This window comes from Miscanthus floridulus, chromosome 3 (genome assembly GCF_019320115.1).
Source record: "Miscanthus floridulus cultivar M001 chromosome 3, ASM1932011v1, whole genome shotgun sequence".
In the NCBI taxonomy this organism is placed as follows: domain Eukaryota; kingdom Viridiplantae; phylum Streptophyta; class Magnoliopsida; order Poales; family Poaceae; genus Miscanthus; species Miscanthus floridulus.
In genome coordinates, this window is record NC_089582.1 from 105,422,402 (window position 1) to 105,494,490 (window position 72,089).

The 72,089-nt window shown below is 47.1% G+C and overlaps 3 protein-coding genes and 1 pseudogene across 3 annotated transcripts; 2 read left to right on the forward strand and 2 right to left on the reverse strand.

The window, feature by feature from the left end:
• The first annotated feature begins 13,026 nt into the window (after nt 1-13,026).
• On the forward strand, nt 13,027-14,714 carry LOC136546347 (aspartic proteinase nepenthesin-2-like). Its single transcript, XM_066538324.1, has one exon. It carries the CDS (start codon nt 13,057-13,059, stop codon nt 14,413-14,415), a length of 1,359 nt encoding a protein of 452 aa, XP_066394421.1. The 5' UTR covers nt 13,027-13,056; the 3' UTR covers nt 14,416-14,714.
• A 1,183-nt stretch (nt 14,715-15,897) lies between these two features.
• Nucleotides 15,898-17,588, reverse strand: LOC136544165 (uncharacterized; annotated as a pseudogene).
• Nucleotides 17,589-36,755: 19,167 nt separating this feature from the next.
• Nucleotides 36,756-38,245, forward strand: LOC136546348 (F-box protein At5g07610-like). The gene has a single exon (XM_066538325.1). The coding sequence runs from the start codon at nt 36,775-36,777 to the stop codon at nt 38,005-38,007; it is 1,233 nt and encodes a 410-aa protein (XP_066394422.1). The 5' UTR covers nt 36,756-36,774; the 3' UTR covers nt 38,008-38,245.
• Nucleotides 38,246-62,308: 24,063 nt separating this feature from the next.
• On the reverse strand, nt 62,309-65,823 carry LOC136546349 (beta-1,3-galactosyltransferase 7-like). Its single transcript, XM_066538326.1, has 11 exons — nt 65,497-65,823; nt 65,267-65,363; nt 64,708-64,766; nt 64,410-64,600; nt 64,135-64,195; nt 63,925-63,997; nt 63,654-63,774; nt 63,461-63,548; nt 63,237-63,362; nt 63,033-63,142; nt 62,309-62,943 (listed from the first exon to the last, which is right to left on the reverse strand). Exons 1-11 carry the CDS (start codon nt 65,601-65,603, stop codon nt 62,795-62,797), a joined length of 1,182 nt encoding a protein of 393 aa, XP_066394423.1. The 5' UTR covers nt 65,604-65,823; the 3' UTR covers nt 62,309-62,794.
• Between the last annotated feature and the right edge of the window lie 6,266 nt (nt 65,824-72,089).

Below are 72,089 nucleotides of genomic sequence, written 5' to 3' on the forward strand. Positions count from 1 at the left end.
GCCTCGCACCGTTGACGCCACCACATCCGCCTTTTTTACCACTGGTGTCTAAATTGGAGAGCAACAAACCGCCCACGCTCCCCCGCTCCCCAGAACCCTAAGCTAGAGCCCTTGATCACCCACCACATACCCTCTTCACCTCCATCCACCATCCACCACTCGCCATGGCCACGACCACCCTATAAAGGGGCACACCTGATGCCCTAGCCCTCCCCCATCCACCTCACCACCACTGGTGGCTTCACTAACCACATGCCAAGACCAAGAGAAAGGAAGGAGAAGGGAGGAGATGGGAGGAGAAAGAGCACCGGAGCCACCTATGTTGCTGCCACCGAGGAGCCATTATTAGAGCCGGAGATGACACCCTGATCATTTGCACCAGCATAGCAGCCCAGCACGGCACTGCACCAACTCGTCACTGCACCACCTCATCATCGCGCCACTAGCCTAGCACCATCGCCACCACCGGTGAGCCCCAACACTGCCTCTGTTCGCCGTCGTGGACATGCTGTGGTGTGACGCCATGTTCTCCCCTAGCCTTTTTGCTGTTGTGATACACTACACACATGCACCCATGCACATGAGCCAAGTCCTGGCCTTGCTGAGCCACTAGTGCTCGGGAACACTAGTGCCACCACGACATGCCTGCCGTGCTCGCCATGGCCAGACCCCACCATGGCGCAGCTTCGGTCCGACCACCTCGGGCTAGTAGAGGTAGAACAAGCACCTCAGTAAGCTTCACCTCGCTGAGGGATGCATCACGCGCTAGATGGAAGAAGAAGAGAAGCCCCGAGGGCTGCTGGTCATCTCCACCTCATCGGACCGCCGTGCACCCATGCCGCTGCTGTGCCGGGGATGATCCATCTAATTCTAGTCATGTGACGAGATCTGGCCGTCAAGCTTCGCCATGACCCCACGCACCCCGCCATGTAGCTGGTTGGATGGAAAGCCCATGTCTTGCCCTAGTCCATCACAACCGTGAGCTCGCCGGAGCCCCACCATGCACCTTGGCACAATGTGGACTCTGTCGTGCACTTTGGTCGCCGTCGTCGAGTCCTTTGCCTTCCCCATGGCCCCAATCGAAGGAAAGGAACCACCTTTGGCTCTGTTTGAGACCACAGAGACCTTGCCATAGTGTGCCATCACCACTGCATTGTTGTCACGTCGTCGCTGCCATGGCTAGCCCTGCCGAAGCCCATAGGGTCATGCCTAGCCCCTTAGCTATGTCCGCCGGAGCACCCGGAAGCCGTTGGAGCCCCATTTGGGCTATGACGATGCCCCTGGCACCCTTGCCATCGATCCACACCACCACCATCTACCATGACGCCTATGTCGGGTGCCAGAGGCACCAAGGCACCATGTTTGGCCCATCGGTGAACTCATCGTGAGCCCACGAAGCCATAGAGCCTCCTAGCAGCCCTACCGAGCCACCCTAGCACGAGAATGGGCAAGCTCGACGCCATAGGAAAGGAGAAGGGGAGGAGCTATTGCACCACTACCACCCCGTGCTCCTAGCGCACCGTAAAATAGAGAGAGGAGAGGGAGAAATGGACGTGGTCCACCGTGGACCGAGTCTATGGTCTATGGACCCACATGCCTGAGTCCACCATGAGCCATGCCTATGGACTCGAGCCTAGTAGCAGCCCACCTATGCCACATGGCAGGCCTGGGCGAGCGACATGTGTTTGGGTTGGGCCGACCCAAACCGGCCTAACTCAACCCATAACCCGGCCTGTTTGAGCCCAGGTAAGGCCCAGTCAACGTTGACCATTGACCAGTCAACGCTGACCATTGACCTAGACCCACTTGTCAGTGACCTCAACCACCTCATGCAATCAGGATGCGCCACGTGTTAGCCTCTGAATTTTTCCTATTCTTTTTCTTTTTCAAAAAATGATTTAAACTTAGGAAATTCATCCAACCTCAGAAAAATATGAAATCAGTGTCCAAATTTTTCTAAAAATGAGCTCTATGTCATAGGCTTATGTTAGAGTGCATTTGGATCTTTCAAATTTCTATTGCTTCTTTGTTATCATCTATAGGAGTTGCTTATCGTGGCTATATGTCTCGTTTGACAGACCCGAAGGAGCCACAGACTGAGGAGCATGACTCTGACTACATTGAGGAGCTTGGAGATGACTTGCCAGGTGTCACGTCCCACCCAATCTCATAGAATCCTAATAGACATGCTATAATGTAGATGCTAGTGCTTTACTTTTATGCAAATAATCTGTGATAGGTTGCATGGTGGATTTGCTTGTGAGCCTTTACCTTGTCACAACCTATACCCTTGCACACCCACTATTAGGTTAGATGCTCGCTTACTTACTTGCTACTGCTTCTACTACATATTATATCTGTGATGTGATGCTTGGTGGAGGATTGTTTGTGAGTGGTTAAGGCACTTTGGTGCCGATAATGTGGTAACAACCGGGGAGATCTTGGTATGTGTCTTGGGTGTGTAGTGAGGGTTGAGTCGATCAGGCAGGATTTTATGATGAGTCATTGGATGAGTTTCATCGGGGGGTACAACCTAGGCATCCCCTACAAGAGGTACCTGTGGCGGGTGCATGTGAGATGAGGTGATCCTGAGGTGGAGTGTCTTTGTGGGATGAAGCCCTAGGATGGATGTGACATCGAGGCACAGGGTGTTGGTTATCCCTAAGAGAAGATATCATGTCTGGTCCCCCTAAGGACTGGTATGTCAAGAGAATTGGATCATAGGACCCTTTGTACACACCACTCATCCCTGTTTGGGTGGGGGACGGATGTTGACCTGCTAGGGCAGTGCCACTACTGTTGGGTTGTTAGCGGATAGTGTAGGGAGGTACGGGCATGTGACCCACACCCTCCTAAGATAGCATAGTGACCTTCGGGGGCCTAGTACTATGTCTCATAGTCTTAGCATGCTGGTGGACTTTGGGGTGGCCCAGGGTTGAGTGGCAGGGTGGTATCGCACTAGTTTGGAAGACAGCCCAGTATCAGCCTAGGCGGTGCACGTGTCGATGATGGTGATCTTATGGATTTCTAGGTGTACACGCTCTGTAGAGTTGATTGATCTATATGTATAGTCATGTCCTCAGACATGGACATTCCTATGACCTACGCTTCATTTGATTAGAGAGCGGAGTCCTTTCTTCTCTCCCCTAGGTTCTTGTGTTGGATTCTAGCTTTGGCCGATGAGGTAAGGCACGAGAGGGAGTCATCCTTGTTGCCTAGAGAGTGTGAGAGTGGTGAGATGTGTGTGATGGGATGGGAGAATGTGTGGATGAGATGGGTTAAAACTTGATGAATTATTATTAAAACTTGACATACTCGCATAGGAAAACTACAGCCACAATTAGGTCTTTTGCTCTACCCTTGCATTCCACTACCACAAAGCAAACGCAAAGCATCAGGTGGGAGGTGGTGGTCAGTACAAATCGTACTGATAATTGTTTGGCTGGTTCTGAGCCTGAGTACAACTACCAGGGAGATGGTTGGGAGGATTAGAGGTCTTGTTCCTGCGCTCAAGTTTGGTTCATGAAGATGGAGTGGACGCCCGCTACCGTTCTACCTAATGCTATCCCAAATGTTGTTTGCTCTGAGTGATTCCACCAAGTGGCGGTGTAATAATGAGTAAACCTTGCTATTTATACTATCTTTAAAATAGGTGTTTGATGTATGACTATGATATCGACTGTTATTGGATAATGTGATGGAATGATCATCTGGGACTATCATGTTATACTATGAATCTGTGGATTTCCCTTCGAGGAAATTGGGATCGTTTCATCCGCAAGTAAAGCCATACTGGCTAGTCAACACTCGAGCTCAGGGGCTTTGCACTAACATGGCAACGCCAAAATAGTCGTGTTGATTAGTATGGTCTCAGCACTAAGACAAGTTATACTAACCTGCCCAAGTGCTCGGGGGCTACAACTACAATCACACAACTACCAGTTTGCAAAGCGGAATTTTATTCAGATAATATTTTACACAAAACTCAAACCAATAGGACCCAACCTCAATGAGGAGTGTCCTTGATGACTTGCTCTACATTTACAACCACTGCAATGGCATTGGCGGCCATGCTAAAATCGGCTATTAGCCATCTAACGTTGACGTCTTCAGGCACCTCTGTCCGCGACGAGAATCTAGGCTCCATTGCATGTAGGTCAACCTCCGGCCAAAGACAAAGGTGAGCAGCAGCAAGGGCCACCACAGCCCAATGGTGAATGCCATGTGCCGTTACCTCCCTAATTCACACCGGGAGGTGGAGGGCCTGCTCGCGATGGTTTGACCCTATCAGTTGCACCAACACGACGATAGCCTCCACTGTCCTCTCCAGCACCACGTAGCGGTTGCTATTAATCCACACCATGGCAGCATCGCCATGCATCCAATCCATTGACTCATCACATAGACGAGTCACCTCCACTAGTCTGCTGGCTAGCTCCTCATTGGCCTAGCAAAGATCCACTACTTCAGCTAGGACAATGCCTAGCTGCTCTCAAACCGCTAAGAAATGCAGAGGTTCAAAGTCAAGACAAGAAGCAATTTCACAAAGGAAGCAAAGAAGTTCAACTCACTGGAGAGCTCAGTGCGGATCGCCACATTAGCGGCCCTAGCATCGGTTGCCTCCCCGTTCATGATGCTAAGAGTGGTCTCAGCCACCGCAAGGCACTCCTTCAGTCGTTCCACCTCCTGACACCTATTCCGGAGGGACTGCCTAGCCACGGCCAGCTCCTCTCGCATGGTATGGATGTCGTTCCCATCTCCTTTGGCCTCCTCACCATCGGAGGAAGAAGGCGAGGCCGGTGGCAGCACGCCCTGTGTTGCTAGGGGACATGACGATGATAGGGCCTCTTGGACGATGATGGGACATGGCATCAAGCGCGCTAACGAGAAACCACTACACCAAAAATGCATAGGTTCATCCCCAACAAAGTCAACAGCAAGGTCTATCCTTACCCGAACCCCATGAAGCCTAGGCAGAAGGCTCAAGCGGAGGGAGGCACTCCACTCTCAGTAGATACCTCCGTAGGCTCCTCCCACTGGCGCTTTTCTCTAGCCATGGATGGGAAGCAAGATCTGACGACGATAGGAGATGCGGCGAGTGAAGGAAGTGAGCATGCAAAGGCTACTATGCAAATGTACTAACTCCCCTCCTCTATTCCTTTGTTTTATAGGTAGGGGATGCGCACAGTCGATGGAATCCAGTAGTCTCCATGGTGAAAGTGAGAGTTAAGGCCTGCTACTCCCCCATGATCTCTGAGAGGCACAACTTCTGAGATAGACATGTGGGGAGATGAGCCACCAAAACTGATGCTTTGGTTTCATGGAGAAGGAACCCATCTACGTAACCGCGGAGGCCGTGGGACCAAAAGGTCCAAAATTAGATGCACCATCACCTGAGCCGCTGTAGGCGAGTGATCTGACACTCAGATTGGGTACTCAGCCTGGCTCACCCCTTTAGCTGGTGTAAGTGGTAGCAATTCATTCGCTATCGACCCTACCCCTCTAGAGTCAGGGGTATTTAGGAGGGTCACCAGTCTGACTCAAAAACCTCTAACACTCGATGTCACGTACATCTCCCAATACCCAAACGATCTCGAAGTACCTTATTTTAGCGAATGTGTGCCCCTTTGGGGAAAACTAGAAAACTAGTTGGCCCATGGCTGTAACCAAAGTACAAGCTCCTGGAATCTAGAAAAAGAGTTTTATGACGTGCCCCCCCCCCGCTGGTCTAGCTTTGTCCTACCGCTTCCTTTCAGTGAAGCAAACATTCACTCGTTCTACCCTTTACCAGCTCGAAGAGTAACACACGCAACTGCCGATAGCTGCTCACGCGTTCGTTACTCGCCCATAGTGGTGCCCAAACCAGGACATCGACATATTGGCCTCAGGGATCTAGGACAACGTCCTCACTCTAGCACTTACGAGGTTCACAAAAATTCGTATCACGTCGCTTGACGGATCTCAAAGAAAAATGTGACACCCTTAGTGCTCGTTAACAAATGGCCTGCAATAGGTCACCCTAAAAATCAACTGGCTTAGTGACATGCGGGCGATGGAAGTGCACCTACCCCATCCTCATTATCGTTTTATGACTAGGACTTAATGATGCGCAACCACTAGTTACACGCCAGAATACGTTGGGAACCAACTTCTTGAGTACAACGGTATCTTTACCCTAAACCTGGCATCTACGATGTCCTAGAGGCTATGCTTTCGGTTATCGAGAACACCACCCGAATGCGGCATTAACAACGTCCTAAGGGCTACACCTAGGAAACTATGTTTTTTGATATGGGCTGTACCACCCTAGTCAGGCACTTCTAGCTACCAGGAAATAACGTTCCTTGATGTACGGTGAACCACCGCCGCACTCGATGCTTGAAGAAGATTCTTGCTACCCAAGAAATGCTCTTGGTACTTGAACGGCAACATGCTGGTTCCCCAATACTTGGGAATATCTAGCTACATTACTCAATACTTCGGCACCCGAAGATGCTCACTATGTACTTACAGTACGCAGAACTTACAGGGGAGACTGTGACATCCCTAGGGCTTAAAGCTACATGCTAGCTTATCATTAAGTCCTATGGGGGCTACTGTCAGAGATATGGGCCAAGGGTACCTGCACTGTCCATATATATAACCACCACCAAGCTATCAGCCTAGCAGCCATCAAAGAGGAGGCCCACAAGGGCTAACATGATCAACCAATGGGAGATCAAGGCAAACTAAGGCGGGCATATCTAGGCGATAGCTAGGATCAATCTGTTGTAACAAACTAGGAATTCAATCTGTTAGCTCGATTGCCCTCTCAGTAACCCTACCTCTCCTACCTATATAAAGGAGGGTAGGGACCTCAGGCTCAGGATCCAATCTTCCACCAATTCCATCTACCTCATAGCTAGGAGCAACAACCCATGTAATTGAGCATACGAATACAAGAGCAGCCATACCACTGGAGTAGGGATTAGCGTGCACCATTCCGTGAACCAGTATAAATCTCTGTCTTGTGTGCTACCATCCAATTCCATCTACGCAATCATGTTGCTAGATATTGCCAGAGCAAAACAATTCGACACCAAGTGTGGTACTTGGAAGTCTAACATGGAAGTGGTGATTAGTTGTAGATGCTTAGTTGTAGAAATCAAAAGAGTTGATCAAGAGAGCAAGCAACACCCAAAAGAGAGCAAATCATTGGAATTCAAGTGGTTACTCACATTTAGTGCTCTCATGCAAGCACTGATCAAGCAAAGAAGCAAGCCAACCACAACAAGATAGTGCACTTGATCATATTAATGGTTCTTCATTCATATGGGTGAAGAATGGATTTCAATATTGATGATTGGTATTCACCAAGCTATAATTGGACTTTACATTGCTATTGGAGAAATGTATTAGAATCTATATGACTATCCTCTTCACCAACATAGTAAAGGTATCATTGTAATATGCATGATCATTTCACCCCTTACTAGTATGTGGTTAGTGCATATAGTACATGCTTATTAGGATCATGCATGACAAATGAAAATAAAATTAATAGCCTACCACTATTACTTGAATGATTAGTTGAATCTAGTGGTAGTGTATGAGTTTGTTCATGAGCTAGTGAATCCAAGTACTTAATTTAATTTGGATTGCTAACATGTGACAAGTACAACATTGGCAAGATAACCCTTGCAAGAGGTGTAAAGAAGCTTGTCATTGGTTCAAACCGAACTTGAAAATTTAGGCAAATCAATTTAGTTCAAGTTAAGAATAGAAGCTTATGATAGTGACAAGAGTATATGAACAAGACAACAATGCAAATGGATATCTAGTTTGTTTATTTCAAGTGGTATCTAGACTCAAATATTTTTTTTCAAAAAGAATTCATAAGTGGTGTCTAGATCAACCTACAAGTGATATCTTACAAGTGGTACTCATAAAGATAGAAAATGTTCAAAAAATGGTTTTTATTGACAAAACCAACAAGTGGTTCCATGCTAAAAAAATTTCCCACGTGGTATCACATTCCTACACGTGGTATTAAACATACAAGATGGTGGTTCCACAAGTGATCCTCAACATTAAGTGATCACCAAGTGAAATAAGTTCCCTCACTTACATGAGCTCAAGCTTATTAATTGGATGACCCATGCTATGATATAGGGGAAGGCGTCCCACTGATTGGTATCAAGGTCAAAGATCCTACATGAGGTATCTCAAGGGCTACAAGTGGTGTCATTCCATCATTTTTAGTAGTGTCCATAAAAATGCAAGATTTAAGTATCGACCATCTAACCTAATGCAACCCTTTGTATCAAGAGATACACATCTTTTATGGAAATTGATGACAAAGGGGGAGAGATTGAGACAAAGATATTATAAATGGGGATTTGGACATGGACAATGGACAAAGAGGGAGCAACATTGAGGAATTGAGAAGGATCAAAATTTCTTGGTCAATAGAAGCACACAAGTAGGGGGAGCAAGCTAATTAACTTTAATTGGTTGCATTTGATATGTGCATATTCATGTGCTAGCTTGCATTGCATGAGTTTTTAAATTTGATATGTATGCTTGTGTGGTGTATGCTAGTTGTAGAATTTGAGTGATGATTTGATAACTAGCATGCATAGGACGGTAGCTAGACTTGTATTTCTACACGTGGTACTAGAACCTTAATTATAATATTGATCTCATAGGGTTTCTAGTGTTTTTGTTGTCTAGCTACTCATGATGCTAAGGATGGTGTTAAAAGTGCAACTCCGATTGGTTCACACAAAAGGTTAATTCTTTACACCCTAGCATCATTGGTAGTAATTACTCTCCCACAATTCCAATCTATGCATATGTGTGAGCTTCAAACCAAACACTTTAGCACATATGTAGGGGGAGCTAATACTACCAATTTGGGTTTGTGGTACTTGTACAAAATCATTTACACATGGTAAAATTGCTTGGGCAAGCAACGTGAATCCAAAAGTGTTTAATTTCCATATCTTTGTAGAGTTACATCAATTACCAAAAAGGGAGAGATTGAAAGGTCCTTGTTTGGTTTTGGTCATTGAGTGACAACCTTAGGTGGGCTAATATGTGTTTGAGTGAGATACACAGGTGATTAGTCTACAAGTACATCATGTGTGAGCAACCTATGCCATGGAAGTGAAATGGCTTGGATATGTTGCAAGGCTCACACATGTGATGAAGAAGCACATTGCATATGAGATATGACATGGAGTCATGTGACTAAGGTGGAGCAGATCAAGACAAGACTTGGCTTGATGGACCAGTTGCAAGCGTGAAGATCAAGTTGGAGGCGTTGGAGTGATGAACCGCGTGGCGGTGAAGCTTGAGCAAGACTTGGTGCTGATGGACAAAGGCAACGGTGAAAAGCAAGTGAGGTCAAGATCGATGAACTAACAAGGTCACATGATGATATGAAGTGGATCATATCATTTGTGATATGGTTGGTGCTTGTGTTGCGTCAACATTGGAGGAGATAGAATAGAATGCGCAAGGCAAAGGTATAAACTATAGGGTATTTTATTTCACCGGTCATAGGTGTGTAGAGAAGTTTATGACCGGGTTTAGGATAGATGGCCGTACTATCAAGAGAAAAAAACTTGGTTGCATATCGGTCATCTAGTGCCACTCGAGTGATCTAACTTTGCATCATTGCTAGGATCGAGTGCCATGGTAAAAAGAGAGCTAATCCTTTGATAAAATGTTTGTGAAAAGCTAACACACTTGCACATGATGTTGTACACTTGGTGGTGTTGGCACATTTGCAAAGGAGAAGTTGTTGGAGTTGATTTGGATCAACTTGGTGAAGTTTGAGAAGAAAAGGAGAAGAAAAGAGCAAGTTTGGGTTGTCCGAGGGTCGGAAAATACAACCAAACTTGTAGCCAACACGTAGCCTATCCTAGGGAGTGGCACCACCCTTTCCGGTGTGCACCAGACATGCTATGGCAGTGGCACTGCCACCCCTGGGGCGGTGCACTGCCACCCCTTGCACGGTGCACTGCCACCCCCTGCAACGTGCCCAAAACAACACTACCACCCTTTCGTATTTTGGACATAACTCTTAGCTCCGAACTCCGATTTCGATGATCTATGACTTTTCGGAAAGCTAATGAAATGCTCTACAAGATTAAAGTGGTAGTTGTTGGTTTTAATCTGAACATGCACCGCCATGGTCACTGGACAGTCCGGTGCCTGGCACCGCCATGTTTTTCCAGAGGGGTGAAAACGCGTTTCGGGTGCCGCGGGGGCACCGCCACCCCTAGGGAGGTGCACCGCCCCCCTATGTCTGGTGCTAGGGTTCCAATGACTAGTTTGAAATAGCCATTGTAATTCGACCATTGGGTACCGCCACCCCTTGTCCGGTGCCCGCACGTTGTTGTCCGATGACCACGTAGAAATGTGTTACAAGGCTTCAATGGCTCTATTTGGCTTGGTGGCTATAAATAGAGGTAGAGCTCGGGCTTGGATGAGGTTGAGCACCCTAGGGATGTGTTGCCCTTGTGTGTGCATGGTTTAAGATGCCTCTAACTCACTTGTGCTTGTGAGAAGTGCGAATCCATTACGAGTGAGTGATTCTAGTGCGTTGCATTGTGAGATTGCATCGAGTTGCACTAGGTGATCGAGTTGCAAGCCAGTGGTGTTTGTTAGTTTTGGAGGTTGCCACCTCCTAGATGCCTTGGTGGTGGTCTCCGTTGAAGCACGCAAAGAAGATTGTGCGGTGCTCCGGAGAAGTGATTGTGAGGGGTATTGTGCGCACCCTGCGGGAGCCACGAAGAGTAACTCTAGTTGACCATGCCATTGAGCTACCCTCACTTGTGGATAGGTTCTTGCAGTGCCCAACGTGTGGGCTTGACGAGTGATGCCAATTTACCGCCGAACCACCAAGTGAGCGGACGACACAACGGGAACTAGCGTGTTGGTAAGCACGTGAACCTCAAGATAAAAATCAACGTGTCATCCTTGTCTTCCTGTTGGTTCGCATCCCCTTTACATGAGCTTGTATTTACTTTCATATATATTATGCTTGTGTAGTTGCTCTTGTAATTAGTTAGCTTGTGTAGCTTGCTGGTTACCTTCTTGCTTGTGTAGCATAGGAGTAGCTCTCTTGTGTAATTAATTTGGGTTGAGTAGTCTTGTTAGTTACATTGCTTAGTTTGTGTAGCTAAGTAATTTATGCTCTATAATTTGGCTTGTGTAGACTTGTTTTTGAGCATTGCTAGTGAATTTAGGTGGCTTTGTGTTTTTGCTTACTAGATTGTGTAGGAGCTCCCCCGGTTGCTAAAGTACCAGTGCATAGGTTTGTGTGACCTTGCACCTAGAATTGGTTAGGTGAGCTGTAGCTAGCCCGACACCTTAGTTGTTAGTTTAGGATCTTTTTAAGGTGCTTGAGAACATAGATAGAGGGGAATAGTCTTGGCTAGACCGATAGTTTTAATTCCGTATTTGTTTTGGTTAGCCGGCGCGTTTAATTTTAGAAAAGACTATTCACCACTCTCTAGTCCGCCATCTCGATCCTACACCGTGCCACCGCCGAGCTCCTCACCGGCGACCTCCGCACACTCCATGGCATTGAGCTCCGTGCTGGTGTTGAGCTCGACAATGATAAGCTCCATTCGTCCAAGTAGCAAGGTAACATTGCACTGAAAAGCGCATGTTGCATATGCGTATGTTTCAAATATTTCAGATGTTTCAGAGGTATGTTGCAAGTGTTGCATATAGATGTTGTAAAAGTAGATTGGTATGTTGCATATGTATATTGCAAGCATCTCTTCCCATTGTTTCATATGTTTTTTTCAGACGTATGTTGCAAGTGTGTTTATCTAAATGTTGTATATGTTTCACACATTTGTTGCAAGTGTTTTATCTGGATGTTGCGTATGTGTTGCAATAGTTTTCAAGTGTTTCATTTGTTTTTTGCAAATGTTTCAGACGCATATTTCAAACGTTTCATCTGTCTTTAGACGTACGTTAGAGTGTTGTATCTGGATGTTTTAAAAGTAGATCGGGTGTTTTAAAAGTAGATCCGATAATGACAAAGGGTCAGGGCCGTCAAGCGTCGGGGGCGACTCTTTCGATCCTCTGTTCATGGTGAAGCAGGAACAACAAATACTTCTCGCCTGATCGGCCAAAATTGCAGGAATGTAATGGGTCTGGGACCGAAAGTGCACGGCGGTCCGTAGCTCTGCCCCTGGTTGACAAGCCTCCAAACTACGTGTGCAGCGGCACGTTTGCAGTCACGTTACCATCACGCCAACCTTCATTCCATTTGTATTGGAGGCATAATTCTCTGGCAACCCGAAGCGCAGCTAGTGAGTGATGCAGATGAAATTGGCTGCCATAGATCAGAATGCATTTTGGTTAGTGCTCAGTACACGCAACAGCCACTCATTCAGACAGACCCAATTAACCTGAAGATGCCATGTCCACTCATTTTACTAGATCGGAATCGCCTCTCAGGTCAGGTGACAGTGACACCATCTTCTGATGGATCGCTTACTTTTATTTACTTGCCGTGTTAATGAAAGCATGCTTGGATTAGGTCTGAATTAGATCCGCACATGTAGCCCCAGATCGGTGACTAGAATATTTGTGTCTCCACAGGAGCCCGGCAGCATCTCGGATCGGCCCTCTTTTCACCTCCTGCCACATACGTGCATTCCTCCTCAAAATTCGGCGGTCACGTCAAGAGTTGTAGCCATGGTATAGCCCCTATTACTGTCTAGTGCCCTTGTGCAGCTGGTGAGTTACAGGTCGCCAACTTTTCTCTTGATCTTCGCAGCTGGGTGCCCCAAGAGCATTCCCCGACTTATTCGGTACCTAGACCACCATCGGCAAACGAATTTTGTGAAGTTTCATGGGCAATCCTGCCCGTTGCTTTCCTTCCCAGCTTGCCTAGATGCATTTGCATCAAGACGGTGCAAGAATATATATCGTGTGTGTGCCGTGCGCGGAGTATAATCACCTCGCACATATATAGCCATCACCTAGCTACAAGGGGCCAGCATGGTGCGCAAGCTATAGGGCATTATTAGAGAGCACAACAAAAACATGGAGCAAAGATTGGTAGTGCTGGTGCTTGCGATAGCGTCGTTGTACGCCTGCCCGGCGGCACCAGCGTTCGTGGGGGACGACGACGTCCGCGTCGCGCTAAAGCATGTCGACTCAGGGAAGCAGCTGTCCAGGCCCGAGCTGATCCGGCGCGCCATGCAGCGGAGCAAGGCGAGGGCGGCCGCGCTCTCCGCGGTGAGGAACCGCGCCAGCGGCCGCTTCTCTGGCAAGAACAACGAGCGGCAGCAAACGCCGCCTACCGGCGTGCCGGTGCGCCCGTCGGGGGACCTCGAGTACGTCGTCGACCTCGCCATCGGCACGCCGCCGCAGCCCGTCTCGGTGCTGCTCGACACCGGCAGCGACCTCATCTGGACGCAGTGCGCGCCGTGCGCCAGCTGCCTCACGCAGCCGGACCCGCTGTTCGCGCCGGGGGAGTCAGTGTCGTACGAGCCCATGCGGTGCGCCGGGCAGCTCTGCTCCGACATTCTGCACCACAGCTGCGAGAGGCCCGACACGTGCACCTACCACTACAACTACGGCGACGGCACGATGACCATGGGCGTGTACGCCACGGAACGCTTCACCTTCACGTCGTCGGACGGCGACAGGCTCATGACCGTCCCGCTCGGTTTCGGGTGCGGCTCCATGAACGTCGGCAGCCTGAACAATGGCTCCGGCATCGTGGGCTTCGGCCGGAACCCGCTCTCGCTGGTGTCACAGCTCTCCATCCGCCGCTTCTCCTACTGCCTCACGTCCTACGCCAGCGGCAGGAAGAGCACCCTCCTGTTCGGGTCCCTGTCCGGTGGAGTCTACGGCGACGCCACCGGCGTACAGACCACGCCGCTCCTCCAGAGCCTCCAGAACCCGACCTTCTACTACGTCCACCTCACGGGCCTGAGCGTCGGCGCCAGGCGGCTGCGGATACCGGAGTCGGCGTTCGCGCTCCGGCCCGATGGCTCGGGCGGCGTGATCGTCGATTCCGGCACTGCACTCACGCTGCTACCGGGTGCGGTGCTCACGGAGGTGGTGCGGGCGTTCCGCCAGCAGCTGAGGCTGCCGTTCGCGAACGGCGGCAACCCCGAAGACGGCGCGTGCTTCCTGGTGCCAGCGGCCTGGCGGCGCTCGTCGACGACGTCACAGGTGCCGGTCCCAAGGATGGTGTTCCACTTCCAGGGCGCGGACCTCGACCTGCCGCGGCGAAACTACGTCCTGGACGACCACAGGAGGGGCCGCCTGTGCCTCCTCCTGGCGGACTCCGGCGATGATGGCTCGATAATTGGCAACCTGGTGCAGCAGGACATGCGCGTGCTCTACGATTTGGAGGCAGAAACCTTGTCGTTCGCTCCGGCACAATGCTGACACGCGCGCAACTAGTAGAAGGCCGTCGACTCACTGTATGCAAGTTAGTGTTAACCATGCAAATGCATGTCAACCGTACCGGGTCTCACTTTGCACGCAACAAACAAACAAGGGTGTGTAATAAATGATCATGTTGTTTTAGAGGAAAATAATAAATATGATCTGGTTAAGAAAAAGGCAAGGGGAACCGTGAGGCAATCATGGTAAGCTACTATCAAGAAAAGGCAAGGAGAGGAGTAACGCTTTCTACACCAAAAATGTATTGCAGCATGTACATGTTCAGCATGCTCTATCTTCAACGCTGAAAATACTATGGGATTTGTGTTGCTCACTCGTACTACTGTTTTGGATGGCACATATCTCGATGTGGTGTTTAGACGGTGGAGATACCACAGAAAAAATGCTGCAATAACAATGAAACAATAGCATGTCGGCTAGCTAGGAGCTTAGCTGATGTTTGGAGTGGATTGGTGCTGCTTTAATTTCCCTACCCCATTTGGACGTTGGCATTGAGATAGGAATCAGGGAATTGGAATAGCATATTTTCAATACCACATGTTTGGACGTCTTGGAATTCACTCTTCGAATTTGACCTCAAATTCCACATGGTATTGCCATAGTTACTAACCGGCCAGTCACAATACCGAGCTGGAGAGGTCTGTATTGGTCGGAATCAGCTTAACAAAGCACGACCGCACGAGCTGCTGCCTTGCGCCGCTGTAGCTCAACAGCGCCGTCCGTCACCGTCGAGCTGCCTAGCGTCGATGTCCGCCGCAGGACCTCGGCTGCGCCACCCATCACCATCGAGCTGCCCAACATCGCTGCCCGCCGCCGTCGTCCGATGTCGGAGCTCGGCAACAAGGCTTGCAGCTTGCTGCCACCGAGTTGCCCTGTGTCGTCGTCCGCCGCCGGAGCTGCCCAGCGCCGCCCACCGTGGATCTCGGCAGTGCCGGACACCATGGATCTCGTCCGCGCACGCTGCCCGCCATGGATCTCGTCGTGTGCGCTGCCACCAAGATGTCGTCGGCGCCGCCTGCCGTGGGTCCCTGCAGCGCCAGCCGCCGTGAGCTCGTCGTGGTGGGTCCGCTCCTGGCCATGGACCTCGTGGATGGCTGCCGGCTCCATGAGCAATCCTCATGTTCATTTCCGTTAGAGGGACATCCAAACAGCTTTTGGTATTGTGTTTGTTCTGGTTTCCACCTAGCCAATTCAGAAGACATCCAAACAACAGAAATGGAATCATAGTCCAATACCATTCCATCATCTAATTGAATTGGAGATCCAATTCTGTTGACCCAATTCAATGCCAACATCTAAACGGACCCAATTTTAAGGCTCAGGCATGGATGACAATCGTGACTTTCCTTTTTTTACTCATTTTTCCTATATTTTAGGTGTCTAATTTTTCCAACAACATGTAATTTTGTTGTCGTTTGACTATAGTAAAACTAGACAAAAATCCCATGCGTGGCTGCCAGATTTGTAGAAGGTTTTTATTTATTTTTATAAATGATCAAACTAAAAGAAAATGGTTGGACATCTAAAGTGATGGTCCTTTACTGGTGGACATCTACTTTGGAGCATTTTGCTAGAAGACACTCTGGTTCGGTGAAATTAGGTCACAGGACACCGTGGGCTGATTGCAGCCGGTTGAGGAGAGAAAACAGCGGTGAAATGACATTCTTGCCCCTGTCGCTTTCTTCTTCCTCTCTCCTTTTTTTTTTTTTTGGGTTTGCTGCGCCGCGCCGCCGAGGACGGGGTCCACGAGGATGGCGACCGAGCAGCGGGTCCGTGTCGTAGATCACGTTCACGAACGGCGCCGCTGTCTCCCTGATCAGACGCGCCAGCTCGGGGCACCAGACGCGCTCCGCCTCGTCCCGCACCCGCGCCACCATGGCGTCCGTCGCCTCCATGGTCACCGAGCTCCCCTGAACAACGAGCATAATCAGTAATCCGCGCGAGCAGAATCCTAGCACGTCGACGACGCAGCGAGGGGGCGGCCATTACCGTGAGCACCGGTTCTGGGCCGTTGATGTACGAGAGCCAGTTGAGCCTGCTCCTGGCCAGCTCGTAGAGCACGGCGTGGGTCTTGTAAGCAAGATCGAAGTAGAGGCAGTTGCCGAGCTCCGGGTAGGCTCTTCGGATGCTGGTCATGGTGTCGCAGCTCTCTTTCCCGCTAAAATCAAACACGCCTCGCCACGTGCAGTACCCGGAGTACCTGCCCCGACCACGGCGAATAAGAAATGGGTCACTCTGGACCAAATCATCGAACCAATCAACCAAATAGGCAGGAAGCTGAACCTGAGCTTGAGGTCTGGCAAGAAGCTGCGACGGACAGACGACGTGGAGCCGTCCGCGGCGATTAGCAGGTCCCCCGTGACCTCAACCGTCTCTCCCGTCCGCAGCACGCGGGCCGTCGCGACGACCCCGTGTGTGTCGTCCGGCGCCTCGAACGACAGGAACTGGTGGCCCCACAACACGGTCACCGCGGACGGCAGCTCCTCGTGCAGCCGCCGGTGCAGGTCGCCCCAGTGCGCCGCGTGGAAATTCAAGTCATCGTCCCTCGCCAGCGTCCGCACCGCCTTCGTCTCGCTGTCCGTGGCTCTGCTCGCAAATTCCAATTGATCTCACCTCAACACGAGCGCGGGCGATCCGGAGAGGGCGGGGGAGCTTACCAGATCGACGGCGAGCGGCAGCGTGGCCGCGTCGATTCCCCACCCCGGGATCCAGCGCGAGAGGGTCTCCATAGACTGCGCGTCGAGGCCCAGTCCGGCGCCTGTGCCGCTCCCGGCCGCCGTCGCCGCCGCCTTCTCCAGCACAATCAGCTCCCATCCCGCGTCAGCCACGGCATGAGCGCACGCTAGCCCAGCCACGCTCCCTCCCACCACAACAGCCACCTCGTCGCGCCCTTCCTCGACGCCGCGTCCCTCACGGCGGCCTCCTGCGTGTCCACCTCGTGGCACGCCGCCTTCGTGGCGGACTACCTCGGGCGTGGCTCTCCGTGCAGCACTTCCCCTCCGCGCGGGGCGCGGGGCGGTGTCCGCGCGCGGGTGGAGCCAACGTCCACGTGCTCCAGAGCGCGCCCTGTTCGGCGTGGAACGCGTCTTCGTCCGCGCGGCGCAGGAAACAGAGAAAAAAATAGAAAAGAAGAGGGAGGAAGAAGAAAGCGACATGGGCAAGAATATCATTTTACCGCTGTTCTCTCTTCAACCGGCTGCAACCGGTCTATGGTGTCTTGTGGCATAATTTCACCGAACCAGAGTGTCTTCTGACAAAATGCTCCAAAGATGTCTGTCAGCAAAGGACCGTCACTTTAGATGTCCAATAAACAATTATCGCAAAAGAAAAAGATGTAGAATGTATATATATCGTACTATAGTTTCACGCTATAACTATTTGACGGTATTGTTTGAATAATGTAAGATAAGCCAATGATGGATGGTGGGGGCTAAGCGTCCTGAGCAGATGAGATTACACAAACACTTGATTATGCGCATTGAGAAAATACCATAATACTACTTAATTAGAGATCATGCAAATTGCAAGAGGTATTTGTTTAGATAAAAAGGAAGTTTCAATCCTTACGTGTTGTGGCAAAGAAAAGCAATGAAACATAGCGGCTATGACAGATGGTTGTGACCACGTTAGGTGCTGAAGATTGGACAACCAAAACAATGCTGATGACGTGGATAGCTGTGGTTGCAGCTTTGTAGCAATCAATGATTGCTAGTGGCCTTCGTCTATATAGATATATAGGATAGGATGTGTAAGATGTCATTTGTGAGTTTCTTTTAATTATACTAGTTGATTGTCTAAGAATTCAGGCACCTAAAATATAGACACTTTGTTCCTCTTCAGAACTTTAACTATTGTTGGAGCATCCAATTCACCAGTTACTCATTTTTTTTGGGAGTGTATAGAACATTCGGATTGTACTATTGTTGTAGGGGTTGTACTGCCTGATTTGGAACCAATCACCAAGATTTTCATGACAAGAGTTGCTTGTGAGTTGAGCCAAATTTATATGTTGCGAAGGATTCCAACACACTAATTATCAACCACATTATCATTAGTTGAGAGATACAGCAAAAAGTGATTGTAACTTATGTGTGAAGTAAGTACAATTTCAATGTAAAGGAGTCATGCAGCTAAGGTTTAAGAAAAAATCATGTGATGAGAGGCATGGCAAATCAACACTTTGCAAGATACAAACTGGTTGTGGTGGTGTAGAGTGTTAGATATTATGGGCTTGACCCATTTATTTAATATCTTTATTAAACTCTATGGTCCGTACATGTACATTAATGGTTTTATACCATATGGGAATTTAATCGAGAGGCGACTCTACTTAAATACTTGATCATTGATCGATCTATTTGAGAAGTAAAAGTGAATCACCTGGATGCCACACGCGCGCGCGCGCGCCGCCGCCGCCGCCCGGCCCGAGCCCGTGGGCGTGGGCGTGGGCGAGGCAGGCGGGCGGCGAGCGAGCGGACGGGGCCTTTATTTTTGAAACTCCGTTTCCGTTTCCTGTGACGAATTGATTGGAGGTTAACTCTGGCTCTCCGTCTCCGTCTCTCCCACCGAGGAAGGGAGATGTGACCCCTCGGTGCCGTCGACTTCTCGTCTTCTGGCCTCTGCCTATAAAACAAATACTCCCCTCTCGGTTAAGTTCTCTTGGCGAAGTACACCACTTTCCAGCAGCGCAAGTTCTTCCCGTTCCACCTCCGGCGAGCACCAGAGATGGAAGAGTAGGCCTCCGGAACGCGTCTCCGTCATGGGCTTCACCTGCTCGGGTGAAGACGGGCGATTACGTTTTTGGGGAGTGTCGGTGGTGGCACGACTACTCACTGGTGAACCTGTAGCGGTGCCTCTTCACGGCGTCCTTTTCTGCACTGCATCGAGCGGGACGACTACAACAGCAAAGCACCACCATGGCTTTTCCTGGTGCGAGCGGCTCCGCCGCAGGGTATAATCTCCTTCACCCTCTTCTGAATTTCATTATCAATATTATGATGTTCCTAGGCAATACTGTTTTCATATTCAACATGCTCTGTTTGGTTGATTTGGATGATTATGCTAGTACTGGTTTTCTGGTTCCTTTTAATTTTGTGATCATCATGATCTTGATATTTGAGAATACATCTTTTATATTTGTGATCATGTCTGTGATGCTTCAGCTATGTAAAACGATCATGTCTGTGATGCTTCAGCTATGTAAAACAATGTTTCACATATGTTTCGGCTCTATAATTTGTCTTATCATCATGTTAACATTTGTCATGAATTGTTTCTGTCTTTTTATTCATGACTTCACTCTCCTTTTTATTGCATTATTTTTATGGATTAAAATAAATATGAAAATGCCTTATTTTTCAACATTCCAAAAACGTAATTTCAGGCCATTTTCATCTGTTGGCTTTGCGGGCATGCTAAAGCCTACGCCGTTTGAGGGCACTCACTACAAGAGATGGCGTGAGAAAGCCCTTCTGTGGTTGTCGACCATGCGCTGTGGTCATGTGCTCAATGAGCAGCCTGCTACTGTGAGATCCGATGAGGATGAACAGGCTTGGGGACATGCTGAGACCATGTGCAAGGCTGCATTGTTGAGCATCATCAATGATTCTCTGGTTGATGCCAACATACCACTCCCGACTGGCAGAGCTGTGTGGGAAGCCCTTGAGGCCCGGTACGGTCTTTCCGACGCCGGTTCTGAGCTGTACATCATGGAGCAGTTCCATGACTACAAGATGGTTGATAACTATCCTGTAGTCGAACAGGCTCATGAGATACAGGGACTAGTGAAGGAATTGGAGCTGTACGGCTGTCCTCTCCCTGACAGGTTCGTGGCAGGGTGCATTATTGCTAAGCTGCCACCTTCCTGGACTGATTTTGCTACTACCTTGAAACACAAGAGGCAGCAGTTTAGCATTGCTGAACTTGTTGGCACTCTTGATGTTGAGGATAAGGCAAGAGCAAAGGATGTTAAGGGAAAGAGCAAGGGCGGGAATAGTGAGGCGACTACTAGTGCACATGTGGTGCAAAAGTTTCGTCCTAAGCCACAAAAGAAGAAGCCCCAGCAGGAGCTTAAGCAGAAATCCACTACCTTCTTCAAGAAAGGTAATAATAAGAAGATGGGATTAGACAAGGCAAAAATGAACTGCTTCACTTGTGGGAACACTGGGCATTTTTCTAGAGAGTGTCCTGAGGCTAAGTGAAAGCCCCCACCAAAGGCGAAGACAGTCAACACCATTGAGACTGATGCAGACGCTGCTGGGTATGGTAATTTATCTGCATTTACAGTTTGTTCCTCACCTGATTGGTGGGTTGATACAGGTGCAAATATACATGTGTGTGCTGATAAGTCCTTGTTTTCTTTTTATTAGGTCGGGAGGAGTGGAGCCTTGCTGATGGGGAATGGCGCGCGTGCTGGTGTTCATGGTGTTGGTACGGTGGATCTGAAGCTTACTTCGGGGAAGACCGTGCAACTCAAGAACGTGCATCATGTCCCCTCAATAAGGAAAAATCTTATTAGTGGCTCTCTGCTATGTCGAGACGGTTTTAAACTTGTGTTTGAGTCGAATAAATGTGTTATGTCAAAGTATGGAACCTTTGTTGGAAAAGGCTATGAGAGCGGAGGCTTGTTCCGCTTGTCTTTGGTTGATACTTTACCTCTTGCAGTGAATAATGTCGTTAATAACGTTAATGTTGAGATGAATGTTTGGCATTCTCGATTATGTCATGTTAATCTTGGTTGCATGTCCCACTTAGCTGGTTTGAATTTAATTCCTAAATTTGACGTTGCCAAAAGCTCCAAATGTCATACATGCATTGAGGCAAAACAACCTCGCAAGCCTCACAAGGCAGTTGCGGCGAGAGAGTTAGCACCACTTGAACTCATCCATTCCGATATTTGTGAAATGAACGGAATTTTGACAAAAGGTGGTAAGAGATACTTCATAACGTTCATAGATGATTGCACTCGATATTGCTATGTGTACCTAATTAAAACAAAAGATGAGGCATTACATTATTTTAAAACCTTTAAAGCTGAGGCTGAGAATCAACTTGAAAAACATATCAAACGGTTGCGGTCCGATCACAGGGGAGAATATTTCTCTAATGAATTTTCTGAGTTTTGCGCGGTGCACGGTATAATTCATGAGAGGACACCTCCATACTCACCATAATCCAATGGGATTGCTGAGAGAAAGAACCGCACTCTAACTGACTTGGTGAATGCCATGTTGGAGACAGCTAGTTTATCTAAGGAATGGTGGGGTGAGGCAATTTTAACTACGAATCATGTCCTAAATAGAGTGCCCACAAAGAACAAAGAAATCACTCCATTTGAGGAATGGGAGAAAAAGAGATTAAATATTTCTTATCTTCGCGTTTGGGGTTGTTTGGCCAAAGTGAACGTGCCAATAAACAAAAAGCGAAAGCTTGGACCAAAAACTGTAGATTGTGTTTTCCTAGGCTATGCCATTCATAGTGTGGGCTATCGTTTTTTAATAATAAATTCTAGTGCTCCTGATATGGTTGTTGGAACGGTCATGGAGTCTAGAGATGCCACGTTTTTTGAGAATGAATTTCCAATGAAAATAGGTGCATCTAGCATGTCTAGTCATGATCCTGTTCCTGAACTTCATAAATCGAATATACACGCTGATGATAACACCCATGAGCTTGAGCAAAATCCTGAGGAGGATGATAATACTGTCACTCGAAGGAGTAAGAGGCAAAGAGTTGCAAAATCCTTTGGAGAAGACTTTATTATATATCTCGTGGATGACACTCCCACAACTGTTTCTGAGGCATACTCCTCTCCTGATTCCGACATGTGGAAGGAGGCAGTGCAAAGTGAGATGGACTCCATTATGTCCAATGGGACGTGGGAAGTGGTTGACCGTCCATTTGGTTGCAAACCTGTGGGCTACAAATGGGTGTTTAAAAAGAAGCTGAGGCCTGATGGTACAATTGAGAAGTACAAGGCTAGGCTTGTTGCTAAGGGTTATACACAGAAGGAAGATGGACGTTAAGACAGCCTTCCTAAATGGAGAGCTTGAGGAAGAGATCTACATGGATCAGCCTGATGGGTTTATTGCAAATGGTCATGAGGGTAAAGTTTGTAAGTTATTGAAGTCCCTGTACGGCCTAAAGCAAGCCCCCAAGCAGTGGCATGAGAAGTTTGATAAAACTTTAACATCAGCCGGCTTTGTTGTGAATGAAGCTGATAAATGTGTATATTATCGGTTTGGTGGTGGTGATGGTGTGATACTATGCCTATATGTGGATGATATATTAATATTTGGCAACAATCTAAATGTGATTAAAGAAGTAAAAGATTTTTTGTCGAGTAACTTTGAGATGAAAGACTTGGGAGAGGCTGATGTTATTCTCAACATTAAGCTTTCAAGGGAGGAAGGAAATGGTGGGGTAACTCTTATGCAGTCTCACTATGTGGAAAAGGTCTTGAACCGATTTGGGTACAGTGAGTGTATGCCTGCTCCTACTCCGTACGATCCAAGTATTCATTTGAGGAAGAATCACAGAATTGCAAGAGACCAATTGAGATATTCACAGATAATTGGTTCTCTTATGTACCTAGCTAGCGCAACCAGGCCTGATATCTCATTCGCTGTAAGCAAACTGAGCCGGTTTGTGTCAAATCCGGGAGATACTCACTGGAATGCTCTTGAGAGAGTGTTGCGCTATTTGAAAGGGACAATGAGTTACAGCATTCATTTTTCCAGGTATCCGAGGGTACTAGAGGGTTATTGTGATGCTAATTGGATTTCTGATGCGGATCAGCTGTATGCCACGAGTGGATACATGTTTCTACTTGGAGGTGGTGCTGTTTTTTGGAAGTCTTGCAAGCAGACTATCTTAACGAAGTCTACAATGGAAGCAGAACTGACCGCATTAGATACCGCTAGTGCTGAGGCAGAGTGGCTCCATGATCTCCTGATGGATTTGCCGATTGTTGAGAAACCAATCCCAGCAATTTCCATGAACTATGATAATCAAACTGTGATAACTAAGGTAAACAGTTCTAAGGATAACATGAAGTCCACAAAGCATGTGAAGAGACGTTTGAAGAATGTCAGAAAACTGAGAAACTCCAGAGTAATTGCATTGGACTATGTCCATACATCAAATAATCTGGCAGATCAATTCACTAAGGGTCTATCACGCAATGTGATAGAAGGTGCGTCGAGGGAACTGGGTTTGAGACCCACATAGAGCCATCAACAGTGGTAACCTATCCTATGTGATCGGAGATCCCGTGAATTAGGATGGTGAAACAAGCTGTTGATTGACTGAGGGAGATACCCCTTAGATTATAGCTCAGTTCGTTGGAGATGCACCGTTTCTCCAATACTGTTAGGCAGGATGATTAAGTTCTTATTGTGATCCGAGCGGTTTGGTATAGCGGGGATGTTGTCCTACAGAACATCCTATAAGGAACACACCTATATGAGCTCGATTGCTAGTCACAATCTATGAGATGTGGGTAATCTCTAGATGCTCATGAAAAGGCCTCGAAGTGTGACTTATATGCTTCAAAACAGAGGGAAGGTACTTGGCAGCCTAGTATCAGTTAAGAGGCTATGTGAAACTCATCTCGCACAAAACTATCAATTCAAGGTTCTGTCCATTGTTCAGTTGTGGATGAGTGTAGCTAGCTTTCTAGATGGATGTTCAACTTAACAGTCTCCATCGAAACACTGGTATATAAAAGGAATGTGGTTCTGAGAACTTCAAACTGCGTACCCTAGAGTTTGGTGGGGATTGTTAGATATTATGGGCTTGGCCCATTTATTTAATATCTTTATTAAACTCTATGGTCCGTACATGTACATTAATAGTTTTATACCATATGGGAATTTAATCGAGAGGCGACTCTACTTAAATACTTGATCATTGATCGATCTATTTGAGAAGTAAAAGTGAATCACCTGGATGCCACACGCGCGCGCGCGCGCTGCCGCCGCCGCCGCCGCCCGGCCCAAGCCTGTGCCCGTGCGCGTGGGCATGGGCGTGGGCGTGGGCGTGGCGTGGCGAGGCGAGGCGAGGCGAGGCAGGCAGGCAGGCAGGCGCGCGGCGGCAAGCGAGCGGACGGGCGGGCGAGGCCTTTATTTTTGAAACTCCGTTTCCCTTTCCTGTGATGAATTGATTGGAGGTTAACTCTGGCTCTCCGTCTCCATCTCTCCCACCGAGGAAGGGAGATGTGACCCCTCGGTGCCGTCGACTTCTCGTCTTCTAGCCTCTGCCTATAAAACAAATACTCCCCTCTCGGTTAAGTTCTCTTGGCGAAGTACACCACTTTCTAGCAGCGCAAGTTCTTCCCGTTCCACCTCCGGCGAGCACCAGAGATGGAAGAGTAGGCCTTCGGAACGCATCTCCATCGTGGGCTTCACCTGCTTGGGTGAAGACGGGCAATTACATTTTTGGGGAGTGTCGGTGGTGGCACGACTACTCGCTGGTGAACCTGTAGCGGTGTCTCTTCACGGCGTCCTTTTCTGCACTGCATCGAGCGGGATGACTACAACAGCAAAGCACCACCATGGCTTTTCCTGGTGCGAGCGGCTCCGCCGCAGGGTATAATCTCCTTCACCCTCTTCTGAATTTCATTATCAATATTATGATGTTCCTAGGCAATACTGCTTTCATATTCAACATGCTCTGTTTGGTTGATTTGGATGATTATGCTAGTACTGGTTTTCTGGTTCCTTTTAATTTTGTGATCATCATGATCTTGATATTTGAGAACACATCTTTTATATTTGTGATCATGTCTGTGATGCTTCAGCTATGTAAAACGATCATGTCTGTGATGCTTCAGCTATGTAAAACAATGTTTCACATATGTTTTGGCTCTATAATTTGTCTTATCATCATGTTAACATTTGTCATGAATTGTTTCTGTCTTTTTATTCATGACTTCACTCTCCTTTTTATTGCGTTATTTTTATGGATTAAAATAAATATGAAAATGCCTTATTTTTCAACATTGAGGAAGGTAAGACGTATCGCGGAATAGGGTCCACAAGCCCACACTACCAATATTGTAGGTGTGCCTTCCACAACTAGCTCGTTTAAGTAGTTCTAGATATAGGCACAAACGTATTGGCCAGATGTCAAGAAGTATGGTTGGTTAGTATGGTTGGTTATTCGACATTTGTTCTCCCTAAAGAGAGCTTGAAATAATGTATATTTTGAGAAGAACCTATTTCGATCTCCTACAGAGGTTATTTATGTGGCTTGCTCATTTATTTCCTACTACTAGGTCGGTCTACAACAAGAGGAGGATCATGACATGTTGGAGCAAGGAGTTGAAGCATTGAAGGTTGCTACACGTAGCTTTGATCCACAAGAGGCATGGCAAGATGATTGTTGAATGGTGTTGCTACACTAATAACGGGGTGCTAGACTTCACAACCTGAGACAATCAAAATGCTTGACACCCATATATATGATTTTGCTATGAAAAATTAGTTTCCAATGGGGACAAATTATGTGGAGCAGATTTACAAGTCTAGTTATGTTTTTTATATTTTCTGTAGTAGTTTCATCTTTAGTCGGTGTAGAAACTAATATCCTTATAAATCTTGCTAGGTTATCACAAGACACAAGGTTAATTAGGTTCTTGGGGTATGGAGGTTTGGCTGGCCACGATAGCATTCAAACTGATCCAGTACAGAGTGTAGTGATCTAACCTCTAGAGGTGAAGCCCTTATCTGGTTAGTTGACCCTAGTTGACCAACATGATTGGGATATGTATATACTAGTGTTAAACAAGTAGATGTGAGACTTGGCTAAGATTGGTTGCTAGGCTTGCCGGTGACAATTCAACTAAGGTGTTTGAACATGGTTTGTTCCTATGGCCTCCTAGGTGGTTCTAGGACATATCTAGCTTTCTAATTTCAAAATGGACATGGTTTAAAAGCTAGGATCATTTACAAAATATGAGAGGTCTTAAGGGGGAGGGGACTTATGGTTGATTCAAGGGTTGACCAATATATGGGAGATATGTTGACAGGGAAATTACTCATGGGAAAACTAGATCAAGGCAAGGGCCTCATGTTGGACTAGAGAAAATGTTGGTGAAGCTACGTCCCCTTCCATGAAGCTTCAAATTCATGGAGAAGAGAAAAAATATGATGTGGGAACTCCTTGCTCTAATCATGGCAAGGATGAAGTGGAGGAAGAATATGGCAGGGTCAATCATGTCTCCATTAGCTCCTTCATTGATTTAGTGAATTGTAGGTGGTAGAGAGATGAAGATGTGGGCCCTTACCTTGCATTATTTGTCAGGTGTAACACCCTCGGTGTTACAACGTAAATCATTTACTAAAACATGTCATGAGCATCATGTTTATGTGTTATTGCATGTAATAAAGTGTGTAGATCACTTTCCGTAACTCAAAACGATCAACAAAAATGCGAAACGAAAGTTGATTCAATAGTCATGTTATATCACTTAGGGTTTAAAACTAATTTTTATTAAGCAAAAATGCTATAGAACATGTATGCGATACTTAAATAAAGTTTGAAGTACAAACTTTGTAGATGACAATGGAATACTTGTGGTCGAAAAATGATATTACTAGCTAATATTTCCACTAGCTTAGAAATCGCAAATGAAAATCAAATTCAGCTAAAAAACTTAGAAATTTTCAAGTCTGCCAACAGTTAGACACTACTATGTTTAGAAATTTATTGTGAGAGATTGGGTTAAGGAGTAGTGTAGTGTTATAGCTCGATTTGGAAGTCTCATGTGCCATCTTGAGCATGGTGAAGACGGTTTAGGTTTAGGAGCAACCGTTTGGTCATGTTGAACGCTTTAAAATTCGTGCGTGTCACTATCTCGGGTTGGTTAGCGCTGGGTGCGCGGTCACCGCGCGGCCTTCTCACGCTGCGCACATGGCCGCATCCCGCGCCCTGCTGCTCTGCCTTGCGCTGCCATCTTGGGTGCCGCCGCGGCCACGCTGCGCTGCCGTTGCGTCCGCACTGCCGACGCTCCTTGCGTCGTGATGCTGCCGCTGCCGTCACATCGTCGTCGCATCCATGCCTATCCGCTACACCTCTGCACTGTTGCCGCCCCTATGCTTGTTGCCTCTGCCACACGCACATGGGCGAGCCACCGTCGCCATGCCATTTATGGCACTGCAGCGCGCGGGCCACGCCGGTCGAACACGCGCACACGTTGTCCGTAGCACCGGCGCATGGGCCTCCCGAGCTCACCTCTCGCCTCCCGCCAAGGCAAGGATGAGCCGAGCCCACTACCACGCTCCACTTCTCTTATTCTCTCTTCTCTCTCTGTTTTCTGCCACCATCGAGTCATGTCACGGTGAGTCAGAGAGCGAGCACCTCTCATCAATTCCTCGTGCTCATGTCTCTGCCTTCATGTCCCCTCTCCAGCCGACCCCACCCCGCCTTGACTAGCGTCATGCCGAGCTCCAATTTTGAAGCTTTGCCCGTCACCGTGCCATTAAGGCCCGTCATCGCCCGCGTCATGGCTAGCCACCACCACTTCACCCCGCGCCAATTCCTCGGCACCACTAGCTCGCCTTGGCTCTCTCTTTGTCATGCACACACTAGTTGTAGCTCTAGTGCCGCCTCCTCGCCACTGACACGGCCATGCCTTTGTGGTCCGCCGTTCACCTCACAGCGCGCATGTGGCCAGCGTCGCTCGGGTCGTCTCCGGCCGAGCCAGATTCTTGGTAAGGTCACTGGTGAGTTGTCGTTGATCACCCGCTACCCCTACCATCTTATTGTTGCTGTGGCTCACCAGAACACCATCACCATTACCGCAGGGTGCCCGCCATCGTGGAGAGGTCCTTCTACGTATCCTGGCTCGTGCAACCACCGCCCATCATCTTGGGTCAAACCCTAGGTAAGCGTCGACATCATAGATAGGTCAGCATGGGTCCCGTGTGGACAGCGCAAGCGTTAGTGCCACCGCTCGCCACGCCAGAGCGTGCGGGGAGGGCCGGGGGCCTTGTCGTTGTAAAGAGGAGAAAGTTCTGAGGGTTCATTACAAAGTCGTTGTCTATAGAAATAGTAACATGGACTGCGGGTTATTTTGCTCATAGTCCAGGGGCGCTTTTGCTAATGTGCCAGTGCGGGCGGGATTTCCTCGCCGCGGGCCGCCTCGCGTGAGTGGGCCGTTGACGCGTGGGCCACACCACGGGCCACCGTGCACTCGTGCGCGCGCACGCGTTGCGTCGCGTGTGGGCCGCGTTGGGCCAAAATCAGTTTAGCTTTTTCGTGGAGAATAGAAATAGCTTTTCATTTTAATTCTGAGCTGAAGTTTGGTAATTAATATAAAATCATGTAGGTATCCAAAAATTATGAAACCAATTTTGTTAAGTTCCTAAAATTGTGCTTTATCTATTTGTGTATTTAGTTCATATATATACTTGTCGATATCAGGAGCTATTAAATTATTTGAGAGTGCTTAATAATATTAGGTTAAATATTATAGGAATTTTTGTGGCAAAATAGTGATATCTTTAGCTTTGAAAATTTAATAGTAGCTTCATGGTATTATTATGTGCTCACTGTAATTTTTGTAGCGTTAGAATAGACTTACCATAAGGGTAGTTAAATGCTCTTTGTTTCAAATATACATTAAATCATTAGTAGAAATAGAGATATATCCTTCATTTGTTAAGCTAGGTGTTTGTTAGTTGAACCCCACTTTACTTGATGAAGATGATAGTTAGCTTAGTATCTTAGTTATTAGAGCTAGCTTAGTAGTTTACCATGTGTATTCCTATTTTAAGAGTTGCTATTGTCGAAATGCTAAGTGTTGCATCATCATCGCATGCATGTAGAGAATGAGTTAGCGGAGATCGTGACCATCGGAGATCACGAGTTTGAGGAGGTGATCAAGGAGTACGAGGAGGAGATCCTTGTACAGGAGGAGGTCCCAGAGCCACCACTGACTGACTGAGCTGACACCACCCCTGCCCAAGGCAAGCCTCGGTGCATAAATCTTATTTTAAATAATCACTGGATATATATTTATGATGTGCATTTATGTTATAGGCTTATTGTTGAAACTACATGTATAGATAACCTACCTATGAGTCCTACTAGCATAGGTCGGGTAGCTGCTATGCTTAGGATATCGGTAGCGTGAGTAACCTGTCGTTACTCACAATAGATGATTATTATTATCACTCTTATGATAAAATGGTGAAAGGAAATGGAGACTGGGCAGGGATATGGTATGAGTATTGGTGGGTGTAACAGGTTGTGTCTTGTGGCCAATGGGGCATAGCTTAGTTACACTATTTTCCCTGTCTGTGTCGGTTAAGGATCGGTCATTGCATTGGATTCTAGTTATGTCACAGGCTTATTATTCTGAGCACATACATGCTTATGAGAGCGGAAAGGCTCGTTGCTCCCTTGTAGTGGGTTCTGGCTCTTTTTGGACCGACTTATTAGAGGCAAGGATGGTGGAGGTCTAAGCACCACACTGAGTCTGGGACTCATGTGTGGGGGCTTGGAGTCCAAGTTTGGACGGGGACATGGACCCCTTGATAGGTGAGTGGTGGGTTGGTCCTATTTGTGCCTGGGGTACAAGCGAGGCGTGTGTTTTGGGGTACCAGCTGGGCTACATTGATTCACGAATCACTGTGTGATACGATATGACTTGTCTATGATCTAGCACCGTAGTAAGAACTGAAAGATAAAAGGGAATGAATGGATCTGATTGCTCAACTCTTGCTTGAAAGTAGAACAGGACCATCTTTCAAGCAAGAGTTCATCTTTCAAGTAAGAGTTAAGCAATCAGATCCATTTCACCATCTTTCATCTTCTAGTTCTTACTACGGTGCTAGATCGTAGACAAGTCATATCGTATTACACAGAGATTCGCGAATCAATGTAGCCTAACTGGATACCTCGAAACATATGCCCCGCTTATACCCTAGGCACAAGTAGGACCAACCCACCACTCTCCTGTCAAGGGGTCCAGGTCCCCATCCAAACTTGGACTCCAAGCCCCCACACCTGAGTCCCGAACTCAGTGTGGTGCTTAGACCTCCACCACCCCCGCCTCCAATCAGTCGGTCCACAAAGAGCCAGAACCCATGACAAGAGATCAACGAGCCTTCCCGCTCTTATAAGTAAGTATGTGCTCAGGATAATAAGTATGTGACCTGACTAGAATCCAATGCAACAGTCGATCCTTAACCGACACGGACATGGAAAACAGTGTAACCAAGCTATGCCCCATTGGCCGCGGGACACAACCTCTTACACCCACCAATACCCGTACCATATCCCTGTCCGGTCTCCATTTCCTTTCACTATTTTATCATGAGAGTAATATTAATAATCACCTATTGCGAGTAACGGTAGGTTACTCACGCTACCGAAAAACCTAAGCATAGCAGCTACTCGCACCTATACTAATAGGACTCATAGGATAGATATATTTATGCAGGTGGTTTCCATAAAATGCCTGTAACGTAAATGCACATCATAGATATATATATTCAGTGATTATTCAAAATAAGGGTTATGCACCGGGGCTTGCCTTGGGCAGGCAGGGTGTCAGCTCAGTCAGTCAGTGGTGGCTCTGGGACCTCCTCCTGCACGAGGATCTCCTCCTCATACTCCTCGATCACCTCTTCGAATTCATGATCTCCGATGGTCACGATCTCCACCAACTCATTCTCTACATGCATGCGATGATGATGCAACACTTAGCATTTCGACAATAGCAACTCTTAAAATAAGAATACACATGGTAAACTACTAAGCTAGCTCTAATGACTAAGATACTAAGCTAACTATCATCTTCATCAAGTAAAGTGTTGGGTTCAACTAACAAACATCTTACTTTACAAATAAAGGATATATCTCTATTTCTACTAATGATTTAATGTATATTTGAAAAGAAGAGCATTTAACTATCCTTATGTAAAGTATATTCTAAAGCTACAAAAAATACACTGAGCACATAATAATACCATGAAGCTACTATAAAATTTTCAAAGCTAAAGATATCATCATTTTGCTACAAAAATTCCTACAATATTTAACCTAGTAATGTTAAGCATTCTCAAATGATTTAATAGCTCCTGATATCGACAAGTATATATATGGACTAAATACACTAACAAATATAGCACAATTTTAAGAACTTAACAAAATTAGTTTCACAACTTTTGGATACCTACATGATTTTATATTAATTACCAAACTTCAGCTCAGAATTAAAATGAAAATCTATTTCAATTCTCCATGAAAAAGATAAACTGATTTCGGCCCAACGTGGCCCATGCGACGCAACACGCGCGTGCGAGCCCACGGCGGCCCACGAGTGAGGCACGGCCCACCCACGGAGGTGGCCCGTGGCGAGGAAGCCCGCGCGCGCTGACGCATTAGCAAAAATGCCCTCGAGTTATCAATAAATAGCGCGAACACTACACGTACTATTTCTATAGACAGCGACTTTACAACGGAACCCTCGGATCTTTGCCTCTTTACAACGGCAAGGCCCTCGACCTTCCCCGCATGTGTCGGCCACATGGAACCCCCGCTGAACTATCTACGAGACCGACGCTCACCTAGGGTTCGACGTGAGACGATGAGCGGTGGTTGCACGAGCCAGGACGCCGCAGAAGGACCTCTCCACGATGGCGGGCACCCTGCGGCAATGGCGATGGTGTTTTGGTGAGCCGCAACAACAACAAGGCAGTAGGGGTAGCGGGTGAGCAACGACAACTCACCAGTGACCTTACCAAGAAGCCAGCTCGGTCAGAGACGACCCGAGCAAGGCTGGCCACGTGCGCGCTGCGAGGTGAACGGTGGATTGCAAAGGCACGACCACGTCAATGGCGAGGAGGTGGTACTACAGTTGTGACTAGTGTGTGGCATGGTTGACCACTCAGGATGCGGCCATGTGCGCAGCGTGAGAAGGCCATGCGGTGACCACGCACCCGGCGCCAACCAACAAGAGGCAGTGACACACACGAATTTTAAAGCGTTCAACACGACCAAACGATTGCTTTAGGACCTAAACCATCTTCACCATGCTCAAGATGGCACATGAGACTACCAAATCAAGCTATTACACTACACCACTCCTTAACCCAATCTCTCACAATAAATTGCTAAACATAGCAGTGTCTAACTGTTGGCAGACTTGAAAATTTCTAAGTTTTTGAGCTAAATTTGATTTCCATTTGCAATTTCTAAGCTAGTAGAAATATTAGCTAGTAATATCACTTTTCGACCGTAAGTATTTCGCTGTCATCTACAAAGTTTGTACTTTCAACTTATTAAGGTGACACATATGTTCTATAGCATTTTTGCTTAATAAAAATTCGTTTTAAACCCTAAGTAATATAACATAACTATCGAATCAACTTTTGTTTCGCATTTTAGTTGATCGTTTCGAGTTACAAAAATTGATCTACACACTTTATCACATGCATTAACACATAAACATGATGCTCATAATATGTTTTAGTAAATGGTTTATGGTGTAACACCGAGGGTGTTACAGCTCGTGAGCCCCCGGGGATGACTTCTTCGTGTCTGGCTCGTTGTAGTTTCTGGTTGAGAGGGCTCATGCTTTTTGGTGCTTGAGCCCTCATGGCGCGACGACATCGCGGTTGTCGTGTCTCCGCTTTTGGTGTGGTTGCTGCTCTTGACGAAGAGTTGGCACGACCTATCGCTGTGGATGCAGGCTCTGAGGGTGACATGGTTTGGTCCACTCGGCGTGGCACGTGGCGCACTCAGGGAGTCCGCCCCCTCAGATGCACGTGCCTCTAAGTGAAAGCTGATAGTTCGCTAAGCTATGACGGACGGTTTGTTCGCCATGTGGGACTGGGCCATGGTTCTGGGTTTGGCCTTATGAGGCATGGCGCTGGGTAGCCACCTAATCACCAACGATGATGACACGTGGCGGTGGGTGATTTCATCGCTCATGTATGCCCTAACACGCTATGTTCCGCTGGTGGTGGAGACGCTGCTTGGGGCATGGCTCTACCGCTGGACCCAGGCTTCCAACGCGGTTGGCCTGGGAAGGGTAGAAGCTGGTGATGGGCGTCGACCCATTGGTGTGGATGACCTTGCGGTCCCCAAAAGGATGTCGCCGGTTGGTGTCATTCCCTGGGTGAGTTCACCATGAGCTGTGGGCCTCTAGCTCCCTGGGTGGAAGACTTGGCCATGGCCGGTTGCGAGAGAGGGTACTGGCCCCCCAATGTAGGTGAAATTTGGGATGCTGTCACTGAGGGTAGTTCCAAGAGTGTGTCTTTCATAGATCACGGGGTCCAGATCTCCAGAGCAGAGGTCTGGGGTGAGGCTAAAGGCGGACACGGTTGCTGGCCCTCCAACGCCGGTGAACTCATAGTTTTCATGGTGGATGTGGCCGCCGTGGGCCATTCCATGAGTGTGTCCACCATTGGTGTGAGGAGCCATTGCTCTCTTCTCAACAAACAAGAGGGTGCGACTGTCCCCTACCTAGTGCGCCAATTGTCGGTGTTTTGTAAACCAGACTAGTAAATTTATATGATTATCATGTTGTTCTAGGAAGACGATGGTAGCATCCAAAAGACATGAGGATTTATACTGGTTCAGGCCAGAGCCCTACTACCAGTCTCAGAGATGATCGAGTGCGTGTTCCTTACTTGAATGCTCTAAAGTTCTTACAATGGGGGGTGCAAGAATGGTGGAAGAGGTAGGAGAGCTAGAGCTAGAAGATGAACTGCCTAAAGGGAAGCTTAAGGAGTCCAGAGATGTGAAGAATGAGAGAATATCCCGATGGTGGGAAGGATGCCCTGGCTACCCTTATATAGAGTTCGGGTCCAGGGAATGTACAAAGAAGAAGGTTCTCCCAACCGAGGGATCGTGAGCCTAAGGGGGGAGCCTAGCTAACTTGGATTGCAAGCTACACCGCCTTGTGGTGCACGTCTGGGCATGGTTGTCGTCATGGTCCTATGCCCACGTCGTGGTAACATGTGGCGTGGCGCTATTGTGTAGGCCGTGGCGTCACTGTAGGCACGGTGGTGGTTCGCCAACCGTCCTTCGTGACGTGGCCTTCATCATCGTCTCTGGATTTCCTAGGGGCATCATCGTACATGAGTTGGTGACCGGCCCCAGGTCATCGATCGCCTGGTTATCTTGAGGAGCAGGTGGCCACGGTCTCGAGCTCCGGGGTCATGGCTCTTGCCGGTTTGATGGCCTCCAAGTCAAGGCCTCCATTGTGGATCCCATCTCATAGTGGTAGAATCATACATGTGTCTTGTCGGGCCATATCTGAACGGTGGGCACCATAACGGTCGTCATCGCTGGGCGTAGGGATGGCGTCTGACCGGACTAGGGTGTCCGCTGTCTCCTCGGTCCTTGTGGGGTCAGTGTGGCGTGTCTATTCTTGTCAGAGCAAGCACGGTTGGCTGGGCTCGACCCCTCCCCGTTCCTCCCAGGGGTCGTGGCAGTGGAGAGGTCGTGTGTCTCTTGTGTGTCGTGCGGCTAAGGTAGAAGGAGGGGCTGTGGCTGACCCTGGTCTTGGCGTCAGGCCTGTTTCACTTGGCTTAGCTGGGCCTTCGTCGTTCGGGGCTTTGCTAGCTGATGTATTGTGGGATGCTCGACCTATCAACTAATCGATGTCTTGAGACACCCCCGGGGTTATAACTGCAACACTATGACATTTTCAATAAAGGTTGTGTATATTTTATATTCCACTTTAGGCTATATTTTTAATGAAGCTCTGAAAGTTTCAGTTTTATTGGTAACTATATGTTTTGAGAAATTAGGTATGTTACAAGACTTGCCAAACCATTCATATTGCATCCCACTTGAACCTCTTCTCAATAGGTAAAATCAGACAACCATTTCACACCTTGATCTTTCTGCGACGTCCATTTAAAACCCCTTAAACTAGTTTCTACTCCCTCTGTCCTAGAAAGGTGGACGTCTGAGCTTCTCAGCAGGTACATCAGTGATTGCGTGAATGTGGACAGAGGGAGGTCCAGATACATGGCACACGGTGTGAACGGAGACATTCAAATGCTACTCCCCGACGTCATTTCATTGCGGGACAGAGGGAGTACTAATGTTTCTGCTTGTTTGTGCTAGGGCTATCTTGGCCATATCGTGCTCCTACTATGGGTTGTGGGATCACGAGTAACATGGCAAAGATAAGGCAAGACTACAATAAAGAAGATTAAAGATGAGACACATCCATTTGGTCAGTAGGGGTGGTTTGAAATGTAACAATTTCATCTATGCATGAAATGGTACTATGAAGGCACCTTGGTCTATTCTTATTTTAGTCATATTTTATGTAATCCCATTAATCTACAAAACAATAAGGCATTCTTGAGTTATATTTGCATATACATCCATTTGCGGCCTTAAAATTTTGAGATATTTTACTTGTGTGCTAGGGATATGTGGTTTTGGCTACATCCCACTCCTGCCACAAGTTAGAGGGCTACGAAGAATGCTACAGAAAAGATAGGACACGCCATATCTGTTACATACTAGAGAGTTATGAAACTAGAAGAAAGACAACAAAAGATAATTGCGACAATTTCAACCGCTAGAGTATGTTAGAACATCAGACAAAAGTAAGATATGGTTTGATCACTAGAAGCATTTCGCCTTTGACTACTAGAGATGTTGGGACTATCGTGAGGACAACAAAATATAAGACGTATCGATTCCGACCGCTGTAGGTTTACGTGACTACCAGAAAAACGACAAAAGATAAGATATCGTTCGGTGACTAGAGACATTATGAAATTGCTAAATTCTCGGTTCCGACCGCTGTAGGTCTACACGGCTACCAGAAAAACGACAAAAGATAAGATATATCGTTTGGTGACTAGAGACGTTATGAAATTGCTAAATTTCATATTTATATGGAGAAAACAAGCGAGGACATTACAAACGACCGAAAGATTCTCACGCATGCACACCTTACCTCTATTGCGTATGGGCATATTCTGCCGGTCACAGCACTATTGGCACCCATTGGACAGTAGTTTATCACTCGCAAGGGTTGCATCGGCAGCACTGCCTTGAGTGCGTCTGAAAAAAAAAAACTACCAAAATATTCTTAGCCAAGGCGGGCTGTCGCAAGCCAAGTACAACCCAACAACCTTGCGTCATCAGCAAACAAAAACCCGGAAGCAACGGCAACGTTGTGGGCTTTGGCGGTTCGGCTGCGGTCGGTGGGGGCCAGCCTGGTGTTGGGCTGCTATGGTTCTAACCACGTCAGCGTTCACGTTTCCCTCACTTGGCCAGTTCACTGGCCGCCGCGCGCCGCCTATATCATGCCATGCGGCCCCGTTCCCGTAGCCCTCTGAGCACTAGCGGAGGGAGATGGAGGGCGCCGAGGGCAGCGAGGCCGACGATTCCGGCGGCCGCGAGCCGGTGTCCGCCGCGTCCAGGCTCACCGACGACCTCGTCCTCCAGATCCTGTCGCGGCTGCCCGCCAGGTCGCTCCACCGCTTCAGGTGCGTCTCCCGCCACTGGCGCGACCTCATCTGCGACCCCGAGCACCGCGCGAGGATGGCGCAGACCCTGGCCGGCTTCATGTACATCGGCTGGAGCCGCTACGACGACAACAACGGCAGGTCTCTCCGCTTCACCAGCTCGCGCGCGACCCCGGGCGGAGGCATCGGCGGCGAGGCGGCAGCGTCACCGCCACTGATCGACCCGTTAGCCCTCTCGTTGCCTCCCGGGTTCCACCAGCGCCTGTTCCGCATCCAATGCTGCAACGGCCTCCTCCTCCTGTGCGCCTGGGCTCCGTCGTCGCGTGGCGCGTTCAAGTTCAACTACACCGTGTGCAACCCCGCCACAGACGAGTGGACCACCGTGCCGGACTCCCTGGTCTCGGACACGGCGGCGGCGGGGTGCACGACCGCGCGCCTCGCGTTCGACCCTTCGTCCCCGAGCTCCTCCGCCTACCGCATCTTCCAGTTCCAGAACGACGGGCCGCGGACGAGGGTGTCCCCCAAGGTGTGGATCTACTCGTCGGAGACGGGGGTCTGGACATGCAGGGAGTGCGGGTGGGCGGACGGCGCCGGGGTCGTCCTGCGCGACGAGACCAGCGGCGTCTTCTTCAGAGGTAAGCTGCACCTGTGCCCCAGCGAGCCAGTGATCGTGTCGGTGGACCGTGACGGCGAGAAGTGGTGGACCACCCCGAAGCCGGCGGACCCAGGCGACGACGGCTTCCTCGGCGCGCCGCCCGGGTTCATCGGCGTGTCCCAGGGGCGCCTCCTGTTCCTCAACACCCCGGAGTATAACCACACGAAGATGCGCGTCTGGGAGCGTGGCAGTGGCCTGTGGGTCCCCAAGCGCAGCATCGATCTCGAGAAGGTGATTGGAGGCTGGGACTACCGGTTCGGGCTCAAGTGCAGCGTCGTTGGGATCCATCCCGACCGCAGCATGGTCTACTTCCTCGAGGGGAAGGACAACAGGCTGGTGTTGTACGCCATGGATGACGGCGACGGCGAGACCATCTGCGAGCTTGGGTACAAAAATTGTTATCTGCCGTTCCTGCCGTATGTCCCCGTGTTCGCACGGTCGCTCACAGGCCGGGCGGCCGCGTGAGAGCTGAGAGTTTTACTTGCACTTTGCTTTCTTGCTTGCATTGGTTGTCTTGTCGCGCACGGGCTCCATGTCTGCCGTGCGCGCGCGTTCTGAGGGCAGAGGCGTGCTAAGTTCACGTCGTGTCGGCGTCGTGTCATGTGCTCCTTCGTTCACCGCGCGTACGTCCCGGATCAAGGTGAGCACGGGATGGCATGCTTCGTTTCCGGATCGTGGCGTGAAGGTCTACAAATAAAAAGGAGTGAAAACCACCCGAAAAGCTGCAGACTTTGTGCAGCACAAATTCGTCTTGCATGTTTTCGTTCCTCTGGGCTCGGGCCGTTGGGCGCGCATATGTGAGCGTGTCCTCCTCATGTTCCTGTGAGTTGCAGGCCGTGTTCCCGCCGAAAATTCGCATCAGAGCGGGAGCCGTCCGTCTAGAACTCCAGAATCCATCCAGGCCTAGCCATGTCTTGGTCACTGGCTCTAGCGGGCACTCAAAGACTTCCCCGCGGCGACGCACGACGTACTCCAGCTCCCGCCGTCCTGTCCTCCCAGAATCGTGACAGCGGTGGCCGCGCGGGGTCCAAGACTCCAAGTGCAATGCAACTCGTGGTCAAGGACCTAGGTTCTGACCGCGCAGGCGCAGCGTCAGGTAATGCTACTCTCCCCGGATCCGTAGGAAGCCGATGATGGAGGGCACGAGCACGATCCGACCGCTCGAAGCCGAGGACAGCGACCAAGAGCCCGAGACCTGAATACCTGACGCGCGAGCAACTGCGCCAAGTTGGGCCACTGGGCCAGGGATTGTCACAAACCGAAGTGGCTCATGAGGCCCACATAACCCAAGCTGAAGAGAATGAGCCCACGTTCCTGCTGATGCCGAGAGTGTGCCGATTGTCTACTGACAATGCTGTTCCCGCCCTGTCGCCGTCGGATCTTGGTCGATCCGGTACGGTTTTCATCGTTAGATAATCTGCCGCATCCTTTAATGAACGCACAGTAGGGAAGGCGGCGTCTGCAGGGATATATACCGAATGACTCACATGCTGTACTGTAGCCACAGTAAGGGCAGACATCAAAGTCAGTCCTGCTGTCACATCCAGTCACTGTAGCATCATGGCAGCTGTACTAGAACTAGATGAATAGAGTTGTATAAATAATTTGTCACTGTAACTCAATAAATAGAGAGTTCAGATTTGACATCTCCTATACAGAGCTCCGGCCAACGCTGGTGTCTCTGTTGTGTGTATGCTCTGTTCTTCCTCCCTTCTTCTACCTCTAGTCATAGTGTGTGGTCGGCAATTATAATTCGTGGTCGCCATCGCTAGTGTCTGCTCGGCAACATTAGTGAGTGATCGGATACCTCCCTACCGGAGATCCAAGGGCCAATAAGTGGTATCAGAGTCATACAAGCGCCGTCGTCGGACTAACCGAGGGCGATGACGGACGGTTCGGAGATGGACGACAATAGTGGCACTGCTGTGGCTGCCAAACCACGACAGGAGGTCGTTGTTCGCACGGTGCAGGAGGTCAGCGGCATCAGTTGACCAATGCTGACTCGCATCAACTGTGGTGAGTGGTCGGTGACCATAAAGGTCAAGCTCAGAGCCCGGCGGCTCTGGAATGCTGTTGACAAGGGCACCGAAAATGAGGAAGATGACATATCAGCGTTGAAGGCTATCCTCGCTGCTGTACCGGCGGAGTATAGGGAGCCGTTGAGGGCGAAAAGCTCTGCTAAGGAGGCGTGGAAAGCTATTGTGGCAATGCGCGTCGGTTCCGACCGCGCAAAGAAGGCGACGGCCCAGCTTCTGAAGCAGGAGTATGCCAACCTCAAGTTCAAGGATGGTGAATCGGTGGAGGACTTCTCCCTCCACCTGCAGAGGCTCATCAGCAAGCTGAAGAGCCACGACGTCACCATAGACGAAGAGGAGGCGGTCTCCAAATACCTCCACTCTGTGCCGGCCAAGTACATCTAGATCGCTCTCTCCATAGAGACGATGCTGGACTTGTCCACCCTCACCATTGAGGGTGTGACAAGCCATCTGTGGGTGATGGACGAGCGCCTGGAACAGGCGATAGCACCGAAGGACAGCAGCAAACCACTGCTAACAGAGGAGGAGTGGGCTGCTCAGAGGAACTCCAAGGTAGCCTCCTCCAACCGCGGTGGCGATGGCAAGCGCCGCGGCAAGACTTCTTCGGAGAAGAAGAAGCAGGTTGACCCTAACACCTACCGACGCTATGGGAAGATGGGCCATTAGGCACGGGAGTACCCAAATCATAAGTAGGAGAAGGCTGAGGCTCATCTGGCGTAAGCTGATGATGATGATGAGGCCACTATCCTGATGGCGATGTTATGTGTACTGCACGACGTCGAGGCCGAGGAGAAGGGAGAGGTAACAATGGTGGAATGACCTAGGAAGGCCCTAAAGGCTGTCAACCTCAACGAACTGTGCGCCCAAGTCCACCTCGGACATGTGGGCGACGAGCAGGAGCAGCGGTGGTACCTGGACTCTAGCGCTAGCAACCACATGATGGGCTCTAAGGCAGCCTTCTCTGAGCTCGACGACGATGTGACCGGTACGGTGAAGTTCGGTGACGGCTCATGGGTAACAATCTGAGGGTGCGGCACCATCATCTTCAGGTGCTAGAACAGCGAGCACCGCGCGCTAATGGATGTATATTATATCCCATAGCTGTGTTCAAGCATCATCAGTATTAGCCAGCTGGATGAGCGTGGTAGCAAGGTACTGATCAAGGACGAAGTCCTCAGGATCAGGGACTGGGAACATCGACTTCTTGCCAAGGTAAAGAGGTCCTAGAACCGGTTGTACCAACTCGACCTGAAGGTAGAGCAGCGGTGTGCCTGGCGGCAAGGCACACCGAGGAACCGTGGCTGTGGCATACCCAGTTCGGACATCTCAGCTTCGACGCGCTTGGTTGGCTGGAGAAGATGGTCTAAGGGCTACCCCACATCAAGCATGGAGACGAGCTATGTGACAGCTATCTAGCCAGAAAGCAGAGGAGGTTGTCGTTCCCAAAGGCGGCCAAGTATCACTCGATGAATGCTCTAGAGCTCGTCCACGGTGATCTCTGTGGGCTAATCACGCCAGCCACAAAATGGTGGTCGGTGGTACTTCCTCCTGCTCGTGGATGATTGTAGTCGCTACATGTGGCTACTAAAAGCATCTAGGCCCCTAGTTGGATTTTGAAGATTAATGACAATACGTGATTACTGTGACTAACGTGTGTTTTGCAGAGGCAATCAAGTTAGATCACGGTAATGGAGATCGATTGGGCTATCATGGTGGTCATGCACCTACGATGGAAATTGTTTCGGTTTTCAAAGGATGGACAACAAGGTTAAGGATGGGCTAGTTCTAAGTGTCGTTTGGAGTTGAACAGACACTTAGAGTAGTTTAGGACTTTGTTTTTTCTTTGGCCATACTATTAGGGAGGTATGGATGGGTAGCTTAACCTAGGTGAGTCTAGTGGGTTAGGTGTGATACACACTTATCAAATCTAGCACTAGGTACCTCCTAAATAGCCCCTAGATCCATTGGAGCAAACTTCATTCATGTATGATTAAGAGTTGGAAGTAAATAGAGGGTCAAATACTGACCGAACACTGGTTTCGGTGTGATCAGACGGTAGCGCAGAGTCTGGTCAGTTCATTTGATCAAGGTGAAATCGTCTGGTGCGACCAGACGCTAAGAGGTGAGTGACCGGACGCTGAGCCACAGCGTCCGGTCGACTCCAGTAAGGTTCCATAGAGGGGAAATCGTGACCAGACGCGTCCAGTCAGTGCTGACCGAACGCTGTCTACCGTCTGGTCACAACTTAAACACTAGAGTTTAAGGAGAACTGACTGGAGCATCCGGTCAACATGACCAGAGCGTCTGGTCACCCTATAGAGGCACATAACGGTTTGTTTTGAACATGAGTATATAAATACTTCCTCCATTCGTGTGAGGGGGCACTTTTGCTCATTTCAACAGCTGAGAAACACCCTTGAGAGTGCCAATAAGAGTAAGGTCCTAATGAGTGATTGAGATTTGAGAATCCCAAAGAGAGCCCTCATTATTGAAAGCAAGAGTAGCAAAGTGTGCATCCACCCTTCTCATTAGGCTTGTCATGGTCAAGTGAGAGTTTGTGCTTGTTACTCTTGGTGATTGCCATCACCTAGATGGCTTGGTGGTGATTGGGAGCTTGGTGATCATCCGGCAGAGCTTGTGGATGACCCAACTCAAGTTGTGAGCGGTTGTGGGTGATTCACTTTTATGCATTCATGTGTTTACTTTCATGCATCGAACTATATTTATGTGATAGTGATATCTACGTGATCATGATATTTGACATGTGTGCTCTCTACTTTGAAATTATTTATATGTCATATCACGTGTGTTATGCTCATTTGCTTTGCTTCCGTGTTTTACTCCGATGCAAATGAGCTTTATTACTTGTACTCATGCTTATTTCATATCTTTTGAGTACATCATGTTGGCTTGGGTCATATAAGCTTGCCTAACACTTTTGTTCTTATTGTCAAAAGCTTATATGAACTAAGCATGTTAAAAACCTCATCTCTTTCACATACTCGAGGTGGTATTGTCATCAATCACCAAAAAGGGAGAGATTGAAAGCATCTAGGCCCCTAGTTGGGTTTTGGTGATTAATGACAACACGTGATTATTGTGACTAATGTGTATTTTGCAGAGGCAATTAAGTTTGGTCACGGTAATGGAGATTGATTGGGCTATCATGGTGGTCATGCCCCTATAATGAAAATCATTTTGGTTTTCAAAGGATGGACGACAAGATAAAGGATGGACTAGTTCTAAGTATCGTTTAGAGTTGAAGGGACACTTAGAGTAGTTTATGACTTTGTTTTTCCTTTGGCCATACTATTAAGGGGGTATGGATGGGTAGCTTGACCTAGGTGAGTCTAGTGGGTTAGGTGTGGTGCACACTTGTCAAATCTATCACTAGGTAGCTCCAAAAAAGCCCTTAGATCCATTGGAGCAAACTTCATTCACGTATGATTAAGAGTTGGAAGAGAATAGAGGGTCAAATACTGATCAGACGCTGGTTTCGGTGTGACCGGACGCTGGCGCAGAGTTCGGTAAGTTCATTTGATCAAGGTGAAATCATCTGGTGCGACCGAACGCTGAGAGGTGAGTGATCGAACGCTGAGTCCCAGCGTCCAATCGACTCCAGTAAGGTTCCAGAGAGGGAAAATCAGAGACCTCACTCCTACAACTAGAGTGCTTGATGCTATTATGAGGAGGACCCTGCTTCCGAGGATGGGATATCATGAGGGCCTAACTCGCATACAGTTATGGCTACTGAACTCTCTGATGTAGCAGACTATTTTTGATATTTGGGATCTCTTACTATCAGAGATGGAGGATACTATTGCAGAGGGGTTCAGAGGTCACCGATAGTTGCCCTATGCTCACCGGATTACATTCTTGATTCATAGGGCAGTGATAGGGAGGCCTCTAGAGATGCTAGCAGAGTATAGTGGTGCTACTACAGAGTTCCCTACATATAATATGACTCAGATGCTCTGTCGTAGTGCAGTGAGGACACCTAGCCAGTCGTGTCATCGTCTAGAGGTGCCAGAGACAGTAGCTCAGCAGGATAAGACCATCAGAGGCATATCAGCTATAGAGGAGGAGTAGTTAGATGCTCAGCAAGAGGGGATGGCCATGAGCGACCCTAGTGATAGCTCAGATGATGACTGCCAGCCTATCCCTCAGATGCCTCATTGACGACATGACCATGAGGCCGGTAGCTTCAATTCAGCTCCAACTGCACCACAGACAGATCTCGCTCTACTTGCTATACTTGAGTGGATAAGGCAAGATCAGGCTCGCCAGGCTCAAAAGACCGCTGCTACATTTGCACAATTTTAGACCAGGCAGGATGAGTTCTAGCAATAGCAGCAGATGATCCAGCAGCAGCAGGCTATATAGCAGCATCAGCTGGCCATGCATCAGCAGCAACTTCTTATGCAGCAGCAGCTCCTTGGATTTATGTAGCATGTTGTGACAGTTATTGGGGCTCCACCGCCACAGCCTTCACCCTAGATTGGCTAGCCTACCACCACTTCTACGACTCTAGCTTTATAGCCTAGTGGGCTTCAGAGTCAGAGACAACCAGCACCATAGTTTCCTTCACCTACAGAGCAGGTGTCTCAATGGTTTGCCTTGCTAGTGCCAGCCCCATAGTTCACACCTCTTTAGATGGGCTTCACACCGGCTCAGACTTTCTCACTGCTAGTGCCAGATACTATAGTTTCTAGGAGCCTTAGTGCTACTTTCAATGAGTTGACAGGGTAGCCTACACCGCCAGAGCTACATGTCCTAGGTCCTTCCATAGTTGCACCTATTACCAGGACTACAGAGACGCTCCCTTCGTTAGTTGCATCATCAGAGTAGGCAGCACTAGTCCCTAATCCAATCCAGACCGCTTCAGCATCGCTTCTAGCTACAGAGGGTCAGACAGCTCAGAGCTTAGGATTAGATGATGATGGCACACAGTTCTAGCTCGCTCCTCGTACCTCAGCTCTCGACTCGTCTACTGTAGCCCCGCCGACTGACCCTTAGGTTTTGGTGTTTGACGCCAAAGTGGGAGAGGGATCGAGTATGTTGGACTTAGGGGGATTGACTTATCTAGGGGAGTTTAGATTATCTATTATATTTGGTTTTTATATGTGATACACTTTTATGCATTCATGTGTTTACTTTCATGCATCGAACTATATTTATGTGATAGTGATATCTACGTGATCATGATATTTGACATGTGTGCTCTCTACTTTGAAATTATTTATATGTCATATCACGTGTGTTATGCTCATTTGCTTTGCTTCTGTGTTTTACTCCGATGCAAATGAGCTTTATTACTTGTACTCATGCTTATTTCATATCTTTTGAGTACATTATGTTGGCTTGGGTCATATAAGCTTGCCTAACACTTTTGTTCTTATTATCAAAAGCTTATATGAACCAAGCATGTTAAAAACCTCATCTCTTTCACATACTCGAGGTGGTATTGTCATCAATCACCAAAAATGGAGAGATTGAAAGCATCTAGGCCCCTAGTTGGGTTTTGGTGATTAATGACAACACGTGATTATTGTGACTAATATGTGTTTTGCAGAGGTAATTAAGTTCGGTCACGGTAATGGAGATTGATTGGGCTATCATGGTGGTCATGCCCCTATGATGAAAATCATTTTGGTTTTCAAAGGATGGACGACAAGATAAAGGATGGACTAGTTCTAAGTATCATTTAGAGTTGAAGGGACACTTAGAGTAGTTTATGACTTTGTTTTTCCTTTGGCCATACTATTAAGGGGGTATGGATGGGTAGCTTGACCTAGGTGAGTCTAGTGGGTTAGGTGTGGTGCACACTTGTCAAATCTATCACTAGGTAGTTCCAAAAAAGCCCTTAGATCCATTGGAGCAAACTTCATTCACGTATGATTGAGAGTTGGAAGAGAATAGAGGGTCAAATACTGATTAGACGCTGGTTTTGGTGTGACCGGACGCTGGCGCAGAGTTCGGTAAGTTCATTTGATCAAGGTGAAATTGTCTGGTGTGACCGAACGCTGAGAGGTGAGTGATCAGACGCTGAGTCCCAGCGTCCGATCGACTCTAGTAAGGTTCCAGAGAGGGAAAATCATGACCGGACGTGTCCTGTCATTGCTGACCGGACGCTGTCCAGCGTCCGGTCACAACTTAAACACTGGACTTCGGGGAGAACTGACCGGAGCATCTGGTCAACATGACTAGAGCGTTCGGTCACCCCGCAGAAGCACATAATGGTTCATTTTGAACATGGGTGTATAAATACTTCCTCCATTAGTGTGAGGGGGCACTTTTGCTCATTCCAACAGCTGAGAAACACCCTTAAGAGTGCCAAGAAGAGCAAGGTCCTAGTGAGGTGATTGAGATTTGAGAATCCTAAAGAGAGCTCTCATTAGTGAAAGCAAGAGTAGCAAAGTGTGCATCCACCCTTCTCATTAGGCTTGTCGTGGTCAAGTGAGAGTTCGTGCTTGTTACTCTTGGTGATCGCCATCACCGAGACGGCTTGGTGGTGATTGGGAGCTTGGTTATCATCCGATGGAGCTTGTGGATGACCCAACTTAAGTTGTAAGCGGTTGTGGGTGATTCACCGTGACGGAGTGTCAAAGAATCAACCCATAGAGAGCACTTGATCCTTGCACAGATCAAGGGAGAGCTACACCCTTGTGCGGGTGCTCCAACAAGGACTAGTGGGGAGTGGCGACTCTCTGATACCTTAGCAAAATATCACCGCGTTCCTCCTTCTCTCTTTACTTTGAGCAATTCAATTCTTGTCATTTACATTCATAGAATTGCCATGCTAGAGTAGGATTGGAACATAGGTTGCTAAACTTTTGTGCGGTAGATCAATAGAAATACTTTCTAGGCACAAGGGGTTAATTGGGCTAACCGTAGGACTTAATTATTGCAAAGAAATTTAGAATTAGCCCAATTCACCCCCCTCCTCTTAGGCATCTTGATCCTTTCAATTGGTATTGGAGCCTCGTGCTCATGTTTTTAGACTTAACCGTCTAGAGAAAGATGTCTCACGGGGATAGTCCTCCTCCTATCTTTGAGAGAGATGATTTTCCTTATTAGAAAATCTACATGGAGGCGTATTTAGAAGCTCTAGATGTTAGAATACTTAGAGCCGCCTCACAAGGCTTCCCAAAACCTTGGGATGCTACACACCTACAAAGCGATGAGGTGAATTACGAGAAATGGAATGCAAAGGCTCAAAACACCATCTTTATAGGCCTTTGCAAAGATGTGTTTAACCAGGTGATGAACCACAAAGATGCCCATGCACTATGGTTGAATATTTGTGCCCTCCATGAGGGAACAAAGAGCGAGCGTGAGGAACGCTATCATCTTGTCATGAAAAAGTTAAATTCATTTGAGATGCTTCCTAAAGAGAGTGCTAATGAAATGTACTCACGCTTGAATGTTCTTGTAGAGGAAGTCAATGGGCTTGGACTTACTCAAATGCAATCATCTGACATTGTAAGAAAGGTTTTGAGTGTCCTCCCCATTGACAAATATAGGCATATTGTGACCGTGCTTCATCATGGTGATCTTTCTACCACTACACCGACACAAATCTTGGGAAAGATCAATGCTCGTGAGATGTACATGCACATCACATCTCAAGATGACTCATCCTCTACAAAGAAGAAAGAAAAAGACTTAGCATTCAAAGCTAGCCAAGAGAAGGGCAAAGCAAGACTTGAGTATGAGAGCTCAAGTGATGATGAAGTTGATGATGCTAGTCTTGCTCTCATGGTGAGAAGAACCGCTAAGATGATAAAGAAGCTTAACAAGAGTGGCATCAAGTTTGATGGCAAGAAAAAGAAGTTCTTCACTAACTCTAGAAGGAAGCCAATCTCGGAGATGGATTGCTATAATTATGAAGAACTTGATCATCTAGCACACCAATGCACAAAGCCCAAGAAAGACAAGTACAATAACAAGTACAAGGGTAAGAAAGATGACTCAAGTAATGAAGAAGAAGACGAGAAAAAGAAAAACATGCCATACAAGAAGGATGGCAAGAAGAAGGAATTCCACAAGAAGAAGAAAAGTGGGAAGGCATACATCATCGGTGATTGGCTCACGGACATTGATTCATCAAGTTGCTCATCCGATGATGATAGTGATAATGAGAAGGTGGCCACCATTGTGATTGACTCTTCATCATCTTCACCAACACCACCGCTATCATCCTCTACACACCTATGCCTTATGGCCAAGGGTGAACGAAAGGTATCAAATGATGATGATAGTAGTAGTGATGATCGTGCTAACAATGATGATTGTGATAGTGATAGTGATGATGATAAATTTGAATCATCTTCATATGATGAACTTATCAAATTGCTAAACAAATATACTAGGATCATTAGAAAGACTAGAGCTAAGAATGGCAAGCTAGAAGCTAAGAATGATTCTCTTTTAGCTAAATGTGATATAGCCAAAAATGCTAGTGTTGAGCTTAGAGAAGCAAATGATGCTATATCATCCAAACTCAAGGAGCTCAAATCTTCTAAGAAAGAGCTTAAAGAAAAACATGATAAACTTGAGAGGATACATAATGAGCTCATCACTAGCCATAATATGCTAAAAGATGAATATACAACTCTCAAGATTAATCATGATAATCTTGTCATTGCTCATGAATATTTATCCAATGAGCCACATGATGCTACTAACGATGTTGTTAAGATTGATATAGCTACATCATGTGATGATTTGATCATTGAGAGCATTGAGCAAAGTTCTAGTAGCAAGGGCAAGCAAGTGGTTGAGACCAATAATTATGATGAGTATGTCAAGTTCAAAAATGACAATGAAAAGCTAAAGAAAGCTCTTGAAGAGCTCAAAACCACCAACGCTATAGTGCTAGAAACTCTTGATCATAATAGTGACTTAATTCTTGAGAATGAGAAGCTCAAAGAAGAGAACAAGAAACTCAAGGAAGAGAAAAACAATGATGCACTCAAGGAAGAGAACAAGAAGCTTAAGTTGGAGAAAGAGCATCTCAAGATTGGATTGAGCAAGTTCACAAGAGGCAAGCATCTTCAAAGTGAGCTACTAATGAACATCGTCATGAAGATGGATAGAAGTGGTATTGGGTACTTGGCAAACCAAGAGAAGAAGGCTCAAGCTCAACAACAACACAAGTCAAAGCCAAAGCCAAAGAGATGTTTTGAGTGTGGATAAGAAGGCCACTTTACCCATGAGTGTCAAACTCCACCACTACAACTCTTGCCCAAGCATGCTAGACCTTTTGCTTTCAATGCTCATTACATGCTTAGAAAGGATTCAAGTGGAAAGATAAAAGTTATGTTCTTAGGACCTCCCAACAAGAATAGACCTAAGAAAATTTGGGTAGCAAAGTCACTTATTGAGAAGGTGAAGGGTCCTCAATAAGTTTGGGTTCCTAAAGCTTGATCTCTTGTGTGTAGGTGAACTACAAGACCGGTGGAAGTCATTGGATTATTGATAGTGGTTGCACACAACATATGACCGGTGATCCTCGTATATTCACCTCACTAGATGAAGAAGTAGATGGATAAGAAAGAATCACATTTGGAGATAATTCAAAGGGCAAGGTTAAAGGATTGGGCAAAGTGGCAATATCAAATGATCATTCTATCTCAAATATGCTATATGTTGCTTCATTGAGCTTCAACTTGCTATCCATTAGACAATTATGTGATCTTGGCTTCCAATGCTTGTTTACCGAGAAGAAAGTTATTGTATCTAAGAAGGATGATGATTAAGTGATATTCAAAGGATTTAGATACAACAACCTATATCTAGTGGACTTCACCTCTGAAGATGCTAATTTGAAGACTTACCTATTCACCAAAACAACACTTGGGTGGCTATGGCATAGAAGACTTGCTCATGTTGGGAATAGCTCACTCAAGAAGCTAATGAAGAATGATTTAGTGAGAGGGTTGAAGGATGTGAAGTTTGAGAAGGACAAGCTTTGTAGTGCATGTCAAGCCGGCAAGCAAGTTGCAAATACTCATCCAACAAAAGCTTTCATGTCTACCACAAGAGTGCTAGAACTCCTTCACATGGACTTATTTGGACCAACAACATATAAGAGTTCGGGAGGAAATCTTTATTGTCTTGTGATTGTTGATGACTATTCAAGATATACATGGGTATTCTTTCTTCATGATAAATCCAAAGTTACATCATGCTTCAAGAAGTTTGCCAAGAGAGCACAAAATAAGTTTGAAGTGAAGCTCAAGAAGATAAGAAGCGATAATGGAAAAGAATTTGACAACACAAATATAAAAGTCTATTGTGATGAAGTTGGGATCAAGCATGAGGTCTCCGCAACTTATACTCCTCAACAAAATGGTGTAGTTGAGAGAAAGAACCGAACATTGATCACACTAGCAAAAACAATGCTTGATGAGTACAACACTCCCAAAGCTCTATGGGCGGAAGCTATCAACACCGCATGCTATGCATTCAACCGCCTATTCCTTCAAAAGTATCTTGGAAAGACACCTTATGAGTTGCTCAATGGGAAGAAGTCAGAAGTCTCCTTCTTTAGGGTGTTTGGTTGCAAATGATACATCTACAAGAAGCGGCAACACCTAGGGAAGTTTCAAAGACATTGTGATATTGGTTTTCTTGTTAGTTACTCATCAAAGTCCAAAGCATATAGAGTATTTAATTATGCCACCGGCTTGGTTGAAGAAACATATGATGTGGAATTTAATGAATCTAATGGCTCCCAAGGAGCACATGAGAATCTTGATGATGTAGGTGATGAACCATTGAGGAAGGCCATGAAGAATATTCTGGTTGGAGACATCAAGCCTAATGATAATGAAGATGATGTACAAGTAATCAATCCACCTTTTTCATCAAGTGTGCCATAAGATGGTGAAAAAGATGAGAGAGTAGAAAATGAAGACACTCATATCTCCCATGAGCAAATGGTGACACAAGCACATGATGTTGATCCTCCACAACCTCCCCCTCAAGTGGTTGATAGAAGAAATTTACCTCTACTACAAGCTCATCCACAAGATCTCATCATAGGGAGTCCATCAAAGGGAGTAATGACTCGATCTCAAAAACTTGCTTCATTTATTGAACATCACTCTTTTTGTCTCTTGCTTTGAGCCTACTAAGGTAGAAGAAGCTCTTTAAGATCTAGATTTGATAAATGCCATGCATGAAGAGTTGAACAACTTCACCCGCAATGAAGTTTGGACTCTTGAAGAGCGACCGCAAGGCGCAAGAGTCATTGGAACAAAGTGGGTGTTCCACAACAAGCAAGATGATCAAGGCGTTGTTGTGAGGAACAAGGCAAGACTAGTTGCAAAGGGGTTCTCTCAAGTTAAAAGTTTGGATTTTGGAGAGACCTTTGCACCGGTTGCAAGACTAGAAGTCATTCGTATCCTCCTTGCATATGCATCACATCATGAAATGAAACTATATCAAATGGATGTGAAAAGTGCATTTTTAAATGGCTTTATTAATGAACTAGTCTATGTTGATCAACCTCCTAGGTTTGAAGACCCTAGATATCCTAATCATGTTTATAGGTTATCTAAGGCATTATATGGGCTTAAGCAAGCCCCAATAGCTTGGTATGAGCACCTTCAGGACTTTCTCATTGAGAAGGACTTTACCATTGGGAAGGTCGACACCACACTATTCACCAAGAAGCTTGATAGACATATCTTCATTTGCCAAGTGTATGTTGATGATATCATCTTTGGATCATCAAATGAAGATTCTTACAAAGAGTTTGATGAATTGATGTCGAAGGAGTTTGAGATGCCAATGATTGGAGAGCTTACATTTTTTCTTGGTTTTCAAGTCAAGCAAATGAGAGAAGAGATTTTCATCTCTCAAGAGAAATATACAAATAATCTTCTCAAGAGATTCAAGATGGATGAATATAAGCCAATCAAGACACCAATGCCAACTAATGGACATCTTGACCTAGATGAGGGAGGTAACATGGTTGATCAAACTCTCTACCGCTCTATGATTGGTAGCTTGTTATATTTAACTGCATCTAGGCCCGACATCATGTTTAGTGTGTGTATGTGTGCTAGATTTCAAGCTAATCCTAAGAAAACTCATTTGATTGCCGTTAAAAGAATCCTTAGGTATCTTAAGCACACACCAAGCATTGGCCTTTGGTATCCCAAAGGAGCTATATTTGAATTAGTTGGCTATTCCGATTCGAATTATGCCGGTTGCAAAGTTGATAGAAAAAGCATATTCAGAGGGTGCCATTTGCTTGGTAGATCACTTGTGTCTTGGTCCTTTAAGAAACAAAATAGTGTGACTTTGTCCACCGCCGAAGCGGAATACATTGTCGCGGGTGCTTGTTGTGCACAAATACTTTATATGAAACAAACTTTGCTAGACTATGGTGTAGTTCTAGAAAAAGTATATCTTTTGTGCGACAATGAAAGTGCGGTAAAACTTGCAAATAATCTGGTTTAACACTCTCGCACCAAACACATGGATATCCACCATCACTTTCTTAGAGATCATGTTGCAAAGAATGATATTTCATTAGAAGGTGTAAGGACCGAGGATCAATTGATGGATATCTTTACTAAATGGCTAGATGAGATGACTTTTTGTCGATTGCTAAATGAGCTCAATGTTCTTGAATTTAGCAACTTCTCTAGAAAATGAGCTTGTGTTGTCATTTGCATTGCATTGTAATATACAACATGTTTACTTTATGGTAATGCACTTAGGGCTTGTCTAACATGGTTAAGATAACCGCCGTAAAGCGTGTGAAGAAGCTTAACCTTGGATCAAACTTGACAACCAACTAGATTTACTTTCAAGTATTGCATTACATATGCATAAATATTGCTTTGTTGTTTATCTTCAATTGCCCTCTTCTTGCCTATTTTCTTAAAAAGAATTATAGCCTAAGGTAAAATATTTTAATAAAATTTGAGGATTTGAGAGAGGTCACTCACATCAGTCCAAATTGGTGTTTATTTGGATCTTATTGAAGTTGGGACTTGATTAGGAACAGGCAGCATGAAGGACATTGAAGATTTGCTAGAAAAGGAGTGACGGACGCTACACCGGAATCTAAAGTCCAGCATCCGGTCAGTTCACAGGAGATGAACCTGCTGCGATGGAGTGACCGAACTCTGCTGTTCAGCGTCTGGTCAGATGGTGGTCTAGCATCCGATCAAGCGAAGGCGATTAAGGCAGTGAGGACCGAACTCTGACTACGTCCAGTTGGGGTTCATCGGATGCGTCTAGGTGCAATTCCAGGGGTTTTGGACCTCTCTGGAATCGACCAAACTCTGGGTGGCAGCGTCCGGTCGTTGCCACCGGAGCATCCAGTCAGTTGAAATTATGCGGGATTCCAACTCTTTTCTCTGTTTCCTTATCTATCACGATGAACCACCTCATATAACCATAGCGCCGCCTTGACCTAGCCCCACATCTATGCCAACATCACTGCACCCTAGACGTGCCATGCTCCACACCACCACATCCCACGCTGCTCCCTTGCACACGCCTTGGCTATGCACCGCCGATGAGCCAGCGCTGCTCCCATGCCCGCGCCACCGCACAGCCGCATCTCTCCACACCCGCATGCTGCTGTGCTGCACTGCCACGTCCATGTCGCAGCTCACCCAAGCCGTGCCCTAGCGCTGCCGTGCTCTGTTCCTGTGTCGCCTGTAGCGCCACTAGAGCAGCCGTCTTTCCCCAACAGTGCCACATTCACCGCATAGTGCCAACCCTAACCCTAAATTGCTATCCCGGTGGTTCTCCATGATCCATTCCTTGTTCTTCGGTTTGCCGGTTTGTCAGGTAGCAAGTCCTCGGTTCTAATTTCATACCTAATGCTTGCTTCTTAGGGTTTTATATCTCTAGATATGTTGTAATTATTTATAAATCTAATCTATTCTAACGTGCAACGAGTTGGTGTTTCTGAGATCTCAGTGGTAGTTGTCAGTCAACTCGGGGCCAAGCTCGTGAGTACAAATCGAGGCCAAGCCTCGGAAGTGACAGTTGGCAGTTGATCTTTGTTAGAGGTTGTAGTTCGTTTCAGATGGCACGTGTCAAGAATGCCGGTGGTGATCCAGGTGATGAGGATCTGAGGCATCCACCTCGCTTGCCTACTGATGAAAAAGGCAAGGCGACGAAGAAGCTTGCAACAAAGAAGCGCAAGTACCCTGATGCAGATACAGCAAGAGTAGTCGTAGTTGTAGAGGCCGCAGAGCGTGCAGAGAGAGGAGGTACTAGAAGTGGTGTTGTTATTGCAGATCAGCTTTCACCAACACAGAGGGCTAGACTTGAGCAGGTTGAGCACCGTCATGGTGGTCCAGCTGGGACTATCATGGTTGGAGGACGGCGTGTTGCTATTGATGAGAGTCAGTCTTAGGGAGTGCCATAGCAGTAGGCACAGCCAGCAGAGCAAACTTAGGAGGGAGAGCAGGCTAAGGAGACAGAGCAGGCACCTCAGCCACAGTTACGTCGCTCTAGTCATACCCGTGCTCTAGTCACACCAAGGCCAGAGACACAGTGGAGGGGTTCCCATCTACCTCCTAGACCACAGGGTCCGCCTCCAATGACTCATCTAGATTTGAGGCCCGCCACGGCCAAGCAAGTGCAGCAGCTTAGATTTGTGGACTTTGAGCAGTGGTTCCCGCCGAGGAGAGATGACCGAGCTTTAGATGGTTTCTACACACCACTATAGAAAGATTTTTATAATACATATCTTAACAGTGGGACAGTATTCATATCTCAGAGGGTATGCAACATTAGGTCCATTGTAGCAGCAGCAGGAGAGCATATTCACCCTTACCTATCTTACTTACCAGGGCTGACAGACTTACTTGGACGAATAGGCTTATATGTTCCATCTTGGGTTTGTGAGTTCTATGCTACACTCTAGATTGACCCGCAGCACAGATTTATACACTTTGCATTCAGAGGTAGAGATTACAAGTTGATGAGCTCTAGGGTCAGAGAGATACTCAGGCTTCAGGAGCAGCCCATCTGGCTTCATGAGGTGTGCTATGGACAGACAGAGCCTCCCAGATGCCATCATGGAGGTCTTGTACCCCCTACAGATCTAGTCCACCATTGCTTCATAGAGCCTTTCGGCGAGGGGTCGAGCAGGACACACAGAGACCTCACTCCTACAACTAGAGTGCTTGATGCTATTATGAAGAGGACCCTGCTTCCAAGGATGGGATATCATGAGGGCCTAACTCGCATACAGTTATGGCTACTGAACTCTCTGATATAGCAGACTATTTTTGATATTTGGGATCTCTTACTATCAGAGATGGAGGATACTATTGCAGAGGGGTTCAGAGGTCACCGATAGTTGCCCTATGCTCACCGGATTACATTCTTGATTCATAGGGCAGTGATAGGGAGGCCTCCAGAGATGCTAGCAGAGTATAGTGGTGCTACTACAGAGTTCCCTGCATACAATATGACTCAGATGCTCTGTCGTAGTGCAGTGAGGACACCTAGCCAGTCGTGTCATCGTCTAGAGGTGCCAGAGACTATAACTCAACAGGATAAGACCATCAGGGGCATATCAGCTATAGAGGAGGAGCAGTTAGATGCTCAGCAAGAGGGGATGGCCATGAGCGACCCTAGTGATAGCTCAGATGATGACTGCCAGCCTATCCCTCAGATGCCTCATTGACGACATGACCATGAGGCCAGTAGCTTCAATTCAGCTCCAACTGCACCACAGACAGATCTCGCTCTACTTGCTATACTTGAGCGGATAAGGCAAGATCAGGCTCGCTAGGCTCAAAAGACCGCTGCTACATTTGCACAATTTTAGACTAGGCAGGATGAGTTCTAGCAATAGCAGCAGATGATCCAGCAGCAGCAGGCTATATAGCAGCATCAGCAGGCCATGCATCCGCAGCAACTTCTCATGCAGCAGCAGCTCCTTGGATTTATGTAGCATGTTGTGACAGTTATTGGGGCTCCACCGCCATAGCCTTCACCCTAGATTGGCCAACCTGCCACCACTTCTACGACTCCAGCTTTATAGCCTAGTGGGCTTCAGAGTCAGAGACAACTAGCACCATAGTTTCCTTCACCTACAGAGCAGGTGTCTCAATGGTTTGCCTCGCCAGTGCCAGCCCCATAGTTCACACCTCTTTAGATGGGCTTCACACTAGCTCAGACTTTCTCACTGCTAGTGCCAGATACTACAGTTTCTAGGAGCCTTAGTGCTACTTTCAATGAGTTGACAGGGTAGCCTACACCGCCAGAGCTACATGTCCTAGGTCCTTCCATAGTTGCACCTATTACCAGGACTACAGAGACTCTCCCTTCGTTAGTTGCATCATCACAGCAGGCAGCACCAGTCCCTAATCCAATCCAGACCGCTTCAGCATCGCTTCTAGCTACAGAGGGTCAGACAGCTCAGAGCTTAGGATTAGATGATAATGGCACACAGTTCTAGCTCGCTCCTCGTACCTCAGCTCTTGACTCGTCTACTGTAGCCCCGCTGACTGACCCTTAGGTTTTGGTGTTTGACGCCAAAGTGGGAGAGGGATCGAGTATGTTGGACTTAGGGGGAGTGACTTATCTAGGGGAGTTTAGATTATCTATTATATTTGGTTTTATATGTGATACACTTTTATGCATTCATGTGTTTACTTTCATGCATCGAACTATATTTATGTGATAGTGATATCTACGTGATCATGATATTTGACATGTGTGCTCTCTACTTTGAAATTATTTATATGTCATATCACGTGTGTTATGCTCATTTGCTTTGCTTCTGCGTTTTACTCCGATGCAAATGAGCTTTATTACTTGTACTCATGCTTATTTCATATCTTTTGAGTACATCATGTTGGCTTGGGTCATATAAGCTTGCCTAACACTTTTGTTCTTATTGTCAAAAGCTTATATGAACCAAGCATGTTAAAAACCTCATCTCTTTCACATACTCGAGGTGGTATTATCATCAATCACCAAAAAGGGAGAGATTGAAAGCATCTAGGCCCCTAGTTGGGTTTTGGTGATTAATGACAACACATGATTATTGTGACTAATGTGTGTTTTGCAGAGGCAATTAAGTTCGGTCACGGTAATGGAGATTGATTGGGCTATCATGGTGGTCATGCCCCTATGATGAAAATCATTTTGGTTTTCAAAGGATGGACGACAAGATAAAGGATGGACTAGTTCTAAGTATCGTTTAGAGTTGAAGGGACACTTAGAGTAGTTTATGACTTTGTTTTTCCTTTGGCCATACTATTAAGGGGGTATGGATGGGTAGCTTGACCTAGGTGAGTCTAGTGGGTTAGGTGTGGTGCACACTTGTCAAATCTATCACTAGGTAGCTCCAAAAAAGCCCTTAGATCCATTGGAGCAAACTTCATTCACGTATGATTGAGAGTTGGAAGAGAATAGAGGGTCAAATACTGATCAGACGCTGGTTTCGGTGTGACCGGACGCTGGCGCAGAGTTCGGTAAGTTCATTTGATCAAGGTGAAATCGTCTGGTGCGACCGAACGCTGAGAGGTGAGTGATCGGACGCTGAGTCCCAGCGTCTAATCGACTCCAGTAAGGTTTCAGAGAGGGAAAATCATGACCGGACATGTCCTGTCATTGCTGACCGGACGCTGTCCAGCGTCCGGTCACAACTTAAACACTAGACTTCGAGGAGAACTGACCGGAGCATCCGGTCAACATGACCGAAGCGTCCGGTCACCCCGCAGAGGCACATAATGATTCATTTTGAACATGGGTGTATAAATACTCCCTCCATTAGTGTGAGGGGGCACTTTTGCTCATTCCAATAGCTGAGAAACAAGAAGAGCAAGGTCCTAGTGAGGTGATTGGGATTTAAGAATCCCAAAAAGAGCTCTCATTAGTGAAAGCAAGAGTAGCAAAGTGTGCATCCACCCTTCTTATTAGGCTTGTCGTGGTCAAGTGAGAGTTCGTGCTTGTTACTCTTGGTGATCGCCATCACCGAGATGACTTGGTGGTGATTGGGAGCTTGGTGATCATCCGATGGAGCTTGTGGATGACCCAACTCAAGTTATGAGCGGTTGTGGGTGATTCACCATGACAGAGTGTCAAAGAATCAACCCGTAGAGAGCACTTGATCCTTACGCAGATCAAGGGGGAGCTACACCCTTGTGCGGGTGCTCCAACGAGGACTAGTGGGGAGTGGCGACTCTCTGATACCTCAGTAAAACATCACCGCGTTCCTCCTTCTCTCTTTACTTTGAGCATTTACTTTGAGCAATTCAATTCTTATCATTTACATTCATAGAATTGCCATGCTAGAGTAGGATTGGAACATAGATTGCTAAACTTTTATACGGTAGATCAATAGAAACACTTTCTAGGCACAAGGGGTTAATTGGGCTAACCGTAGGACTTAATTATTGCAAAGAAATTTAGAATTAGCCCAATTCACCCCCCCCTCTTGGGCATCTTGATCCTTTTAGCTACAACTCCTAACGAGCAAGGACGAAGTGACGGGGGCGATCAAGAAGTTCAAGATGCGCACGGAGGCCGAGAGCGGCAAGAAGCTCCATGTTCTAAGGACTGATCGCGGCGGTGAATTCACTTCGGTGGAGTTTGTTGCATACTGTGCGGATCAGGGTGTGGTGTGACACCACACCACATCGTACTCGCCACAACAGAATGGCGTGGTGGAGCAATGGAACTAGATGGTGGTCAGCATGGCTCAATCCATGATGAAGGCCAAAGGCAAACCGGCAAGGTTCTAGGGTGAGGCGGTGACCACGGCGGTGTTCATCCTCAACCGTGCTCCCACCAAGGCCCTAAAGGCCAAGACGCCATTCAAGGCTTGGCATGGATGCAAGTCGAGTGTGTCCTTCCTCTGGACATTTGGCTGCATCAGCCACGTTAGGAAGACGAAGCCGATCCTCACCAAGCTGGAGGACAGGAGCACACTGCTGGTGTTCCTGGGCTACATGGAGGGTACCAAAGTGTACTAGCTCTATGACCAATGCAGAGACAAGGTACTTGTCTCACACGACGTTGTGTTCGATGAGAAGGCGGCCTAGGACTGGAACTGTCTGAGCATGGGGAAAGCTGGTGGCTTCACCAGCACCTTCATCATTGAGCACTTGGTCATCCATGGTGGTGGATACGCTGGGGAAGAGGTGTCAAGCACTCTGGGAAGGGTGCCAAGCACTCCAACGATAGAGCTGAGCACTCCTGGGGAGGTGCCAAGCACTCCGAGAGGGGTGCCAAGCACTCTAGGAGTGGAGTCGGGAGGTTCTGCCATTGTCAAGAACAAGGTGCACCTCAATGCCCGAGGCTTTGTTCACCGTGAGGGCATAGACTTCGAGGAGGTCTTTGCGCTAGTAGCACGCATGGAGTCTGTCCGTTTGCTACTAGCCTTGGTAGCAGCAAAGGACTGGCGCGTCCATCACCTGGATGTAAAATCATCCTTCCTCAACAGCGAGTTAGCAGAGACGGTCTTTGTCAGGCAACCTCCCAGTTTCACCATCAACGGAGCGAAGCACAGGTTGCTCCGACTACGCAAGGTGCTCTACGGGCTACGGTAGGCCCCACGGGCATGGAATGCCAAGCTTGATGCCACACTAGGCGAGCTTGGGTTCATGAGGTGTGCAACCGAGCATGCGCTCTACATGCGACGATGGGGGAAGGAGGAGCTCGTCATCGGCGTGTATGTGGACGACTTGATCACCACCAGCGCGCATGCAGAGGACATCAACAGCTTTAAGCGCGAGATGGTGGCTCGTTTTTTAATGAGCGATCTCGGCACACTCTCCTACTACCTCAGCATCGAGGTGAGATAGGGGAAGGAGGCACTCATGCTCGGTCAAAGCACGTATGCCTCAAAGCTATTGGAGCAGAGTGGCATGGCTGAGTGCAAGCTATACGTGACTCTGATGGAGGAGCGGCTGAAGCTGACGAAGGCTAGTACTGTGGCATTAGTAGATGCAACACTCTACCGAGCATCATCGATGGTCTACGCTATCTAGTCCACATGAGGCCGAACATTGCATTCGCCATGGGCTACGTCAGTCACTTCATGGAGGATCCTAGATAGGATCACTAGGCTATGGTGAAGCGGCTACTGTGCTACATCAAGGGGACGGTGGATCAGGGAATCATCTTCCTCAAGACCGGAGGGAGTAGGTTGTAGCTCACTATATTCAACGATGTAGACATGGTGGGGGACATCGACAGATGACGAAGCACCTCTGGCGTGCTCGTCTTCCTGGGTTGGCTCTAATTTCATGGTTGTCGCTGAAACAGAAGGTGGTGACGCTATCTACGTGCGAGGCAGAATACGTAGCGGCAGCCATAGCGGCGTGCCAAGTTATGTGGCTACGCCGGCTACTGGGCGAGCTGACCGGTGTGGAAGCTCACCCACCAGCACTGATGGTGGATAACTAGCCCGCCATCGCCCTCGTGAAGAATCCGGTTCTCCACGACAAGAACAAACACATCGACGTGAAGTTCCACTTCCTTACAGACTATGTCGATGGAGAGTAGATTGTCATCGAGTTCGTTGAAACTGGTCGTCAACTCGTGGATGTCCTCACCAAGGCGCTCGGCCGTTTTCGACTCACGGAGCTGAAGAAGATGATCAGCATGGAGGGGGCTCTAGGGTTAGTAGCAGGATTAGGGGAAGAATTGTTAGATAATCTGTTGCATCCCTTGTATGAATGCGCAGCAGGGGAAGGCAGCGCCAAAAAGGGCACCCTGCTGCTACACTGTAGTAGCTGCAGGGGTAGGCGCTGAATAGCTCACCTGCCGCACTGTAGCCACAGCAGAGGCAGGCACTAAAGTCAGCCCTACTGTCATATCTCATTACTATAGCAGCATGACAGCTGTACTAGGACTAGATGGATAGAGTTGTATAAATAGTTTGCCACTACAACTCAATAAATAGAGAGTTCAGATATGCCATCTCCTATACAGAGCTCCAGTCAGCGCTGGTGTCTCTGTTATGTGTGTATGCTCTGTTCTTCCTCCCTTCTTCTACCTCTAGCCATAGTGTGTGGTCGACAACGATAATTCGCGGTCGCCATAGCTAGTGTCTGCTCTGCAACACTAGTGAGTGGTCGGATATCTCCCTACCGGAGATCCAGGGACCAACATTCATGTCTGTTGCATTAATGTTATGGCCTTCTAGAAACTTGTTGTTTATTTTAGGTTTGGTAATGCTAAGGGACGGGCGCAATGTCTCCCACATCTCTCTCAAAAATATCTATCCACTTTCTCGCCCATCGCACGCTTCACGGCGCCGTGCGGCCGTCCATCCGCTCCACTCCACATTTGCCACCACAACCATCTCCCCGCATGTGCCCCCACCTGTATTGCTCGCTTCTCGCTCCTACCTATCGCACGCGTCCACCCACACTCTCGCTCCTTGCTCCCGTAGTCCTACTCGCCGCGACGCTCACTCCCACGTCGCCCGCCTCTGCTGGTGCTCGTGGTGCCGTCATGCGCCTCAGGTCAGTCCCTGGCCGAGCCAAGGGCACCCATGAGCGTGGCCCATGCCGGTGGTGCTCGCCCCCCGAGGCCAGAATCAACCGGCCCTAACTCCCATATGTTGTAAATATACGTTAAGTGTTTGAGATGTTTCAAAGGTATGTTGCAGGTGTTTCATATGGATGTTGTAAAAGTATATTGGGATGTTGCTTATGTTGCAAGTGCTTCAGAGGCATGTTGCAAGTGTTTTATAGGCATGTTGCAAGTGTTTGTTTAAAATGTTTCATATGTTTCAGACTTATGTTGCAAGCGTTTTTATCTGAATGTTGCACATGTTTCACACCTATGTTGCAAGAGTATGTTCGAAATGTTGCAGTTGTTTCAGTCGTATGTTGGAATAATTGTTTTCATGTTGCAATTTACAAGTATTTTATCTAGATGTTGCATATGTTTCACACACATGTTGCAACTGTATGTTCCAAATGTTTCATTTGCTTCATTCATATGTTGCATCCAAGTGTTTCATGTTTCAGAGATACAGTCCTGGGGGCACGTCCTGGGCACCGGGGGATGGGGCGTGGCGAGCCGTGGGCAGATGGTCGGGGCGCATAGCGCACCTAGGATCTTGCGGAGGGGGCGTGCTCGTCCTTGTACCGGCTCTCGAGTCCCGCCTGCCCAGAGATAGAGAAGGGGATCAGGGGGAAGGAGCGGTGGGCGCAGCATTTCCCGTAGGCGTGCGGGCGTCCGGACTCGCGGTCGCAGAGAGAGATGAGGGGGCCAGGGGAAGGAGCGGCAGACGTGGCCTTTTCGCGGGCGCGCATGATGAAGGTGGCGTAGGCGTCCAGACACACGCTTTTGTCCGGACCTCCAAGGGCTAGCCTCTCCCTTTCATGTTTGTTGTTACTCGTTGCACTCAGATCCATAGTTGTGTGTCTCTATCTGTTCACGTCGAATCATATAAGCTGGTTTCACAGTATCCAAGTGCTATGGCCTTGTTCGCTTGAACTTATCAGTCGTACTGGTTTAGCGAAATAACAGTGTTTTTCTCTTACAATAAATCAACCGTTTTTTCAGCCAGCCGAACAGGGCCTATATTCCATAAACTTTGTTGCTCTTTTGTTTTGTCCACTAATCTATGATCATGTCTATTTTGTCCCGACTTGTGCAATTTTTGGAGGAAGTGTTAGGCATTAATGGTGTGCATGCTGTTGCCACTAAAACCCTGAAACTGATAGTGAGTGTCGAAAAGATAATGTTGCAGAAAACTTCTCTGATCCTGATCAAAGTAATCGAATATATTCTAATTGGAGACGAATGAAGTAACTGAAAATATTCGTGTTTCTGCACAGACGACTGAAAAAACATCAGCCTGTTCGGCAGGCTGTATATGCCTGTATCTCGCTTGGCTTATCAACCAGCCAACAGTGTTTTTCTCTCATACCAAACCAGCCAGCAGTACTTCAGCCCATGGCTTATAAGCCAATCCAGCCGAAACGAACAGGCTGTATACCTACCCCGCATGAGCCCTGTATGGCTGTATCACCTATTTCTCAACAAAAAAATAAAATAAAAATGACGTGCTCCAGTAGCTTCTTCCTGTATCAGACATGCATGCCTCCCCTTCTCTGAACTTCCTTTGTGCATACAACGCGAGTCTTCTAGGAACACAAGGCAGCTATGGCCTGCACACAAGCGTGTGTTTATATATACAGGCACTGGCGATCATTCCCTCTTCATCCTGCACGCCCTTAACATCATCTTTGTCAGAAGGAGGCACTCCAAATTGCATCCTCTCCTTCACTGCATCTCGAGTGCACGTATTTTAGCCTCTCAACTGGATTGCAGACCCCACTGCACTGCCAGTCAAACGACGCAACACAAACGTTTCCTGCTTGTGCTTTCCACTCACAATCTGAGAGGAAATTTCAGAGAGCAAAGATTGGTTACAACTTAGAAGAAACTGAGGTGCATGGTATATACAGAGGTGCTGAAGAAACTGACCTGGTGGTGTGCCACAACACATGTCCCTATCGTCGATGTGCTCCACATCTAGGCCGATAAACCATGCGCCGAGAGATACATCTTCGTTTGCATATTTATGCAATATGGGCCTGGGCGATACGATGAACATACATAGCTGCATCAGCTGCCACTCAAGAAAAAGAAAATTTGTCCGAGTGAGCACAAACCGTGCTCCGATCTTACTGGTTGATCGAGATGTAGGTGGCAAGATCCTTGGAGATGGCATATATCTGCCCTGTGGCATGGCGGAAGTACTTGTTCCCGTCTTCTCCAAACTTCCAGAACTCAGGCTCATGGTATTTTGCATTTCTGATGAGAAAACATCAGTGAAATGGAATAAACGTTAGCATCTAGAGAATTCCATGTGTTGGAACTTCAATTTTCTAGGCAGTTTTCAGAAGAATTACTTGTCAGAAAGGACTGGTCCCGACTTCATACAACCAATATACACCCGTGGTTTCAATTTATGCCGACCAAGGGTTGCGATGAGCATCCCTGCACATTTTACGCCAGTTAATAAATACTATGAATAGACCCTCTCCACTGTCGTCGGTGATTTTAGAGGTGTATATACTAATAGTCTATACTAAAGAGTAGTACCTAGGTTTACGTGAACATCGTCGTCCACCTTGACATAGAAATCTGCATCCCATAAGGCCACAGCAGTGGAGAAGAATATCTTGGTCTTTGCAGATAGCTTGTGGTACCCTTCAACATGATCCTGTAAGCATGTACAGTGTATCAGAACAATGTTTAACACAGATGACAGTCCCTCAACCAGCGGCAGAAAATTGATTTGGATGTTTGTGCTTCAACTTAAAGGGCAAATTAAAACAATGGTAAGTTATATAGTTAGTGAAGATCATCATACCAGCCTAAGAAAGTCGTGATGCATTTCATCCTCCGCGTCTATAGCTTTATCAAGGACGTTGTTTGATGTGGCGCTGCAACGCATAAAAACCAGTTTTTTACTTCAGTAAGTAAATGCATAAACTATTGAATATGTACAGCTTCTTAAATATGCGTTTGTAACGTATTCGCAAACGTTAAACTGAAAGATAATACAGTTAAGCATGCATACCTATGTCCTATCGTAAATCGGATGATGATTCCCTTCTCCTCCAGTTTCTTGAGTTTCTCACCTAATAAACAGCAGGTCAGTATGCAAGAGACAGAAAGCATTACTTAGAAATAGCAATCAGCCCTAATGGAGATTTCCTGCGGCATTGGATCTTTCAAAAAAAACAGAGAGAATCCTGCATCATTTCCTCTAGCTAGGAGCCTAGGAACAAGGAACACAATAAACAATCGCTAAGCAGCATCAGTCGGCAAAAAATCGCAGTGCATAACACGAACCTTGAGGCATCCAGGTCTCCCTCACAGAATCCCGACGCTTCCTGCTACTGAAGGCGGTGTTGATCCCAATCACTACAAACGCCCTTCTCCTCTGCTTACTTATACCACCTGTACTTTCCCCATGAAGCTCATTGCTGCTGCGCTTTGCTGCCAGCTCCATCTGCAGTGTGTCAATTGACTTTTCTAAGGATCTGAAAACAAAATGATACCCAAATTAGTCCCGAATTGACAGTCCGAGAGGCACTGATAGACGAAAAACAGTTTCTATGAACAGTTTTCAAGATCGACGCTGACTTACTGTATGGCCTCATGAGTCTTTGACACCTCCCCCATAATGTCACTATCTTCAGCTGGTTTCTGAAACCAAGAAAGGGAGGTTAACAGAATTATTACTCCTCGGAAGGATTACCGAAGAATTTGAGGGCACACGGTTTAGAAATCCATGTTAAAGAACATACTTCTTGACCTTGAAAAGCTTGCTTCACGTTTTCGCAATAGTACAATTTTATGTGCTTTATCGAACAGTGTAGTCAAATGCAGGAGACATTTAAAAAAAAAAGTGGTGCCAAAAACTACAAGAGGTACTTTATTAGTGCATAAATGGTGCATATTCATTTCCTCGTGTTCCCTAAACCGCCATAGTCTTTAATCTACGTTTTCGTGCCTGATAAATACTGCCATAGTTCATATAGTAGTAAACAAGACATGAATATGATGCCTGTAACAATGTTGAATTCAACAATGTCTGAAGTAGCAATCTGAGATTAGGTTCAGGGATTTATCGAGCAAGCCAAAAAAAAGGATAATAAACAGAAGGGGAAAAAAAGGAGAAAGTTTCAGAGGTTAGGCAGGCCTACCGGCTTGGCAACAAAATCTTCAGAAAGGCTCTGCAGCTCCCTGTCGTGCTCGTGCCACCGGCTCTGCACCACGACCGGGCTCGGCACCGATCCAAACCTGCCACGAAAACCGTCGCCGCCGCAGAAGGCAGAACCCGTAAGCCTTGCAGCACGCGCTGACACGCACGGAACTTACCGGGCATGGCTCCAACAAAGAAGTAAGAAGAACAGAAACCAATCTATTGACTCACAGGTCCGTGACGAGCATGCCGAGGAAGAAGCTGAGAAAGCAGAGGATCAGTATCCGGCGCGAGAGCAGCCGCCTTTCCGAGGCGGGGCCGCCGTTCTTGGGCTTCATCTCCGATCGTTCCGCCTCCCTCCTCCGCTCCGTCGTCGTGTCGTGTCTATCCTGGGACTCGTGCTATGCGTTTCGTGAGTCACACCATAGGCAAGCAAGGGGAGGGCGGCTTTATGCAGGTTCGACGTAACCGAAGCAGAGGAGGAGGGAAACACCAAGAGGGAGACGACGACTTAGTTTAATTTAATGGTGGACTCGGAGCAAATGCTACGTTCACGGCGCAAGGGTGGGAACGCTGTTTTTCTAGACGGAGACATAGGTGGGGAACGGGGATGCCTGCCTGTGGTTTAGAGGAAGCCTGTTACGGGGCTCCATTTTCTTTTTCTCTTAAATAAAATACTTAAATACATCATCAATTACTTCAAAATCAGTTTGCCTTTTAAGACACACGGAATTATTGATCAAGCCATACGTACTAAATTTGTTTTTTAATCCTAATGTGTCCTATATTTTCAAACAGAGGGAGTTTTTTTTAACTGTAGGGAGGAAACCATGTCATTTGACAGCTCACTTTTTCTAAATGAGATTTATAAAAAAAAACTTCCTTAAAAATCAAGTTAATAATACTATCTGAAGGGAATTAAAGAAAGCCCGTGCGTCCCAACTGCGATAACTGAGACCTAAAAAAGTGGCATCATTTTGGGCGCCGGCGGCCTGCCGCGTTGGCACCGGCATGGCGAGTTCCGCGTCACTTCCGGGTCCGCGAGCGCGAGGGACGCGGCACGGGACACGTGAGGGTGAGACCGCGGAGACCCACGCGTGGCAGCCACCTGGGCGTCCATGGCATCGCTGACCCTGCCTGTCCCTCTCAGACGGGACGCACCATCGAGGGCGCCGCGCCAGCAGCCGCCGGCGACGGCAAGGTGCGCCAGAGTTCTCATAGATTCACACCGTACGCGACACGGGTAGATTCGTTCACCGAACTACCAAAGCAACTCAACCAATGATGGCAAGTTTCACTCTCGCCGTCGCCGGAGAATCCACGTAGCATGACCCACCGTGTCAGCTGGTGTGCTCGAGTCGAAACTTACAGCTCAGTTAGCCCGAGTCGGACTAGGTTGCAGTTGTGACCCAAACGCGATTGAATCGACCCGTGGACCGTGGCTAGCCAAGCGAGAAGGGAAATCACGTACCCTAAAGAAATGGCTGCAGATACGACTGGTAATTCCAAAGCATGTGTTGCCCGGTCTAACGCTCCACGCTTCAGGGAAAGCGACGAAGCAGAACCAGCGCCGCGAACAACGCGCCACACGCCAACGGAATGTTGTTACTTTCGACGGAACGGCAATACGGCATCGGCGGCTGTACAGGCCTTTTAATTTAATAACTAAATAAAAAGCCTAAAACCCCTACGTTGCCATCGACCGGAACATATTACATATGGCTCGATCCAGCAGCACTATCTTGTTTTGTTGTCGCGCCCAGCCGGCAATGGGGCCCTACACACCGTGTCACCGTCTTCAACAAAACATAAAGAAAAAACTGGAATGCCGGCAGTACAGAAATGGCGTTCTCCAACTTGAAGCAAAAATGGCGTTTTCAATACGTGCTTCGATAGCTGGACACTGGTTTCGATGCCTCCAAGACTGTATAGCAATCATCTGGGCCTATTCGGCTCTAGCTAAAGCTGTTTCGTTATGAGAGAAAAATACTATAGATTCTAACTGATAAGCCGGCTGATAAGTTCAAACGAACGAGCCCACAACGATGAAACAGGGCGAAACAGCGTCCCGACTTAGATGAAGTCAACTGAAAGTGGCTAGGAGGCTTTATGTAAATAGTAGTACTCTCCCCATCCAGTAAAAATACAATTCTAAAATAGTGTCACGTTTTAGTATCTTAAGTTTAACCAATTATAGATAAAAAAAATATCCGTATTTATTATATCAAATAAATATCATTAGATTAATTATGAAATGCATTTTTTATAATAAATTGATTTGGAGTCATAAATATAAATATTATTCACTAGAAACTTGGTTAAACTTGAACTGCTTTTCTGACACACAACCCATAGTTTGTTTTTATGGAAGATGGAGTACTAACTTGTTGCTGCAGGTGACCGTCAATTGCCACATGGAGCTGTATTCTTTGCCAGTTTCAGTTTTAACCACGAGATTTGCATGATCATGACCCATCACAGATTCATAACTAACAAGAAGCTGGGGCAAAAACGTGCACCGGTGTTAAGAAGCATCATTTGTCAAAACAGTCCATCACACAAAATCATATGCTGCCAGAAATAATTTTCTTCACACCATTGTGACCAACCTTGCAAGCCTGCACATGACATATTACGCCCTATCTTCTGAGTGGCATGTCCAATACACCAGTCCGCTGCAAGGGTGATGGGAAGTCAGTACACAAACTGGACAAGTGTAGTAGATGGAAATTGCAGGCATACCTTATCAACACAACAACACATTGCAGAACGCCAGCAACACCAGTCCAGACAGCGCGTCTTGCACCAATAAACCCTCCCTGGGCGTGACGGCCGTCCCTATCTGGATCCTTTTTTTTGTTTTGATTCATGGATCCAGGACTTTATAGCGCGTAAGAGCTCGCGTGTGCGCGTTTGGGGATGGCGATGCCGAGGCGTGGCGCTGCTGAGTTGGACCGGTATCCGGTAGCGGTAGGGTGGCCGTCTGGAAGACAAGCCTATATACTAATGTTGAAGATCCACTTTGAAAAAATTCCAATCCCTTCTTTCAAATTCTTGAAGCAGATTGACCTTGAGAGGCATGGCCTGTATGACGCTTACATTGTCGTGTACGACATACGCTAAGGCAGTCCAGGCACTCTTTTCTTTACCAACCGACGATCTTCCTCTACGCGCGCACGCTCGGAGGAGTAGCGACGTACGCGTGCCGGACGGAGAAGCTACGTGCGCACACGCACGTATACGCTGCTATACGGTGCTAACGGAATTAAAAATAGATACTTGTCATGAAAGTTATTATATTTTTAAGTTTGTATGCCATTTGCAAATGCAAAAGAAACAGATCTGGCACACAGCACGTGGTCCGCTCCTCTCCCCACGTCCACCATCCATGCTCAGTCCCCATTCCCCCATGCGCCACGTATACGCTGCTATACGGTGGATCCTTCTTGCGCCACGCGTCCGTGCGTTGCTACATGGCCGAGCGCACGCGCGCCGAATAGTGATTGGGTTTACCAACATATGGTTTTCTACTAACAACTTTCCTTGATTTTGACATTTTGAAAAAAAAAAAGTGCAAATAATTTATTTTACATGATTTATTTTTGACAACTTTTCCTAGAGCGTCTGTTCTCGTTTCCCTTCCACCACTTTTCCGTGAGCGTCCGCTTCCTTTTTCTCCTTTCTGTTCAGTGCTTTTTCCTTTTTTTCTAGACTAGAGTATCTAATGTTTATTCTTATAAATATAAATAATAAATGTTAATATAGTTTTGATAAGAAATAAATTTTATTTTTATTAGAATTTGAACCAGCCGATGGTCCAACTAATAATTATATCACGAACTAAAATTTTAAGTAATTTATTATCCAATCTAATCAAAATAGATCTATCTCTAAGCAGTATGCATATACCAATGTAATTCTCGGTGTGGGCTACCATTTGGAAATTGAGAGTGATCTCTATTATAATCATGAATGGACAAATCAACCCTTGACATGAAACTCCTTACCAACTTTGATCGGAATAATATAATTACATATTTTTATGGGTCCTCAATAAAATTCACATACCTAGATATGTAACTCTACCAACACAATAATGATATAAAATTAAAGTTATGATATATTTATGACTAAATATTTTTATGCCTTACAATAGAAGAAAAAGATATTTATTGTTGGGGTGTGTAATATGTTGGGGCCCCCCTATCATGTTTAAGGCACAATTACATAGCTTATGGCTCACAAAATAATGTTTGGGGAGCGTTGGTACCTTTGGTGTCATTTTTGTAAATACAAGCCCTTCTACAGATCCATTTGTAGCCCCTAGTGGCATTTCTGTAAATATAAACCCACAAGGGCATAAAGAGAACCTCTCCAAAGGGGGAGCGGAGAGGAGGGAGGGGGAGAAGGGCTGGTTGTTCACTCGCTGGGCTCTCTCTCTCTTCTTTTCTTCCTCCTTCGCTATCCCAATTTTTTTTGCCACACCAACATTTATTAAGGCTATATTTTTAATTTGAGATAGACTTAATAGAACATTATTATATTATTGTCAACATTAACTTATATGATACTCCTTCCGTCCTATAATACTTGATCCTCATTCAAATCTGTACCAAAAAGAGTGAGGGGTTCCACCCTAGCGTCCTGTTAGTCCATCCATCCCCTGCGCAGCTACTCCTTTCCCTCACAGGAGGTGAATAAAAAACGGTGCTGTAAGTGGTGCTGTGGTGGTGCTGTAGTCATGTCCAATGGGAAGTAGGGTATGTAAGTTCTTTTAACCTCAACATTGTTCTGCGTGACCAATTCTCTAGCGTCAAGCTTTGTGAGACAGAGGGGTAGATGTCATTGATCGTCATAAAATAAATTATAGCTTATTAATTTATAAAAAGTGTAAAAAATATATAAAATGTAGCATTCTCATTCTCGTTTTCCAACGTTTGGTAGTTTTTTTTTCCTCCCGTTACAACCCATGTGCATATCTGCTAATAATAATTCTAAGTATAATTCAACTGATCAAAGTGGCACTTATTATTAAAAAACGTACAAGTTCAGTCTTTATGCTCGGGCCAAAATTTTTTACCGGCTTTTTAAGGCCCGATCCAAAATCCTTCGGACCGAAATGTCTGTAGTGTCCCCACCTATACGTATACTATCTCTGCTAAAAAAACATATACGTGTACGGTCAGAAAATATTCCAATCTGGTTGTTTCAAACCCTTCCCTTCCTCGTACCATATACCGCTGCCGCTGCCACCCACGGACCCGCCCACCCGTCACCACCGCCACCCATCACCGGCTCGCCACCGCCGCCACCGCCGCTGACGATAATGTCGGTCAGCGTCAAACCCGAGATGGATGTCGCGGCCGCTAAGGGCGACGATAAGGCGGAGGCAAGGGGCACCGGCTCCGGTTAGGACTTAGACGGTCTCCAATAAGGAGACCCAAACCCAAAATAAATAGTGAGAGATCCAAAATCAACCTCCAACATAGTACCTATACGGGAGACCTATTTTAGGTTGTCTGAGAGACACAACCCAAATATAGATATCATCTCTCCTGAAAACCCATTTAGAAAGGATTCTCTTTTGGGTCTTGTTGTTGGAGAAGATGCCGAATATGTATTGAACCTTTTGCCTGTAGCGCTACCCAAAGTACGAATGAATATTGTATTTTAGGTGGTGTTGTTGGAGATAGCCTTAAGAGTTGTTGTAATGTGGCGGTACGAACTTCCAGACCATAGACCAGGAGGGGTGAGCGGACCGCAGGGCAAGACACGGTTGTGGGCTTGTGGCCGCTTGTTGGCGTCAATATCCACTTCGTCACCACCGGCTGCAGTGAGTCCCGTTATGCTTGCATGCGTTTGTGATCACGATGTGTCCTAGTTTATGACGGGATAGGAGGAGATTGAACCCATTGATTTTTATAAATGTTTAAATCAGTGGATTATAATAGATGCATTAATATGCAGGCTGTTCGGCAGGCCGTAAACGATCGTATACGATCGTGGAATATAAGCTGGAACAGTATTTTTCTCTCACACCAAACCAGCTAGTAGTAAATAATCCACGATCCAGCCCAGCCAGACGAACAGGCTGACGAAGGTGGCCAGGTGGGGCAAGTTGCTCTGTGACCTTAGTTTTGATTTCTTTCAGTGTTTAGATCATTGAATGAGTTAATGCTGAAGTGTTGCACTGTCTGGTTTTAGCAAGTTATAAAATGGCGGTAAAGAATAATGACTGTAGTACCACGGGTAGGTCTTATACATACAGCCTTTAGTGGCACTGATATTGCAATACGAAATACTACCCTTTTAGTTGCCATTTACTAATTTATAAGCATGTGTTAAATCGAATATACAGGAGAGTTACGTATAATTGCATTAAAAACTCGAAGTAAAACACACCACACACAGTTAAAGTTTAGGTACATATACATAAAAAAAAACAACCAAACCTGAACACTATCAAACCATCTATCTGGTGGCCACCTCCCAATGTGCTAACCCCTTAGCGCCAAGGCATCGTAGATGAGCCTCATCAAGAATAATTCTAATGAATCTAATCACATGCTGAATATTGTGATTGGCTCCATTGAACACAATTGTTATCAAGACCATCTATCTGGTGGCCACCTCCCAATGTACTAACTGTTGGGGACCGTGATGCCTAAGAGGGAGGTGAATTAGGCAACTTAAAACTCTAACTTTAAACTATGACCTCTTTTTCTACCCTTAGCAAAACATATGCAAAAGATAAATTATCTAAATATGCAACTACGATTTTGCTAGTATGTTGCTATCTCTACCGCAAAAAGAGTTATGCAACC

Coding starts and splice junctions, on each gene's coding strand:
- LOC136546347 (XM_066538324.1), top strand. CDS start 13,057: ATGGAGCAAAGATTGGTAGTGCTGGTGCTTGCGATAGCGTCGTTGTAC.
- LOC136546349 (XM_066538326.1), bottom strand. CDS start 65,603: ATGAAGCCCAAGAACGGCGGCCCCGCCTCGGAAAGGCGGCTGCTCTCG. Junction 63,998..64,134: donor CGATTTACGATAGGACATAG/GTATGCATGCTT, acceptor TATGCGTTGCAG/CGCCACATCAAACAACGTCC. Junction 63,775..63,924: donor ATCACGACTTTCTTAGGCTG/GTATGATGATCT, acceptor ACATGCTTACAG/GATCATGTTGAAGGGTACCA.
- LOC136546348 (XM_066538325.1), top strand. CDS start 36,775: ATGGAGGGCGCCGAGGGCAGCGAGGCCGACGATTCCGGCGGCCGCGAG.